The 72,089-nt window shown below is 36.5% G+C and overlaps 1 protein-coding gene across 6 annotated transcripts; it reads left to right on the forward strand.

Moving 5' to 3' along the window:
• Positions 1–12,276: 12,276 nt before the first annotated feature.
• Positions 12,277–36,693, forward strand: LOC119804794 (putative P2Y purinoceptor 10). 6 transcript variants are annotated; one of them, XM_038316472.1, is made up of 4 exons: positions 12,287–12,305; positions 30,507–30,543; positions 31,319–31,393; positions 34,050–36,693. In XM_038316472.1, exon 4 carries the CDS (start codon positions 34,247–34,249, stop codon positions 35,303–35,305), a length of 1,059 nt encoding a protein of 352 aa, XP_038172400.1. In that variant the 5' UTR covers positions 12,287–12,305; positions 30,507–30,543; positions 31,319–31,393; positions 34,050–34,246; the 3' UTR covers positions 35,306–36,693. The 6 variants fall into 6 exon arrangements, with proteins under 6 accessions (XP_038172403.1, XP_038172400.1, XP_038172398.1 ...); XM_038316470.1 differs by lacking the exon at positions 12,287–12,305 and adding an exon at positions 12,350–12,477 and having other exon boundaries at positions 30,507–30,615; XM_038316471.1 differs by lacking the exon at positions 12,287–12,305 and adding an exon at positions 12,350–12,477.
• The last annotated feature ends 35,396 nt before the right edge of the window (positions 36,694–72,089 follow it).

Below are 72,089 nucleotides of genomic sequence, written 5' to 3' on the forward strand. Positions count from 1 at the left end.
CATTTGCCTGCAATATTTTTTTTTACTTCTGTATAGTACTCCATTGTGTACCACATTTTTCTTTATGCATTCTTCAGTTGAGGGGCATCTAGGTTGTTTCCAAGTTCAGTCTATGACAAATAATGTTGCTATGAACATAGTTGAGCACATATCCTTGTGATATGATTGAGCTGTCTTTTCGGTATATAACCAACAGCGGTATTGCTGGGTTTTGAGGTAGATTGTTTCCTAATTTTCTGAGAATTTGCCATACTGATTTCCAAAGTGGCTGTACAAGTTTGCACTCCCACTAGCAATGGAGATGCATTCTCCTTATCCCACCTCCTCTTTAGCATAAGTTGTCATAAGTGGTTTTTTTATTTTAATCATTCTGACAGGTGTAAGATAGAATCTCAGAGTTGCTCTGATTTGCATTTCTCTGAAGGCTATGGATGTTGAACATTTCCTTAAGTATGTTTTAGCCCTTTGAGATTCGTCTGTTGAGAGTTCTCTGTTTAGGTTTATACTCCATTTTTATTGCATTATTTGTTGTTTTGATGTTAAGTTTCTTGAGTTCTTTGTATATTTTGCAGATCAGTCCTCTGTCCAATGCAGGGTTTGTAAAGATCTTTTTCCAATCTGTAGACTACCATCTTGTCTTGTTGGCCATGTCCTTTGCTTTACAGAAGCATCTCAGTTTCAGGAAGCCTTATTAATTATTGCTCTCAGTGTCTGTGTTACTGAGGTTATATTTAGGAAGTGGTCTCCTGTGTCAATGCGTTCAAGTGTACTTCCCGCTTTCTGTTTTATGAGGTTCAGTAATGCTAACTAAACAAGTAAAAGACCTGTATGACAAGAACTTTAAAACTTTAAAGAAAGAAATTGAAGAAGACACCAGAAAATGAAAAGATCTTTCATGCTCTTGGGTAGGTAGAATTGACATAATAAAAATGACAATCTTATCAAAAGTCATCTACAGATTCAATGCAATGCCCATTAAAATTCCAGCAAAATTCCTCACAGACCTCAAAAGAACAATGTTCAATGTAATATTAAAAAACAAAAACCCAGAATAGCCAAAATAATCCTGTACAACAAAAGAACTTCTGGAGGCATCACAATTCCAGACTTCAAACTCTACTATAAAGCTACAGTACTGAAAACAACCTGGTATTGGCATAAAAACAGATAAGAGGACCAATGGAATCGAATCGAAGACTCATTTATCAATCCACACAGCTATGAACACCTAATTTTGACAAAGAAGCTAAAAATATAAAATAGAAAAAGAAAGCATATTCAACAAATGGTATTGACATAACTGGATATCAACATGTAGAAGAATGCAAAAAGATTTGTTTCTATCACCATGCACAAAATTCAAGTCCAATTGGATCAAAGACCTCAACATAAAGCCAACCACACTGATCCTCAAAGAAGAGAAAGTGGGAAGTATGCTTGAATGCATTGGCACAGGAGACCACTTCCTAAATATAACCTTAGTAGCACAAACACTGAGATCAACAATTAATAAATAGGATCTCCTGAAACTGAGAAGCTTCTGTAAAGCAAAGAAAGTGGTCAACAAGACAAAGCAACAGCCTACAGAATGGAAAAAGATCTTCATCAACCCCACAAAGGACTTATCTCCAAAATATACAAAGAACTCAAGAAACTGGTCATTGAAAGAACAAATAATGCAATAAAAATTAAGGTACAGAGCTAAAGAGAGAACTCACAACAGACTAATCTCAAAGGTCTGAAAGATACTTAAGGAAATGCTCAACATCCTTAGCTATCAGAACAACTCTGAAATTCCAGTTTATACCTGCCAGAATGGCTAAGATAAAAAGCACTGATGACAGCTAATTCTGGAGAGGATGTGGGGAAAAGCAAACACTCCCTTATTGCCGGTGGGAAGTCAGTATGGCGATTTCTCAGAAAACTAGAAGTCAATCTACCTCAAGATCCATAAATACTGCTGTTGGGTGTATACCCAAAGGATGTTCAATCATACCAAAAGGATAGGTGCTCAACCATGTTCACAGCAGAATTATTTGTCATAGACAAAACCTGGAAACAACATAAATGCCCCTTGACAGAAGAATAGATAAAGATGTGCTACATTTACACAATGGAATACTACACAGCAGAGAAAAAAATAATGAAATTTTGAAATTTGCAGTCAAATGAACAAATCTAGAAAACATCATATTGAGGTAACCCAGATCCAAAAAGACAAATATAATATGTACTTACTCAAGTGGCTTTTGGACATAAAGGAATAAAAAGCCAGCCTACAATTCACAATCCCAGAGAACCTAGACAACAAAGAAGACCCTAAGATACTCATACATGAATCTAATCTACATGGAAAGTAGAAAAAAACAAGACCTCCTGAGTAAATTAGGAGTGTGGGGATCATTGGAAAGGGTAGAAGGGAATGGGGGAGAAAGGAAAGGGAACAGAAAAAAACAACTAAAAACATTAATAAATACAAATAATAGTATTTATAAAATTATATTTTAAATTAAAATATTTTGACATTTTCATACATGAATATTGTACTTAAATTGTTGGTTTGTCTCTTCCTTCTCCAACTTCTCCCATACCATAACTACTCCCTCTTAATTTCAAGACCCCTTCATATACAAATGTGTGTGTGTCCTTGTGTGTGTGCTTGTGTGTGTGCTTGTGTGTGCTTTTGTGTGTGTGTGTGTGTACAAATTAAGCCCATTTAACAAGTTTTGTGTATGCCTTCAGGTCTGACCCATGTGAGACTAGATAACTAAACAATGTCTCATTCCTGAAGAAGACTGATTTTTCCCTCTTTCAGCAGTCATTGATTGTTTATAGCTCCTTATGCAGTGACGGGACCTGAACTAAAATTCATATATTTATTGGGACTTTGTGTTTCTTCAAAAATTGCAACTTTAGCCTCTCAATTTACCAGCTGCTTAAAAGTCTCTAACACATCATAGGTGTTCTACAAGTGTGCAATTAGTTAGCATATTACTTAAATTAGTAGAAACAAATTCCTTTTAGTCAATTTTCCAAGAAACAAAGGCAACACAATTTGCAGCTATTCATTTTAATATGAATATTAAATAAATCATTCTAAAATAAATTTATAAAGTCCTAAATTAATTGTTTCATAAACATATATGAGAAGCACATTATGAAAATCCCATGTAGATCATACTATAGTTTTTAAAATAAAATTAAAATTGTATAAATATAAAAGCTTGTCCCTGGGCTACTTATTGTGTCAGTTTGAAAAACAGCTACAAGTGTCATGAAACACATCCATCATAATGTGTAAGGAGTATTCAGACAAGACAACTGAATCCCACAATTCAGTTTTAGAGAAATGCTTGACAGGAATTGAAGGAGATTAACTTGTTTCATTAGCCCGACTTAAAAAAATTAGGAAATCTAGGCCATTGTTTTTAGTCTACTACTTTTATGAGTGCAATATAATGTCATGGATTTTGGACTTCTTTGTATTAATGATGCCAAGGAGGAATCAACGTTGTTTAAAGAATAACTAAAAGCTTCTTTGGTTGCTTACAAACTACTTTTCAATCAGAAAAATCTGTGAACATAAGGGTAGAGCAGGCTTGTTTAAAGAGGTACAATGATATAATTCCTATCAATCAGAAGAAAAGTGACAGGATCTCTTAACTAGCTAAGTACTCTCTATTAAGACAGACTCACTGACTCTTGTCTTTGTCTCCCTGGAACTGAGGTGACAAATGTATGCTATCATGCCATTGTTTTTTTTTTGGGGGGGGGAGGGTTGTTTGTTTGTTTGTGTTTTGGCTTTTCGAGACAGGGTTTCTCTGTAGCTTTGGAGCCTATCCTGGAACTAGCCCTTGTAGACCAGACTGGCCTCGAACTCACAGAGATTCACCTGCCTCTACCTCCCGAGTGCTGGGATTAAAGGTGTGCACCACCACCGCCTGGTTTACCATGCCAGTGTTTTATCTGAGTTCTGAGGCCTCAACTCAGGTCCTCACGTATGTAAGGCAAGTAAGTACTTTACAGATTGAGTTCTCTTCCTAGCCCCCAGTGCATTATCTCAGGCAAAGTAGCTTTAGTCTATTGAATAAATCATCTTTGAAATTGGTTTTGTTCTTTGTCTAATCTAAGATTCAGTGAACTTTCTTACTGATGGTGTTTATTTAAAAAAACAACAATGTATTAAAAACATTTTTGAGACTAGAGACTATGGTTTTTGTCATCATTGTACCACTAAACAGAGTATGTATAAGTACTTGATTAATAAATACTTGTTGAATAGATTAGTGGTGTCTTATTGCTTTTTATAATACACACATACTTTATTTCAATTTTAAGATTGTTCTATTTAATTTCTGTGGAAAGTACCATTGACATTTTGATGGGTACTGTATGGAATGTGTCAATTACCTTCAGTAATACAGTCATTTTCACAATGTTAATTTTATTCCATGAACACAGATGGTTTTTCTATCTTCCAGTGTCTTCTTTAATGTCTTTCTTCAAATTCTAAGTCATATTATCGAGCTATACCAATAAAAACAGCATGACACTGGCATAAAATCTGACACTGACTAATGAAATAAGATGTATGTACAATCCTCCATTCTTGCAGTCCCCTTATTTTAGACAAAGAGGCCAACAATACACACTGGAGAAAAGATAGCATCTTCAACATATGGTACTAGTCAAACTGGGTATTTGCATGTAGATGAATAAAATTCAACCTTCATCTCTCACCCTCCTTAAAACTCAACTCTAAATGAATCAATGATCTCAATATAAGATCTGATACATTGAATTTGATAGAGAAGAAAGTAGAGAACAGTCAAATTCATTAGCACAGAAAGTATTTTCTCTTCTGTTTTTGTTTTGAGTATGCACAGCTATTTATTGAGTAGAAAAGATCTGTTCAGTAAGATTTGAAGGGAGTCAGTACAGGTTTCACAAGGACAGGTACTGAACATAGCGCAGATCAGCTCTTCACTACTGTGATCATAGAACTAGCAGATGAGTGAAAACACAAAGTGTTGGTACTGGAGCCAAACTATCCCATCCAAGTGAACCTGAACCACTGGATTCATAGGATTGCCCTGTGGAGTTCTATTGCTATAAGCAACTTTGTAGCACTTCATTGCTCATGTTGTTTGGTAATCACATCCTGTTTAATGCCTTGATAATTTTGTGAGGTTACAAAAAGTTAAAGATACCGGAGTTGAACTCTTACAACAATTTGTACATGCCCTGTTGTTGCAGATAACATTTATACTGTCACACATATGAACAATATCAGCAAAATGTGTATGAAGAAAAGTATTTTTTTCCTTGCATTCTCTTTCTATTCTGTTAACTCCCTGCATGAATCTGAATTTCCAAGACTGTTTTCTTTAATTAACTAGCCAGGGTACTAGAAACCTTGGTTTACCTAGAATGATCACAGTCACAAAATCTGCAGTCAAGGAGCAGGTGATACAGATATTTTTCTTTTCAGAGTTCAGATTCAGACTTCAAACTGTTCCCTGTGCAGGATGACTTGGATTCAAACTCCTTATAATGGAGCTAGCAGCACTGCACTGCTCTTTGGGGCGTTTGTTGCTTGGCCAAATGAAGAAACAGAAGGCTGATTGCACAACAAGGCAATGTGCCAATCTGTGGGTTCTGCATGCTGAAGATTGTGGGCCCCCTGACTTTTCAAACTCCACCGACAGTGCCTGATCTATGTGCGTGAGCCCAAATGGAGCTCCCCTATTATCCCTGATTTCCAGGACAACCAGCATTACATTCTCATGGGAGCTACAACATAGACTGGGTAAGACACTGAGTTCTTAGTCTGGAATGGAGGGGCAAGGTGATGGGGCAGTGTCCAGGAGAAATGGAACTGTGAGCTCACAGTGCCAGCAGGAGGCCTTCAGGAGGAGATAGGAAAAACTGAAACAAGATAGGGAGGAGTAAGTTCTCTTCTGTTCTCACAGGAAACATGGGTGTGAAGCAGCTTGAGTCCGGACTTTGTCTCTTCCTGATGCTGAGACTTGTAATAATGGTAGCCTCATTCCTAGTCCTGCTAAATTTAGCGTCTGAAAACCGGTATTTAAGGAATAGGACCAACCTCGAATGTAATGCTGCAATGCGGGTAGTTAAAAGATTAGGAAAGTAAGTTCTTAACAGGACCATGATATCACAGTTAAAGCTTAATAATGAAAGTCATAAGCTTAATAATTAAAAAAACAGTGCCTCGGGAAACTAAAAACTTTCCGTACAGCAAAAGACATCATCATTTAAGTGAAGAGGCAACTTACAGATTGAGGAAAAGTATTTATCAGCTATACATTTGACAAAAGTTTAGTTATTAGAATATACAAAGAACTCAAAAACCTAAACACAAAAAAGGTTCTAATGAGGTAATCCAGACCCCAAAAGACAAATACTACATTTTTTCTTCTTGTTTGTGGAAGTTAGCTGTGAATCTTCAGATATGTCTGTTTAATTTGGAATACTTCCAGAGGTTAAAAAATTACTAAATGATAATAATGTAGCATAAAAATGAAGAGAATTCTCAAAAAGATGAAACACATATCACTAAGACACATTTCAAAAAATGTTCAACATCTTTCACCATAAGTGAAATGCAAATTGAAACTACTTTTTGATTTCATCTTAACCCATAAATAGTGGCTAAGATTTAAACAAAAAAAAGATGACAAATACTGGCATGGGTGTGGTTAAAGAGGAACACTTATTTCCTACTTGTGGGAGTAAAAACTGTTGCAGCCACTACGAAAATCAGTGTGGAGGTTCCTCAAAATGCTAAAAATAGATCTGCTACCCAATTTAGCTAAAAATAGATCTGCTACCCCATCTAGCTATACCACTTTTGTACATACACCCAAAGGATTCTTTATACTCTACTGTAGAGATGCTTGTGAATAGAAGATCATTGCTATTCTATTCATGATCGCTAGTAGATGAAAGCAGCCTAGCTGTCTCTCAGCTGATGTATGAATAATAAAAATATGGTACCCAATGGAATACTACTCAGTTGTTAAGAAAAATAAAATCATCGAATTCTCAGGTAACTGGATGAAACAGGAGACAATTATTTTGAGTGCGGTAATCCAGACCGTAAAAGAAAATGTAAAATTTTTCCTTTGTGAAAATTAGCTTTAAGTCTCCAGATATGTGTGATTAATTTGGAATCTGCTTATATATCAAAAATTACTCAAGAGCCATAGGAGAACTTTTCAAGAATGGAGAGATAGAATTCAGTGACTTAAAGGTTTAAGGGGACTAATGGAACAGGAAAATAGAAGCAATTAAATATGTGTTGAGGATGGGAGAGCAGGATAGAGGAAGGAATACTGGGAAGAATAATGCTTATTCTTCGTGAAAGAGTCACGAAGAAGCTTACTACTGTAGAATCTTCCTAAATTATATAATACATTCATATAAATGCAGTTATCCTATAATAGGGCAACAATGTCCCAACTAGACCCTACAATCTAAAATATGAAAAGTTCAGTGTCAGTAATGAGGAACCCCCCCTTTGGAGTACTGGCCACTGACGTCTTATAGAATCACAAACACTACAGACTACTGCCAATGCTGTTGGTTACCCTATAGACCTTGATGGTAAGGTTCTATTGATCAAGATACCACATACTTGAATAATAAAATATGGATAAACAGATCTGGTACTGACCTGGATACTGGAAAACATTTGTAGTGTTGGTAGGTGCTATGTAGGCTGCCAAAGGACAAATGTAATCATTAACCTACCTAACTGTGAACTTGGAACGCTATAATGATAGGCCTGACAAGACATGCCCACTGGTGCAATAGTGCTATGAATATCCTGGGAGTATCCAAACACTTTCTGATTGTATAGAAGATCTACTCTACAATATAAAGCCAATGTCTAGTAAGTATATTGTAGCCAGAAAACTGTGACTAGACAGATTACAGACCCCAGGAGAAAACGTCTACAACTATTCTTCTAAATAAATTCTTAATGACTTATTGGTATATCTTTCAACCTTCACCAGAGAAGCTTCTCTTTGCAGGAGTTGGAAGTAAACACAGAGACCCACAAATGATCAAGGTGAATAGAATTAGAGACTATAGATGCTCAGTCTTAAATGGAACATCTGTATCACACCCTTTCCTCCAAAGGCTCAGGGCTCATTGTGGAAGAGGGAGCAAGAAGACTGCAATACCCAGAGATGATAGAGAATTACAAAGAAATAGTATTTTGTGTATAATCAGGGCAGTTACACATACGAACATAAGCTGTGACACTACACACAAGACTTATGGAAATTCAAGCCATATAAAACCACAGTACAGAGAAAGAGAGGGATATTGGGCATAGACTCTCTTCCCTAGCTGAGGAGCTATTAGTAATTGATAGCTACCAGGAAAGGGTGGGGCAGTTTCCTTCAAGAGAGTATCTCCTAGCTAGGTATGCTGATGAACACCTTTAATCTTAGCACTTGAGAGGAAAATTCAGACAGATCTCTGTGAATTCAAGGCCAGGTGGTCTACATAGTGAGTTCCCAGTCACATATTGTGATCCAGTCTCCAAAATAAGTGTGTCTCTTGGTAGATGGACTATGCTCCAATAGAAGGCCATACATCTAAGGATATTATGAATAGCACAAATTGGACTTTGTGGATTTTTTTAAAAGAAGAGTAAAGAAAGTTACATAGATAGGGAAGAATAATCAATCTGGAGTTGAGGGAGGGTAAATATAATCAAAACATTGAATTTTGCAAAGAACTAATAACTAATAATTTTTCATTGTAGATGTTTGGTATTTTCACACTTAAACATACTCTGACTTGTTTTATTTATTTTAAGATACTATTAATGGAATTATTTTCCAATTTCCTCCTTGGAAATATATATATATATATGTGTGTGTGTGTGTGTGTGTGTATACATATAGAGATATATAGATATTTATGCAGGTAGAACAAAGACTGGAAGGAAAGAGGGTGGTAAAGATATAGTTAAAGTACATAATATACTTATGTGAAAATACATTTATGAAATCTATCAGTATGTTGAATTATATATTCCAATAAAATTTATATTAACTGCTCATCAGTTTAAAGAACATTTAGTTTGCTTTAATTTGCTATCTGGCTACAGGATTTTCAATCCCCCAAATGAGGGTGTCCATTTTTCCTGCATAAAGTGATTCTATTTAGCTCAAAGAAAATTTAAAACATGAAATTTATAGGTAAATTAATGAAACAAGGAACAAATATACTGAGTGAGGTAACCATATTCAAAAGACAACATATCGTCTCTCCTATTTATGGACCCTAGTTCCAACATTTTAGGTGTGAATGTATTACCTTGAGTAACCCTAGGAACCAAGAATGTAAAAAAGGATCATGATGGAGTGGGGGGAGGATCCCTAGAAAAGATGATAGTAGGTGTTATAAAGGATAACATCAAAATGGAAAACCATTAACTGAGAAAAGTTGCTAGATAATACAGTGGGAGAGGGCAGAAGAAGGGATAAATAATACTAAGTAAGGGTGTTTGAAAAAACCATAGGTAAGCATTTTTTGTTTACTTAAAATTCCTACAACACATACACTGTTTAAATGAAGTTACAACACTTGGGGTGATAATGTTCACTCCAAGAAACAGCCATAAATGACCTAATAGAAACCACAGTGCCAGGCATTGGAAACCTCCCAGATTGTTCGGAGGTCCAATGAAATCCAAGAGACAACCACAAAGAACACAAGCCATTACCATTGACTGCTCTTAGTTGTCTCCTAGAACTTGAAGGTAAGACCATGCTGATGAAGATACCATAAACTTTGGATACCTAAATTGAAAGTTTTTGAGTTTGAACTAACTGACTTGGGAACCTCCTCTCCAATTACTGTTTCTCATATCGCACAGTATCCAAAGGTGCTATGTACACTGCCTGTGGAGAAAAGCAATCAATAGTTCCACTGAGCTCTTAAAGTCTATGGACCACAACAATGACCACATAGTTCCTGAGTATTTGCAATTGGTTTGTGAATGGGACATGAAAGAAATTGGAATTTTTGGTTAGTAAAACCATTGACTGTTATAGATAGCGTTTAATGGACCACTCTGTTGGAGTTTGGAAGAAAAACATGCTAAGAAATGCATACGTGTAGGCCTAGATCCAAGGTTTTGAGGGGGAACAAGAACCCATCAAAAACTGGGCTTAGTGTCACTGGATTGTTGTTTTTGTCAGGAATCTGGACACATTCTGCCCATCTCCTGAGGTCCCGAGTACATTTGAATTAGATAGTAGTCTAATTTGCTTAGGGTGGTGAAAAGGTATAGAGCAGACACACATCCATTGCTCTCTGTTCCTGATTATAGATATAAAAATAAAGTTACTTCTAAATTATGCTCCTTTGATTTCTTTACCATGAGGCATTGGACATTGTAAGCAGGGGAAAAAAAACACAAAACCTTTCACCCTTAAGTTGCTTTGGTTGGGGGCATTTTATTGCAGCAATAAGAAAGAATCCAGGACATCTAGGCAATAATCCTGGTTTTGTTAGCATTACTTTTCTGGGTAATTTCTTCTTTTTCTTTTCTTTTCTTTCTTTTTTTTTTTTTGAGGCCACACGCCTCATAGAAATATCATTCTCAATTGTTTTTCTCTGCTATAATATAAGAAGATAGAAAACTACTATATGTAAAAAATGAAAAGGTCTAGAATAAAAGAAGTTTTCAGAAAGCTCCATAAGCATCTTACATACTGAAAATAAAAAAATAGTAAAATTAAAATCACAGGGGATGAACTTTCAGTTTCAAAGCTTTGCCTTTGCTTTACTTAATGTTTTTAGATGAAAGTTTGTACAAGACTACTAGTTAGGCCGGGCGGTGGTGGCGCACGCCTTTAATCCCAGCACTCGGGAGGCAGAGGCAGGCGGATCTCTGAGTTCGATGCCAGCCTGGTCTACAAGAGCTAGCTCCAGGACAGGCTCTAGAAACTACAGGGAAACCCTGTCTCGAAAAAACCAAAAAAAAAAAAAAAAAAAAAAAAAGACTACTAGTTAACCCTTCCAGTGGGGCCTAGAAATCCTGGAAGCTTGTATTTGAGATCCTTATAACTCCATTCTGAGATATTGTGTTGCTTTTTAGGCATTTCAGTCTTTCTCCAGCCATGCTTAAAGCTACCCTAACAATGTCTTTATGATATGATTTTAAGAACTTAATATGTTAAAGATAGTATTGTTAAAGATAAGTATATGAAGATGCAATTATTAATCTAAAGGAAGACCACAAATCACACATTTTTTTTTATCTGAACACAGCCTTTTTGATGATCTCAAATTATTCCATATAGGTGACCCAATAAAACTTTCAAAAAAGTTCTTACTATTACCATTCTTTAATTTCTAAAACAGAGCATACGACAAAACATAGCTACAATCTAATTTGGAACTATTGAGCTCATATAGCCAGCCTGAAAGTCATATGTGACTCAGACATATGCATGCATACACACAGAAAAAGGAGAAAAAAAAGGAAGGAGAAAGATGATGATAGAATAAGATGGGCGTGTGCAAAGCAGGAAGCTCAGTGCATTCTTGACACATTCTCTGTCAAAGTACCATAGCAAAGGCACATGACCTTCTATGTCTTTAGATGGAAACATTAGCCATTATAGTCATGGGATGTAATGATATCAGGAAGCATAGTATCTTCTATAGTTTTAGCAGACTGTGGAGTAGCTAGCTACCTAGTAGCCTTCCGAGTATTGGAAATGGATTTCCCTAAGAAGTAGATGCCAGAAGATTGCTGCAGAAAGAAACTATGGTAAGGAATAAAATATAATGTTAAGAGAATGGGGGGATCAATATATAAGTTGATACTGCTTTCTGTAAAAAGGTGATTAGGATTTTAGTTACATAGCCATTGATTTTTTTCAATGGTAAAATAAAATTCTAATAGTTAAGTTGGATTTTTGCACAGCACACACTTTAAATGTTCAGAATAGACTGAGAAAACTATGGTAATACGTGGCAAAGGAAAGTCAGATACTCTGTTCCTGATTGAAGAAGTGTACAAATCATGGAAACTCTGAATTTATCAAAGCCAAAATTTGAATTTACTTTGCCCACAATATTCTCTGAGGCGAATGCTTTCCCAAACAACTGAGTGATGCTGACGAACAGTCCTACCTCCTATTAGAGGTAAACGATTTTGTTTTTTTTCCTGTTTTGCTGAATACACTACGTTACTTCCTCTTCTAGCTGTACAAGCCTGCAGTTCACTACAGGATATCTGGGTAGAAAGGGTAAGGTTCTTGGCTTTCTCTTCATACATTCAAAAATAGAACTAAAAAGCCTCTGTGAATTGAAAACGACAGTGTGAATTTCTGCTGCTTCCATTGAGAACTTTATTCTGAGTCTGCTAATATCTTACCTTTGGGGGGATATATTGTTATGAAGAATGGAGACTTCAGTGAGGTAATATCTATTTATAAGTTTAAGTGGTTAAAATGTTCGCTGAAACTGCTGCATGCTTTCTGAGAGGAAATGTGGCTGTCTGGATAGAAAGCTCCTTTCTCTACAATTTAACATGCCACTGACAAAAACCAGGGGTCCAGACTTGTGTTAAACATTGCTCCTAACAATTCTATGTTAAAATTGAGATTGTGGTTCATTAAATGCATTTTTGTTAGTGTGAGCCAAGGGGAGAAAATAAACTTACAATTTTAAACTCATGGTTTGTGTCAACCAAATTAAAGCAGCATTCAAATAGTAAATGCATTTAAGTGCCTTAATCTTTTCATAAGATGAGACTTGTCATGTTTTCTCAGATTGGGACATTTTCCATGCATGCATTTTCCGGTGGGATGTGATGGCTTCAAATAGCACAAAAGGATTTTCATCAAGCCCTAGAAGCTAGCACAGCTGTCGAATCTCAATGGGGCTGATTCTCAGCTTACGATGAACATTTCTTTGGATGTATTTTTAATTTGAGAACATGGGAAGCATTTTCAGAAGACGTTCCAAGAATTTTGCTGTCTTTTTTAGAAAGAATTCCTTCTGAGACTTTTTAAAAATATGTTCTTTTTAAAGTCTGCTAATTTCACACGTGAAATTTGATTTTTTGCTATGTAAAATTATCCACAATATATAAAATTACATATGACTCTAGATGAGACTATAAGCTGCAGTAAAATATAAGTGAAGCCTGTTTATTAGGATGATATAAATGAAACTTATTTACACCAACACCTTCCTTCTCCTGAGGTAAGGAAATCAGTATATTTTGTACATTTTTAATTTCCCCAGAATGAAATGTTGAAAACAGTAAATTATCCCTTTTTAAAAAATCACTAAATGAAGGTTTTTTTTTTTCTTGGTAAAAATTTAAGATAAATTCTTTATTGTATTTCTAATTTTTTTCCAGTAACAAAATGAAACTAACAGCTGTGGACTGCATGAGCATGACTCACAGGATAGCTCTATGTGTATATTATGGTTGCCAAGTGGCACCATACTGTCTGCTATTGAGAGAGCTCTGCCTAATCTTTCTAACCACAAGTATGGGTGGGGCTTTTTTCCTATAGCAAAGTTGTTCCAAAGTGACTGATACTCAGGCCAGTATATGAAATTCAGGCAGGCCAAGCAGCTGCAGTGCTCTTGGAACCTCTAGAAGGGCTGAAATTAGCAGTACTCCCTGGACAGACCCTCCTTAGAAACAGTTTTGGTGGGATTATGACAAAAGATGTTCTCAGTAGTCTTAAGAGCCTCTGGGTGGAGTTTTCCCTACCAGCCAGTTTCCCCTTCCCCCACTCCACCCAGGAAGTTTAATGAGAAGAAAGATTAGTTATTCAACCGGCTTCTGAGACTAGAGGGGGAAGAAGGAAATTATTCTTCCCTGTGTCCCTAGCAGCAGAGTTTAACACAAAATTGGAGCTTAGTAGGGACTAGACGTTTACTGAATTGTAGAACCCTAGGGGAAGGGAGAGGTTTCTGTTGGCTGACTCTGTGCTGACAGCTTACTTTTTGCAGCTGTGAATGTGTGTGTCCTAGAAGGCTGAGAAAGAAATTATTCACTAGAGCATGAGACATTTCCACTTGGTCAAACTTATTGCTCAAGATTGGAAAAATAATACTTGTCTGAAAGTTCTAGTGGTATAAAATTATAATATACCATCAGAGTTAGGCTTACAAATTGGCAGCTGCCTAGGTACATTATTCTGAGGCTGGGAAAGAGAAAAAAAAAAACAACCCTCTTACTGGATATTTCTCTTTGTCGAGCAAGTGTTTTTCTCTGCCTTTAACCAGAAATGACACTATGAATAATCTAATCCAGGGGTTATTTATGGTCTCTCAAAGTTCTCCTTTCTTGAAACGCCAGTGATTGAAATAATGGTGAAAGGTTAAGCTTGTGAAAAATTAGCTAATGAGTTTATAGGCTGAATTTTTCAGTCAGTTGGTAGATTTTCACAAACCAGGAAGATCAACACTTCGAAACATACCAAGTAGTCATAAAAGAGGTAAGGGAGACAAAAGGGGAGAGATTACAGCATAGTATAAAGAGAAGGTTTCTGATTTATACATCCTGCCTACTCATTAACCAAGAGTGTAGTTAAAATACATATGCACTATACGTGCGTAGATAACTTCGGAATGTAGCCATGAAAGTGAAGAGACAATCCTCGAGTCAAATTTTGGGATTTTTTGGGTTTGGAAATTTTAATTTTGCATCTTCAACTTTATTACAGATATTTACTTTGATAATTTCCTTTTCTTTTCAATAATTTTTCCTTATAAAACTTTTTAATCAGCATATAGTAATATTTATGAGCTACAGTATAATCTTTCAATCACAGACAGTTTTCTCTTGTAAAATGTTAAAGATGTGTTCTTCTAGAAAGTTTGTCATATAAATTTGTTGTTTAATTATGATTGTCACATAGCAAATTCATTATTATGTCATTCCTTCTTATTTAACTTTATACCTGAGTTTTGCATTTCAAGACAGGATTTCTCTGTCTAGTTTTTCTTGTCCTGGAACTTGCTCTGTAGACCAGGCTGGCTTTGAACTCTGAGATCTGTCTGCCTCTAGATCCTGAGTACTGGGTTTAAAAGTGTGCATAATCATGCCTAGGTATCTTGGTATACTTTAATTACCATTTTTCCTTTTTCTATCCTACCTCTAATCTCTGACAGACATATTTATATTTTCTTTTTCTATGAAATCTATTCTTAAATTTCATGTTTAAGTGAGATTATATAGCATTTTCTTAACCTAGTGTACTTCTCTTATCATATTGTCTTTCAGTTATACCCATTTTGTTGCATGTAATATACTTTTCAATGTTATATAGTATTTCCTTGTGTATATATGCCGCATTTTATTCATTCATCTATTTATGACCTGCCTGCTTTCATATCTTGACTGTTTGTGAATAATCATATATTAGCATAAAAGTGTTGATATCTTTTTGCATCATACTTTTCTCAGTCATTTAGATATGTACCCAAGATTGAAGTCACTTCTACTTTGAGCTTTTTGAGGAAACTGAATTCTGTTTTCAAAAGTGACTTACTGATTTACATTCCAGCAATGTGCACATATTCCTTTTCTGTGTGCTGACTTTGCACTGAGGGATGCTAAGGCATGGGTTGGGCTTGACTTAACCTAAGATGTCCAGAAGTTCTCACTGGCTCTGATGGAAGACTCATCTCAATGGCTGTCAGATTACCAGTGATTTTCCTGAGATGCATCTGAAGTTTTTGCAATTGAGCTTTTCCTGCTACAGTAATATTTACAACAAACAAAAACAAATCAGAAAGACATTTCTTAATTTTGTATCACACTCATTGAAATCAACAGCATGGGTGGAGATGCAATGATTTCCTACAAATACATTAAAAAGGAAATGTCTGAGATAAACCCTCTTTTATCAGTTTCCAGCCAGTTGAGCCTTAAAGCATTTCAGTAAGAAATTTAAAAACAACGTTTTTATTAGTAAATATATTATTGTTTTAAGAGAAACTTAAAAAATAGTACAGATTCCTTGTGTACACTTTATCAAACTTCCCCAGTGATAAGATCTTAAGGAACTATAGTACATTATCAAAAGCAGGAAGTTAAAAGTGATATAATACAATGAACTAGACTGCAAAACTTATTTATATTTCAGTTTTGGCAAGTATTCATGTGTGTGTATTTTATCACATACATACATTTGTTCAAACAATATCACAATCAATTTGGAAATCCTCCATCATCACGTAAGTTCTCTTGTGCTATACCATTAAATCAGAACCCGCCCTAGTCTATAGCACTTTGATAACTTTTCATATGCTTTCCCCATCTATGCTTTGTTTTGAGTTCACCATATAAATAGAATGAAATAATATATAGTCTTTATATATGGACCATTTTCACTTATCTAGTTTCTCTGGCACATATATTTTATTTCCTGTATTAATACTTGGTTCAGTTTTTATTGGAAAACATGGTACCAGCATGGGGATATAATAAGTCTTGTTTATCTAATTACCTATTAATTCACTAAAGTATTTGAGTTGTTTCCATTCTTTTTTTAGGGGGAGAATATTACAGCTAAATGGCAGTGACTATTTATTTACAAGTTTCTTATGGATATGGTTTTATTTTTCTTTGGCCTCCTTAGAAGTGAAATTTCTAGGCTTTATAATATGTGTATTGTTAGTTTGGCTAAAATCTGTTAAACATCTTTACAAGGAAGTTGCACTTTTTTCCTAAGAAAATTAATGTATGAGAGATACACTTGGTCTGATTCTGTTAGCATTTGCTGTTACAAATTTTTTGTTTTATACATACTATTAATTATAATATTCTAATTCATTATAGTTTAAGTTGTATTTCTCTAATAGTAGCAATCTGTCTGTCTGTCTGTCTGTCCCTCATGTGTGTAACTATATCTGTGTTTCACAGCTCCATTTTGGAAAAATTCCTGTTCATTTTCTTTCATCGTTTCCTAGTTCCATTGTTTTCTTCTTGTTTGTTTTAAGATATTTCTTTAATATGTACAATAAATACAAATCACTTAGATTTGAAGCTTTGAAGCATCTTCTTTAAACTTGTGCCATTACATCTTCTTAACCTACTCTTTAATAGAACGAAGTTTTCAAATTTCATGAAATCAAATTTAGTCATTTCATTTGTTTCTCCCTATATCATCATTTTGTGTCATATCTCTGAGCAATTTATCAACATATTTTGAAGTACACTCCCTGTACTTTATACCATTATATTTAGAAGTTGAAGTATGGAGCATTTTGTGTTTATTTTAACATAGTTTTTAACAATAGAATAAGTACCTTTATTATTCTACAGATATGTTGTTAAAATATCATTGATTGAAAGGCTATATTTTATTCATTAAATTTTTCTTTTCTGTAAAAAATAGGGAATTGTGAATATTTATGTTGGCCTAGTCTTTTCATTTTAGTTTACTTAATCCATTTTTTAAAGTCTTCCAACTATACCATGCTGTTTTGATTCCAGTGGAAATCACAACTGGTTATAGTGAAGCAAGCTTGTAATCATAGCTGTTTGGCAGGTTGAGGCAAAAGGCTATGAGTTCAAGGTTTGCCTGGATTATAGAGCAAGTTCAAAGCCAGCCTGATTTACTTAGTGAAAATCTTTCTCAAATTTTAAATGAAAAGGAAGCCACAAAGTCATATACAGTGACTGTTCTCACTTTTGCCTTTCATAATTATCCAGTTGTTTTAGTTTCTTTGATTTATGATGCAACTTTTCAAATAAGGAACTCCATATCCTACAAAATATCTTCTGGCATTTGGGAATAGTGTTAAACTATATACCAGTCTGGGGAAGAGTTGTAGCTTGATTCTCTGTTCTGAAAAAACACTAATCAAAACCACTTGGGAAGAAAAGTGTTAATTTTGTCTTAGAATTCTCAGGTCAAACTTCTGAACTGAAGGAAGTTAGGAGAGAGACTCGGGTCAAAAATCTGGAGTTGGAAATTTGAGCAGAGGCCATGGAGGAACGCTGCTTACTGCCTTCTACTCATTGCTTGCTCAGTTTGCTTTGCTAAATAACCCAGGACCACCTGCACAAGGGTGACACCACCTAAAGTGGCTGGGCTTTCTCTCATCAATCATTAATCAAGAAAATGCCTCACAGACTTGCCTACATGCCAACCTAATGAAAATGCTGTCTCAGTTGAGGTTCCCTCTTCCTGGATGAGTGTAATTTGTGTCAGGTTGACAAAATCTAAAAAGAACACATCTAAATGTTTAAATATAATTTTTAATGTTTTTGAGAATTTCATACATGAGTACACAATGTTTGCATCAGCCTCCTCTCCCTTCCCCATCTCCAAATTCACCACTCTAAAATCTCAGAACGAAACCTCTTCTATAATTGTTATTCTTATATGTAATATGTATATTTTATACTATATATGGTACATACATGTATAACATATATAGATATAAATATATATATATTGTATTGTTTGTAAATACAAGTGTTTAGGGATGGCCACTTGAGACTGGATAACCTATAGTCTTTATAATCTCCCAGTCAATAACACATTACATTTTTAATATAAGCCTGGAATCCTTATCAACATTTTGTGACTCTCAATATATAGTTTCTGTATATGTTTCGTTAGATTTATACAGAACTAGGAATACATTTTTCAGCTGTTATAAATTATTATGTCTATGAGATTTTTTGTGGATTCACTCATTTTTATACATTATGATCATTGTTATAAAATAGATAACATGTCTTTTTGGCCTTTCAATTTGCCCTTTATTTCTTCTTTTCTTTGTCTTATTATGGTGGCTAGAACTTCCAGTAGCATTTTGAATGATAACACTATTTGTTATTGATTTTGTTGAGATAGTTTCTGAATATTTCTAGTTTTTGAGAGGTTTTACCTTTTCTTCATTAGTTTGTATGTTCCTGTGATTTTCCTTGCTCAACATATTAATAATATTGATTGCAATGTTTTGTATTAAAAATCAAGCCATCAAGGTTAGCATAGGGAGGGAGGGGAGGTATGGGTGGAGGGGAGGGGAGGGAAGGGGGAGGAGGAGGGGAGGGAGGGGGGAGGAGGAGGGAAGGAGATGGAAATTTTTAAATATAAAAAAAATAAACCATGAAAAAAAAAAGATAAGATAAAAAAAAAATCAAGCCAGTCTTTTGCTCATAGAGTATGTTTTATCTGATCCTTTTGAATAGTTTTTTTTAAGACGGCACTTTGTTTTTTCCCCATCCTGACATCATATTTTATTCATCCAGTTTTATTGATGGGTTTGTCATTTATTCATGTTTTTACTCCTATGAGTGATCTTGATATTAACGTTTTTGTATGAATTTTTGTCATTACTGATGTTTTAATTTCTCTCAGTTTTAATGCATAAAGACAGAATGCTTGGGTCATATGGTAATTTTATATGTAAATGCTTGAGGCACTTTCAATCTGTTTTACAAAGCCACACTATATTCATGATCTACCCAGAAACACATGAAGACTCTAACTGCTATTTAAGTCCTCTAATATGTCATCTCTGATTTTTAATTTTAATCATTCTGATGGGTATGAATTGTTAGTCCAAGACTTTGACTTTCATTTCTTAATCAAGAAGGACAGGTTTCATGGACTAACATAGCCATTTTACAATTATATTTACATTATCTAGTGTACTCTAGCCAGATATTTGTTCCTCAAACCTCCTCAGCACAGTATACTTTCTTCATCACTTAACATCCGTCTAAACTTTCATCAGCTGTGGCACATGAACTGGTATATTATCATGCATTCTTGGACTTTAACTTTTGAGCCAAAAGGATAGTCAAGGTCACTTCTAAATGTTCTTCCCACTGAGAGGATTAGGTTTGTTATAGTCTTCCAGGAGGTCTGAGGAAGGTGCTATAATGTTGCCTTTGTCCACCTTTCTTTGTGTTTCCATATCACACAGAACCATTTGCAAATATACCAGAATTTATTTATTTGGTCAACAGGCTCTCCCAATGCATAATAGTCATGGCTGTGGCCTTTGATTTACAAATTTATGGCTTCAAATGTCCAGGATACCTAGTTTAAGATGACCAGCAAAACTGGAGTGTTGAGTGTCTACAAAGGCCTATGCATAACTCAAAAGTATATCTCAAATAGCAGCATTTACCTGAAGATATTGTCAGTTTCTCCCCCAAAATTATAATTTGCACTGTGATTTGCCTGTAAGGGCCTCAAAAAACCTCCTTATATATAATATTGTCACCTGTCAATACCAAAAATATTTCTGCTGCAGAGGCTGTAACATGAATGTCAATAGAAAATTAGTAGTTTGTGGATCATTTAATACATTTATTTTCTTAGTTTGTTTGAGGTTCTATAAAACAAAAAACACTATAAGCTGAACAGCTTGTAGTTATAAACTAAGAAGCAAAATATCAAGGTACTTTGGCATATACTGTTCACTGCCTTTTATTCTAGCACATACTTGGTAGATTCTTCATACATCTTTACTTGGGGGAGGGAGAAAGGCAAGTCTCTGAGAACCAGTTTACAAAGTCACTAGTTCCATTTATAAAGATTTCTCTTAACTACTTCCCCCCACCAAATCCCTCATCATATTGGTGAGTAGGTTCTAACATTTAGATGTTAGGGGATGAACAACATTTTAAAAATAGCAAAGGCAGAGTAGTTCACCCAGATGTGTATATACTGCCTTTTAAAGAGGATCCTATCTACCATCTTCATAGGGTTATTTCAGCCTATTCTGTACGAACTGGCAGGAATTTCACAGATCTAGAAGATTTGTGATTTATACATCGTGTCTTACTTGTTGACACCTACTGAGTCTGTAATGGTGTTCTTCGTTTAGAAGCAGGAGGGCTTATGGCAGTGAGTCTTCAAGAGAACCAGAGGCAACTATCATAAAGGATGCTGTTACAAATTACTAGACAAAGGGAGAGTAAAATCTCTAGGCAGAGTTCGGAGGCCTGTTTTGACTAGAGAGAAGACAGAGCAATTGAAATGTTTAGTATTGCCAGATTCACTTGGATTTGTCAATATGTTTCCATTCCATTTTTATTATCTATGTGTTTCTAGTCAATGCTCCTCTTTAAGAAAAGTATTTATGCAACTGGAAACTTAATGTGTGTTATAATTCAGTCAGTTAAAAGATAACACTTGTTTTCGTTGAACTAAATTGAGCCTATGACTATAGATAAGTGTTTTTTAAATAGAAAATAAAAATGCTTGTAGGTTATCAACATGAAGCTTGAGATTTAAATTTGAAATATTGGGCTGGGCATTTTCTTTTGTCACTTCCTCTTGCATATTGAGGAGTAAGAAGTAAATCTCCCTCTATTCTACAATTTTACATATTTGAACATTTTAATTCTAAAATAATAAAATAGATGGCATTCTTCAACGTTATCTTCTTTTAGATTGGTTAGAAAATTTCAATAGCAATATTTTGAGTACCTCTGTTGCCAAATCATGTCTTCAGCTATCGTGGCCTCTTCACCATACCCAATAGTCATTGATGCATTTAGTTCTAAACAGATTAGTGTACATCAACTTCATAAAAGTCCAGGATAATTTCCAAAATTCATCCTTAAGATGGTACTTTTTAAAAAGTACTCACATGACTCATATTAGAATCAGTCAACATCCAATTTGTGGAACAGAATTAGTAGTGGGTATAAATTAAGAGATAGATTTCAAGGAATTGCTTATACAGTCATAGGTGCTGACTAGGCAAGGCAGAAATTCTTAAATCAGATTGTTCTCTCAGAAGAAGAAGGATGAAATGCATAGGTTCAAGCTGCTATCTGCAGGTTTCTTTGTGGAAGTCTCTATTCCTACAGTTTCCAACTAGTCGAGTTGTGTCTACTCAGATTATCTAAATGTTTACCCTTAGAGCCAAGTGAGTATGAAATTTAGTCAGATCATGGAAATGTCTTCAAATATTAAAGCCCCATGACATGCCTGATATCTAGAATCACTCTTGTGTACTGAGATTTTAGGATAAAAACCAGAGCTCTGGCAGCCCCAACAAGCTTGCTTGATTGGTTACACAGTTTGATTAAAAAGATAAGTGATGGCAAAAAGTGAAAAAGAGAAGTTATTATCCGACATGGACACGGTCTGAAGAGGAATAAGTAAAAGGCCAAGGATTCCAAGTCCAGGTTTGCAGAACTGTTGTGAGCTTTAGGTTTAAACAGAACAATAATCAGGGGCATGAAGTATGATTACGCAGCCCTTATAGATATAAAGCCAATGACCTAGTCCCTTGCCGTCATCTAATGCAAAGCAGAAAGACAGATATAAATTATGGCACAGGTTTCAGGTTCATCTTGTTTTTAGTAACCCACGAGTACAAGCGAAGAGTCAGTGATTGTTTTTAGCATAAGCATTTTCCAAGTAGTTTTTATGCACACAGTTTTGTCTAAGATAGGGCTCCATCCTTGTAAGGAGCAAAGATGGGGAGAAATCATGAGGACAAGAAGAGGGTATTGGTGTTAATGGCCCCCATGAAGGTAGGGCCACTGCCCACTCCCCTTTTGCCTACTTCCTCCAAACAATACCATCTACTCACCACCTAGTGGTGGAAGCAATAAATACATGAAAAATGTTCAAGTTTTTTTTTAGCCAGCAAAGAAACATAAATCAAAACTACATTGCCATTCTGTTTTTAAAACCCTTATAATAACTACCAGCATTAAAAATACTGTTATTATGAATATATACTGTTATTATGGTTTGAAGGAGAATTTTGCCCCTGTAGTCTCAGATATTTGGAGACTTGGTCACCAGTTGGTGACACTATTTGTAGAAGTTATAGAAATCTTTAGGATGTATAACCTTGCTGGAGGAAATATGTCATTGAAGATGAGATTTGATGCTTATAGCCTTATTGCACTTCCTGTGAACTCTCTGGTTCAGAGTTCATTTTGGAGGTTTAAGATTCAATCTTTCAGCTTCCTGCTCCAACTGCCTACTACCATGCTTCCCCTTGCTATCCTTATTCTCACTCTAGAACTGTAAGCTAAAGCAATTTTTTTTTCTTCCATGAGTTGTTCTTGATCATGGCACTTTATCTCAGAAACAGGAAAGTAACAAATACAGCATGAGACAAAGGAACACTTATGTACTGGTGATTACAATGTCAATTAGTAAATTAGTCTAGCTGTTATGAAAATCAGTATGAAGGGTCTTCAAAAACCTAAACATGAAACTTCTATGTGCTCTTGAAATACCACTTAGGTATGTTGTAGTAGAAGGCTGCTTGTTTGTTCCAGGCTGCTCAGCCCTGAAATAATCACACAGAAACTATATTATTTGCAATGCTATTTGGTCAGTAGCTTAATCATATTTCTGGATATTTTTTTTATTATATTGAGCTATACATTTTTATCTGCTACCTTCCCTTCCTCTCCCCTCCCATTCAACTCTCTTCCATGGTCCCCATGCTCCCAGTTTACTCAGGAGATATTGTCTTTTTTCTACTTCCCATGTAAATTCCCATGTATGTCTCTCTTAGGGTCCTCAATGTTGTCTAGGTTCTCTGGGATTGTGAGTTGTAGGTTGATTTTCTTTATATTTAAAATCCACTCATGAGTGAGTACATATGATAATTGTCTTTCTGAGTCTGTGTTACCTCACTCAATATTATTATTTGCAGGCAAAAGGATAGAGTTGGCTAACTCTTATATCGTAAACTAACCCATCTCTATTAATCTGTATATTGCCACATGGCTGTGGCTTACTGGGTAAAGTTCTACTCCTTGCATCTATCTTTGGCAGGGCTGATAACTTTGCCTTCTTTCTCCCAGCATTCAGGTTAGTTTTCCCCACCTACCTCTGTTCTGTCCTGCTATAGGCCCAAAACAGTTTCTTAATTAATCATAGTATAAAGAGGGGAATCCCACATCAGTATGTTTCCAAGGAATTTAAAGATACCAAAATATCCATATTTATTTAGTCACTATTCACAGTAAGCTATATATGGAATCAGCAAGGTGTCCATCAACAGATGAATAAGAAAACAAAGTGTGATATGTATATATAATAGGGATATTTGTCATTCATGAAGAAGAAAATGATTTCTTTTGAAGGAAAATGAAAAAAGGAGGATATTCTTTTAGACAAAATAAGCCAGGCTAAGAAACATGACTATTACATTTCTTCTGATGAATAAAACATTTAGCATTATATATATCTGAAGGAAAAAAGCAGACTATTTGGGGGTTGTGCTGACCAGTGGTAAAGAGGAAAGAGGAGAGAAGGAAGAAAGAATGGGGATAATAAGCAGATAATAAGAGATAATTGCAGCTTCTTATTTTATAGTACTATGTACCATTGAAACGATATAGGATCATCTTAAAAGCTTCTATAGTAAGAGTGTGTGTGTTTGTGTGTGTGAGAGAGAGAAAAAGAGAGAGAGAGAGAGAGAGAGAGAGAGAGAGAGAGAGAGAGAGAGAGAGAGAAAGAGAGAGAGAGAGATTTAATAACTAGGACCATTGCTATAGGAGCACATTCTGCTCCTTCAACCAATAGCCTTTAAGATACCAGCCCACTTGGGTGTGGTCTCATATACTGTAAAAGCAGCTGTAAATGTGCAGCCACTCTCTCTTGCTTCTGCCTCCAAGTTCCAGCTGCTAGACTCTGTTCTTGTTCACATAGAGGACTGTTATCCAGGAAAGTGATCTGTAAGTTTTCCGCTTAAATAAATAACCCTTTTATTATTCATAATTTTGAACTGGTGTGGGATTATTTTGTAAATTCCATTCATCATCTTGCACCCAAACAGGAACTTGAACCTTGGATCCTATTCCCAAATATTGTTTGTTTACATTTAAAGAAGGATAAGATATAGAGATGAATAATTTGCATTGGTATGGATCTTGGTTTATTGATACAAATTTAAGGTCAATATTGTTATACACATATGTATTTCTGATCTTGATTGAGGTATTGTGTTTTTGTAGCTCATTTAAAAATGTAGTATATAATTAAGAAATATAAGTTAATAAGTACTCATCTATAATAGTCAAGGTTGTAGTCATATTAGTTATGTTTTCTAGATGTATAGAGATATATTTCAGTTTGGTAGGTATTCTTCAAATCTTTCAGAGACCTTCAGAATATGGCATTTAAATGTTTTAAAATTTTAGGTCTTTTCATGACAATAAGATACTTCTGCTCCTGGCAGCACCAATTACTTCAAGATGGACATCAAAGAGGCGCCTAATGGAGTTTGTTAGCCATTTGGGCAAGAAACTGCTATTTCCTAGACTGCTTAACTGGACATACAGAACCTGCAAAAAAATGACTTCTGAACTTGCCTAAAGGTGAGACAATCCTTCAGGGTTCCTGCTTCATGAAAGAGTCTTGAGACAGTATACAGAAGAATGTGGCTAGCAAACTGCCAATATGGACAGAACTGTCATTGAAATTTCCTGCTTCATGGAAAAATCTGTTGAATATTATTGACCTATAGGCTGAAGATGGATGCCCCAATGGTACAAAAGAACTCTGGGTGACTGTCCAGGTAGTGAAATGTCTCTGTCAATTCTAGAGTTTTGGAAGTTGCTTATAATGTACTTACTGTTTCCTTAGGTAATATTATATCCATCTGGAGCCTTTGATGAAGTTGAAATATTTATAGTTATAGATTTCCTTGGTTATGATAAAAGATAAAATAGATATAAATATTGTAACTGTAATTCTTGTTTCATACTTGTTTTGTTATATGTGATTTTACTATGTTGAAGTTAAAGCTTTTCTTTATATTTAAACAGAAAATGGGGGTGTTATGTGGGAGTCCCATCTGTGTGCTGTGGTTATCATTAATGAATAATGAAATTGCCTTGGCATGTTAATAGGGCAGAACTTAGGTAGGCGAAAAGGACTGTACTGAATGCTGGGAGAAAGAAGAGTGGAATCAGGGGATGCCATGGAGCCGCTGCCAAAGTCAGACATGCCAAAACTTTGCCGGGAAGCCAAGGCCACTTGACGATACACAGATTACTAGAAATGGGTTAAATTAATATGTAAGAGTTAGCCAATAAGAAGCTAGAACTAATGGGCCAAGCAGTGATTTATTTAAATAATACAGTTTCTGTGTGATTATTTCGAGTGTATGCTAGCTGTTGCTGGGAATAACAAGCGACCTCATCCAACAGATCATAGCTTCACTGAGTTGATATATGAAAAGATCAAGACAATCATGGTTATCAAGTTCATGTTTTTCTGTCCAGCCATCCAGTTGCTCCAAGACTGCTGACATTACTATTCCTTCCTCCTAACATTTTGTTGGCACTCTTCTAGAATATCTCTTGACCACATACTTAAAAGCTATTCTTCTAAACTTTAAAATATATTCTATTAATCCATATGCATATCTTTATACTCCATATCTTCATACTTCATACTTTGTTTTGATTGTTGTCATTTTAAAATTAGTTTTGAAATATGGAAGTATGTATTTTTTAGTTTTTCCCTCTTGTCAGGCAAAACCTTTTTGCAATTTTGTATTTTTTAAATAATCTTGCCAATATCTGTAATTAATGCTGCTATGATTTTGATAGGTATTACAATTAATTTATACATCAATTTGGCTCCATTGTTGTTTAAACAATGATAAATCTTCAGTGTTATTTCTTCTAAAAAGCTTTAAGAGTCATGTAGAAGCCATTGGAGCTTACACTTTTCATTGTGATATGGTTGTTGAATGTTAATTTTGTTTACTTTCTTCCTAAGTCCATTCATTTCTTAAAATGTAATAATAAATATATATTTTGATTGGCTTGTCTAAATATATAAACCATATACACTTTGGCATACTGTTGTAAATATTGTTTTATTATATACCTTAATTCTATTCTGTCAGTAATAATGTATTCTCTTTCAACTTGTTATTATTGTGTTTTTTTCATATATTTTTTTCCTGGACAAGTTAAAGGCTTGCAAGTTTTGTTTATGTCTTCAAAGGATCAATTTTGGTTCTGTTGCCTTTTTCTATTATTTTTAATAATTTTTGTTTTTTCAAGCTTTATTTTATTCATTTTATGTTGCTAGATTTTGTTTAAGTGATTTTTTTTTCATTGATGCTTCCATAATGTAGAAGGTTAGGTCAGGGATTTCAAAATACTATCAGTTTTAATATATCCTTTATAAAACTTTCTATATAAGGGCAAATTAAAACATTTTTGTATTTTTCTTATGATATTTTGATGCATCTGTTACTATAGAATTTGTAAATTTGTTTCTATTTGTTAAATTCCAAAATTTCCTTTTACTAATTCATCTCTCCTCTTACTATTTTTTTCTAGCCTGTCCTTGAATTATTGAGCTCAAGAAACCATTTTGTCTTAGTTTACCCATCAATTAAGGCATATGCCACACCCACCAAGTTAGTGGATTTGTTTCAACATTTTGTCCTGAGATTGTATCAACATACTGAAGATACTTTTTAGTTATTCTTTGTAGGTAACATAGAGTTGAATATGGTTATTTATCTTATTCCATTTTAGCAATGGATGACTATCCACCTATATGTCTGATTTGCCTATATTTAATTTAAAATAAGGTTAGGTGTTAAGAGGCTTTTTGAATATTCATTTTCTCAATGTTTTATGATGTGAAATTTTAATTTAATATCCATTTTCTTTTCACTTGTGTTAATAAGCATTTCCTTATGAACATTTAAATTCATTTATTTTTTTCTTTTTGCTTTCACCTTTGAGTGGTTTGCTTAGTTGTTTACACTTGGATTGCAAGTGATGTTTTACCTTGAATAACTCTACTGCAGATCAATGTCAGCTTATTTTCTAAGAGTTTCATTGGAAGTAAAGAGACTAGTTAGAAGTTAAGTGAGAGATGCAGATTATGGCCACCTATATATTTTAAAGTCAAGAAAAACAGAAATATTGTAATTTGGTGGGTATGTATGAGGCAAGTTGGTAAACATGTTCAAGATATCATGTGTTGTGTCAATTGAGTATATGTCAGAATGATAATATAACATGTAAATGCACACTTTTAAGGGACTAGGAGCTATGTTTCAAAAATAGTAAGATAATATGCTTGGTATGCAGGTGAGAACTCAAAATCAATTACCCAAACAATATAAAATTACGTACCTGCTTCCAGTGATCAAATATTGAGTTGTCATGAGAATGAAAGGGTATCATGTGCATAAGGTACATTAGAAATTCTTAGTAAATTTGTTGTGGAATATGGTATCCATGAAGTTGTAAATTGGCAGATACATCAAAAATCCAAAGAAAATTGAGGTCAACAAGGGCTTAAGAAGTCAGAAGTAGTTTCCTGAGCTACAAGAAACTTAAGCTAGGCTTTGAAATGTATTTATGTTTTGTCTTCTTTCACGACTCAAAAGAATTTCACAAAGTAAATGAGAATAAAAGCATCATGCATCGTGACATTACTATATACCAGATGCAAACATTGTGAAAATTAGCTTCCTTCTTTGAACATATAAACAATGGTGCACATTGTATAATTTACAAGACTGTAGATAAGATAAATCAAGAAAAACAACTTATAAGCACAGATACTTGCTTTCAAACTCAGGTCTGTCTGAAAATAGTCTGCAGTTGTACTATTATAGTATATTGACCGTCAGGAAGAAAAATAAACAAAACCAGAAAACTGAATTTAAGTTACACTGGCACTAGATAAAAAAGAATTTGAAATGGGTGGTTTGGGGACAAAATTTATGAGTTTTTCCTAATTCTGGGGGAGGGGATGGTGGTAAAATCAGAAATAGATTTTACTGTTAAAACAAAAATCAGCCACAAATGAGCAAAGTGTTTTTACCAGTTACATTCTGAAGCCAAAGAAAGTCTTTTTAAGATCACTGTATCCTTTGACTTTTATTGAACCTCCTGTTTTGAAGTTCCTGACACTGGAGGAGAACTAGGAAGTTTAAGACAACGTAATTTGTTTTCCTATAATGCATGTTTTGTCTTAGTGCGGTAAGAATTTTGGGAAACATTGTTTATACAAGTGCTTAAGCCACAGCATGGTGGTGACTCTGAACATTAAAAATAACTTTTGTATGGAACTGATTGTACAAGACATTTTAGAAATAAGTTCATTAAGCTTTTCTCAAAGATGCATCAGGTAATAAATAACAAATTCAGATAACTGACATTGTTTTCCAATTATGGAAGATTTGTTTTTTAAACAGAGAGCTGGACTGTGTTTTTAAAAACCAGAAACATGATGCAGTATTTTGGTCTCGATTTTTTTCAGATTTTCTTTTATCATTTTATGTGTATGAGTATTTTGCCTGAATATATGTCTGTGCACCACATGTGTGCCTGGTGCCAGAGGATACAGTGAGCCCTCCATATGTGTGCTGGAAATGGAACTAAGGTCCTATGAACAACAAGTGCTCTTAAGCATTGAGAAAAATCTCCCTTAGATGTTATTAGTATTTTTTCCAGAGTGTTGAGAAGAGAAAGATAATTGAATATAGATAAACATGCCAGATTATACTACAAATTGTTGGAAATTAGACCATGAACTTGTCAAAACAATTCCTTATATCCAATGTGGAAAAGAAAAAATGGTGAGTTAAAGGATTCTCAATATTTGTGAGGAAAAAGTACTTTTTTCTCAGATAAAACAACTCCTGCTTGTATTAGAAGTGTGTGTGGGCAGTGATTTCAAACAGTGATCACGTGGAATAATTATTAGAAGTGTTTATTATTGGTCCCCATTCGAGATCTATTGAATGAAAAATTCTGGGTAGGACTTCACTCTAGATCATTCTGAAGCATGTTTAACTTTAGAATCATGTGCTACGGTATTTGGATTTGTGGTTATAAACCTATTAAAAGTGGAACTTTCAAGATTCTTTTCCATTGTGATGTTAAGATAACTGTTGTAGTTGTGTAACTACAGCCGATCCTTTAGCTGGGTGCTAAGAAATGAGTTACCATCCATTCTGGAGATCTGCCATGGACTATCACAAAATAACAAATGATACTTGCTAAGAAACGAGTTAACCATCCATTCTGGAGATCTGCCATGGACTATCACAAAATAACAAACGATACTTAGAATACTGGAGAACTACCAGCAAGAAAATTTAAATGTTCTGTTGAAAATCATAGCTATATGGGGTGAAGGATATATTATTCAGCTTGATTTACTATCTGACAATGTATACAGCTATGTTCAACTTATGTTTGCAAAATTTGTCACGTTATTCGATTGAGTCATCGTTAGCTACATTTTCCACCAGATAGACAGGATTTCATTTATTTGGAACACTAACATATTTGACACTGTGATGTTACAGAATTGAACATGAACTTTGGAATTTCATATGGGAAGCCTTCTTGGATAATTTAAATTTCCTACTTAATTCCTAGCAATTCAACTTAAAATTTAAGAAACAAGTTGTTTGACTATATAAAGATGACTGTGTAATAATGTTTACTATAACTTGTAATTTTTTTTCAGAAAAGATCTCACATGGCCCAGGCTGACCTTGTCATAGGTATGTAAAGGATGGTGAACTTTAACTCCTGATTCTCCTGCCTGAACCTCTCAACTTTGGGACTGTAAACAGGTATCACCATTCTGGACTTTCCCATTGTTTCTAATAGTAAGAAAAATGGTTATCGACTACAATGTCCATTAATTAAATAAATTATACTAGATAATTTTAATTAAAATGCAAATATCCATTAAAATTATCATTTGGATGTTATTGACATGGATTTTTATCCTAACTGTGGTTAAGTGATTAAAACTATGTTTATAGATATATATGTGTATGCAAGTCAAATTTAATTAAAACGGCTACCTATGAATCCATTATAAGTCAGTATACATAGAAAAATTGCCTGCAAAGTTTATGAATGAAAATGTTATGTCTGGAAACTTTTGTTTATATAAATGTCTCTGTATATGTATAAAACCAGACTGTATCGAGACTCTAAGACTGAGCATTTGATATTAATAAAATTTGTTTTGTCTTTGCTTATCTCTGTTTTTTAATGGAACTCATTTCCTTATGTGTAGAAATAATGAAAGATTAACAACAACATAATTAAACATTTTTAAGTAGGCTTCTTACACAATCTTATCCTTCAGAGACTAGAGTTATTCCTTTAAAGATAGTATATTTGCTCTGGAAAATTTGGAAGGAAGCAATACCTCTTTTTATAACAGTTAACTGTCAAGGTTAGTGATCTAAAATCTGGCATTGATTCATTTCTGAACATTTGTGTTATTGTGTAATTACAAAAATGTGCTTTCCATCTTCTAAGTTCCTGGAAAAGTCGCTATTATTCTGTGGTGAGAGGCCAGAGACCCCAGTTCAGCCATTACCACTAACTTTCTGTGTGAGTATGTAACATTTAGGTTTCTCTTTCTAGAATTGTTTTCCTCTTCTGAAAAGTAACCGATTCTTATCTAGATGACCCCTAATAGCTCTATAATTTAGGAATCTATAATACATGTAGAAGCCAAGCAAACTTTAGAAAATGATTATGAAATGTGGAAGCTGATAACAATAGTAAACTAAGCATTCTAAAATACTGTTGAAAGGATTCTGTTTTTGAAGTTCACAGGATGTCAATTGAGCGCCTTTAATTTTTCTATTAATGAAGTTTTAAATTCCTTTCATGTGTTAACGTATTTGAACATTGGTGTACTTCTGACACCTGGTGGTCAAGTCAAACATCACAGCTAAATCTTAATCCCCAGACACTCCTTCACTCCCACTCATTCACCTCCTCTCACAGAGACTTTCTGTCTCTCAGATTCATTTGTCCTTCAATAAATCATTCACCCAACAAACAGTCAGCAGACCTTTCCACTGGTCAAAACCATTTACTAGACTTTTATTTGAAAGGAAAATATGCAACAAGAGGATGAGTATTAGGCGTGTAGGAGATTTCTATTTCCCGCAGGAAAACCACCTGGAAAAAAAGTGACCTCAACATGCCAAAAATATTATATGATGTTCACTAAAGAGAATTATCAGAATTATGGATACTGGGAAGCCAGAAAAAATTACTTTTGTGATTTGTGGAAGTGAGCCTTGCCTTTTAGAAGTCTCAGGTTGTTCATCTGACAAATCAGTCATTGTATCTTATTGTTTCAAAACACTGGTGTCAGAGATTGATAGAGTATACACAGAGTATTTATTATAGAGACCGTACAAAATAGGCATTTAGTAATTATTATTCATTTTTATAATTAAACCAATGATTATCAGTATTAAGTGTCTGATTGTATTTGAACACTCCACCTGGTTTGCATTTGCAAGTATTTTAAAAATTTAGCTTGAATATAAAAAACACAATATCAATTATTTCAGTTAGTGCAAGAAAATCATAAAAAGGTGATAGTGTTTCTCCACTTACACTTTACTGGGCCAATTGCCTGATTCAACAGCATAGTTAACTCAAAAAACATCAGAGTAGCTGTTTGCCTGAATGACTTAGTTGTTTGACTGCACTGAACTTTCAGCTAAGTAAATACAGTTTCTCCAAGAGTTACATGTACTCACTGCAGAGACATCACGTAGGTTCTGAAACAGTATGGGCTTTGTCTGAATTGATTACATCTTTACAGCTTTTGATTGACTGTGGCTAGGTTTGTACCCATGGTTCTAGGACCCCATATTACTTTGCAGACGAATTAAAGAGGCATTGCAGCATATGCATTTTACTTTTCCACTTGAATACTTGTTGCCATTAATGTTGTCTCATGTTTCCTTTAACTTTATAAATGTGTAGCAAACTAACTGCCTTTTCAAGTACTAAAAAGTACAACGAAGCAATAAAATGTTGTTTATTCTTTTGTGTTTGAAATCAGATATATAAAACATATTTCCTAAAAATCTTCAAATGATTATTAGTTAAATGTTCATTCTAAGAGTGAAATAAGTTGTACCATGGTGGCTTTTGGCAAAAAGCAGTAAAGTTATAACATAAAACAAAACCAAGAACAAGGACAATGTCATATTAGGAAATGAATGTTTAACCTGGATAAGGAAGATTTTAGGGAAGGCATGATTGTTATTTTCAGAGATTTGAAGAGCATTTTTTGTCTAGCAAGGAGTAGACTCTTTTGTCTTTGACAGGAATAGCTAAGCTGAAACAACATGAAAACAGATTTGAAGTCACTAAATCAATGAAAGACATTTTCAAAATTTATGACCCCTGGGAATACAATTTACATGAATAATTTTCACTGGATTTCAGAGCTAAAGAGAAACAGCCCCCTTTTTACTTAATTTCTGACAGGATACCCTCTACGGCTTCATGCATTCTGGAAGTTGATTGAAATACTAAAAGGATAGTTTCAATATATATGAGTGTCTGAAGCTGCCGTGGTATTGTTAATGAACACAGAACTGTTGTGGCAGGTGCTTATAAAAGGTGTTAACAAAATGTTAGTAAAACAAACTTTGCTTTCAGTCAAATTTTGAAGAAGGGAGCCCTGTTTTTCTTGAGACCTTATCCTTCCTAAAGCCTGGTGCCCTGCCAGCCCCTGCTTAGACCCCTAATGCATGTGCCCTTAAGATTTCATAGCTCACCTTAGCAACCATATAATGATTTATAAGGTAGCTACTGAAAATGGATTAAAATTTCATTATCCTGGGGTTGATGACAATAACTTTGCTAAATCTCAAACTTTTTGGACAGAAACAGGTATACAAATGAAACATGGAACTTCACAAAGGTGATGGGATATTTGTCTGGGGGCTGATGGGTCATGAGATCTTGGCTGTTGGTTACCTGTGAAATTTTGATGATTCTCTGTCAGAGTAAAAACTTGATTAAAGTTACTGTCAAAATAACTATCTTTAACATTTTTGAAAATAACTCCCTAGCTACAATTTATCTCTTGGTAAATTGCTCCACTATTTTAATTTGACATAGATGAGAGCTTTCAAATTTATGAAAGATGACATTTTGCCACCTCTGGTAGGAATACAACTAATATGCTGACCTGCCTCTGACCCTATCTTTATTCTATTTTCCACAGAAACCACCACGCAAAGGCTTTTCCTAAGGAAGGAACATAATTGCACAAGTTGGAAAGTAAACACACAAACAGAATGACAGTTAAGTGCACTGATCTGCAAATGCCGTTTCAGTACACCCTCTTGGCAACCACCTATATCTTTGGACAGGAGCCATAACTCTATAGGTCAACTTGATGAACATACTGAGATATTCAAAATGGGCAGCAATAGTACCAGCACTGCTGAGAGTAATTGCAATGTCACGTATCTGACATTTCAGTACTCTCTGTATGCAACCACCTATATCTTCATATTCATCCCTGGTCTCCTGGCTAACAGTGCAGCCCTGTGGGTTCTGTGCCGCTTCATCAGCAAGAAGAATAAGGCCATAATTTTCATGATCAACCTTTCCGTGGCAGATCTCGCTCACGTCCTGTCCTTACCTCTCCGGATTTACTATTATATCAACCGTAACTGGCCATTCCAGAGGGCTCTTTGCCTGCTCTGCTTCTATCTGAAATATCTCAACATGTATGCCAGCATTTTTTTCTTGACATGCATCAGCCTTCAGAGATGCCTCTTTCTCCTCAAGCCATTTAGAGCCAGAAACTGGAAGCGTAGGTACGACGTAGCCATCAGTGTTGCCATCTGGGTCGTCGTGGGGACTGCCTGTTTGCCACTCCCCATCCTGAGAAGTGCGGGTCTAGCCAACAACAGCGAATCCTGCTTTGCTGATTTAGGGCTTCATGACATTAGTATGGCTTCCTCCATCGGCATGGTAACAGCTGCTGAACTTGGAGGGTTTGTATTGCCTGTTGTAATTATTACATATTGCACATGGAAAACAAGAAAATCTCTACAGGAATTCCATGATCCACCCCAGAATATTAAAGAGAGGAAAAAGGCTTTGAGGATGGTCCTAATGTGTGCGGTGGTATTCATAGTGTGCTTCACGCCTTACCATCTCAACTTCCCGTTTTTTATGATGGTGAAGCAACACGTCTTCTCCAACTGTTCTTTTATTAAAAGCACTCTGTGTTTCCACATCATTTCCCTGTGTCTTGCAAATCTGAATTGTTGTCTTGATCCAATTGTGTATTATTTTATGACTTCTGAATTTCGTGATCAATTTTCAGAGCATGGTAGTTTGTTCATCCAGTCATGTGTGAGATGTAAGGACAGTACTTTGGAAATTCATCAGAGGAAAGAGAATCTTCAGACCATCTCTCTTGAATGTTTGGATGTTCCAACACAATGTGATGAAATGATTATCTAAAATAACCTTTCTACTCTGTCAGGTTAGTCATGCCATTTTAAAGTGATACTGAGTGTTGGGAAGAAACATTTACTTCAGTCAAATAATCTGTCTACAGGAGTTCTCTATGCTAATATAATCCGTGGCCCTTCTGAGAAAAAGCTCTCTTCACACAACTTGATAGTCAACAGAGTCTCATACCTATTCTTCGGTAATGGCACCAATCTTCTCATCTTCACCTGAGAAAAAATATATTAAAAAGTAGTGGGCATGTACAAGTTATCTAAACATTAAGAAGTCTACATCAGAATATGACCCTAACTTCATTTAGAAAACATACACTACTTGTGCCAATTGGATGGCTTTTTATATTAATATGAATTATGGAAATTAACAACATTATAACTTAAAATGTCTAAGATTTTTCCTCACCTTAAAAAATTATTTCAGATGAGCCTCTCAAAATTACCATGGAAACCACAATGCAAACACCTTAAATAGAATTATGCTCTGCATATTTAAAAAACTGGAGATTAAAAACTCAAAAAAAACTTTTTTGCCTAAAAGTCTGTGGGTTTGTGATGTCTTGCATAGTTTTTGTTTACGGGCACTAATTGTGACATATTCTCATTTATTTGTTTATTAAAATCAGTTGTGTTATTCTCTAGTTAAATTGATTGTTTCACAGGTAACTTCAGACACAACTTCATTTGATACATTTAAATCAACAGATTAAAGAAGAATCATACAATACATGCAGTTTCATTCTGCTAAAGCTAAGTTGAGCCTAAGTTTTTATAAGCAAAATACTCCAATGAGCTGAATTGAATCCTATCATTAATGCAGAACAAGTATTGCCATTTAATAAATCTCTGTTGTTGCATCATTACTAATATAAATCTTTCCCACTGGAAATATTGAAGCCAACCATTTTCAAATATTGGGTATCATTAAAGTGAAATTTTATAAAGCAATGGTTAGTCTCAGAAAATTGCTATTTTTGTCTTGTCTCTATGTTTTGAATAGCCTTTAACTTTTTATTATATTTTTTGGGTTAGCATATAAGGGAGTGGATTTAATGTAATATTTTCATATGTATACATCATCGTACTTTCTTATTTACTCCCCAAGCCTTCTCTTGATTGCCCTCTAATTCTTATTGGTGCCCTTTCTTTCTCCTGCGTTCTCCTTTCTGCATTCTTGATACAAATGTTCTGTTACCTCTTGTATTTGATTACTCCCTTATTGTATGTTGCATGCATTGCTTTACATCTCTCATTTCCCTCTCTACATTCATGTTTCATATACATATTATACATGTATATACATTCATATAGTGTGATCAAAATTTTGTTATTTGTCCCCTTATTTCTTTATAGTTTAATAAAATTTCATTGTTTATAATAATACATTTCATTGGTCCATTCATTTATTGATGGATATCAAAGATATAGACAGGATCTTTATCTTTGCTATTGTGAATAGTTCAGCAATAAATGTGCATGTGAAAATATCTTTCTAATATGATTTCTCACAACCCAGAAATACAATAGATCATTGGATCTTGTTTTTAAATTGAATAAGCTAATCTCTTCTTATTGGTGTGTTAAAGCCATTTATATTTAATCTTGTTATTAACAGAGGTCTCCTAATTCATTTAATTCAATTGGATGTGGTTTTTTTTGTTTTTTGTTTATTTATTTATTTTAATTTATTTATTAAAAATTTCCGCCTCCTCTCCTCCTCCCATTTCCCTCCCACTTTTTCCTCTCCCCTTCCCCTCCCTCTCCAGTCCTAAGAGAAGTCAGGGTGCCCTGCCCTGTGGGAAGTTCAAGGCCCTCCCCCCTCCATCCAGGTCTAGGAAGGTGAGCATCCAAACAGACAAGGCTCCCACAAAGCCAGTACATGCAGTAGAATCAAAACCCGGTGTCATTATCATTGGCTTCTCAGTCTGCCCTCATTGTCAGCCACATTCAGAGAATCCAGTTTGATCACATGCTCGTACAGTCCCAGTTCAGCTGGCCTTGGTGAGCTCCCATTAGTCAGTCCCACCATTTCCATGGGTGAATGCACCCCTCGCAGTCCTGATTTCCTTGCTTATGTTCTCCCTCCTTCTGTTCTTCATCTGGGCCTTGGGAGCTCAGTCCAGTGCTCCAATGTGGGTCTCTGTCTTTATATCCATCCATCGCCAGATGAAGGTTCTATGGTGATATGCAAGATATTTATCAGTGTGGCTATGGGAGAAGGCCAGTTCAGGCACCCTTTCTTCTTCTGCCCAAGGAACAAGCTGGGGACATCTCCTCGGACACCTGGGAACCCCTCTAGAGTCAAGTCTCTTGGCAACCCTAAAATGGCTCCCGTAACTAAGATATATACTTCCCTGCTCCCATATCCACCCCTCCTCCATCCCAACCCTCCCATTCCCCAAAGCTCTCCCCAATCCTCCTCTTCTCCCTTCTCTCTCCCTATATCCCCTTCCACCCAACCTACCCCCACCCCCGTGCTCCCAACTTTTGCCCAGCTATCTTGTCTACTTCCAATATCTAGGAGGATAAATTATATGTTTTTCTTTGGGTTCCCCTTCTTATTTAGCTTCTCTAGGATCACGAATTACAGGCTCAATGTCCTTTGTTTATGGCTAGAATCCACTTATGAGTGAGTACATACCATATTCCTCTTTTTGGGTCTTGGTGATCTCACTCAGTAAAGTGTTTTCTATTTCCATCCATTTGCATGCAAAATTCAAGATATCATTGTTTTTACCGCTGAGTAGAACTCTAATGTGTATATGTGCCACACCTTCTTTATATATTCTTCTATTGAGGAGCACCTAGGTTGTTTCCAGGTTCTGGCTATTACAAATAGTGCTGCTATGAACATAGTTGAACAAATGCTTTTGTAGTATGATTGGGCATCTCTTGGGTATATTCCCAAGAGTGGAATTTTTGCATGTGCTTTGGGTTGCTTGAATTTTATTATTGGTTCTTTTGTTTTCTCTAAAAGAATTAGAGGTTTTCTGTTTTAGCCATGATAGTTCCTTTCCTCTCTCTCTCTCTCTCTCTCTCTCTCTCTCTCTCTCTCTCTCTCTCTCTCTCTCTCTCCCTCTCTCTCTCCTTGTGTCTCTCTCCCTCTCTCCCTCTCTCCCTCTCTCCCTCCCTCCCTCTCTCTCTCTCTCTCTCTCTCTCTCTCTCTCTCTCTCTCTCTGTATGTTATGCATGTCTCTGAGTGTGTGCACAGTGTTTACAAATAGAATTCAGAGTTTTGGCTTTGTATGTCTTTCTTGATTTCTTTCAATCTTACTTTTAGAGACAGAATATCTAGTACTGCTCCTGAGTTAACCACTTGGTTATACTGGTACCCAATGAGAAGAATTTGCCTGTCTCTGCCTCATCAGCATTGGAGTTACAGATGCTTGCTGTTGTGCCTGGCATTTACGTTGGTACTGGGGATCAAAATTTGGAGACTCATGCTTGTGCAACTTGGCACATAATGAATCTCCCCATCTCCGTCAACCTGTGGTATTATTTTAAGCATTTTCTGCAGTGCTTGTTTGGTGGCTGGAAACTGATAGTTTGGCTGGATATAGAAATCTTTGTTGGCACTCATTTACTTTGGGGTCATAAATATATCATTCTGTGGTTTCATGTCTTTAAGACTGCTGGTGAAGGATCTGATATTATTCAGACATGCTTACGTTTTGGGTGGGTTGTGTTTTCCCTTTTCAGCCTTCAGCATTATATTTTTACCATTTGCTTATAATATCCTTTGGTGCTGTTCTTCTCTGGTGATGTTTCTTTAGGGTTCTAATGGCCTCTTGTGTTTGGATGTCTATACAGATTTGATAAATTTTCTGCTGCAATTTTGTTGACTAGAATCTTGTGACTTTTGATTTTACTGCAGCTTTATCTATCCCATGAGTTTTTGTGTTTGATATCTTGATAGTAATCCAGTGTCTTGGAATGGTGTGGTCGTGCTCATTTATTTTTTCTGTTACTAGTATTTTAATGTAATCCCTTGACCTTGATCTCTATCTGATGGTCTATCATTTGTTTGTTTATTTATTTGTTTGTTTGTGGTACTTTCTATTGCATTTTTAGAGTTATTGAAATCTTTATTTCTAACAGTCTTATTTGTTTTCAAATTCTGAATTTTCCTGATGAACTTCTTTTTCCTGCTTATGTCTTCTCCATTCTGTCTTTGAGTTTCATACATGTTGTTGACTTTCCTCTGTATGTTACTAGCTTTCTTGTCTAGGTCTTGGTTTAGTTTCCATGCCTCACTCATATACTTGTTTATAATCTCTTTCAGGTTGTTGCTAATTTTTGCTAATAACTTTTTGACATCTAATTTCATATTTTACCCATGTCAGTATTTTTTATTTTGTTATTGAGGAGCTATGATCAATTGGAGAAGTCATGTTGTATTATTTTTTGCTTGCTTCTGTGTTGCAGTTTGCATATACTTTGATTTTAATTTCTTTGTTGTTTTATTTGGAAATATTCTTAGTAGCCTGATCTTGAAGTCTGCAGTAGTACTCAACAAGGATTAAACCAACTGCTATAGCAGCACCAAGTCTAACTTTACCAGGTGTAGAAATGTAGGCTCAAAATTAATTTAGACACACTAATATATCACAAATTACCACAAGGCAGTAAATATAAAAAATAATATAGAGTATGCTTTGAAATTAAAATGTACTTAGTGTAATTGTGGAAGCAGTCAGTGCATGAGATGAAAGAAGGAGGGCGGGAGACAGAAGAAATGTCAAAAGAAGCATTATTTAATAATTGAAAGCAAAGAAAAAGCACCAAAGAGGATTATGATGAAGATGAAGAGAAAGGGGCCATAGGATTAGGGAAAATAGGCAAAGATAATAAGTAAAAATGAAAAAGACATTACAATAATGAGAAAACACATAATCAAGATTAGATAATGTTTTGCTATCCTTCACAGGTCAATCTTGAAGAAGGTTCCAGTCCATCATATTATGAAGAAGTATTTTCTTAGCCTTTGCAGGCAAGAAAATTTTGTTTGAATTTCTTTAGTAATTTCTATGGGGGAAGAAAATAATTATATTTTCTATGGGGGAAGAAAATAAGATGAATTCTATATTTTTCTAAATTATTCCAGGGATCTATATTTTAGAGCTATATTCTGTAGAAATGCTAGTGTGGCTTTTTAAATACCTAAAACTTTTCTTCTTTTTTTATTTAAAAATATTTTTAATTTTACATACTATTCCCAGTTCCTCCTCCTTCCCCTTCTTCCACCATGCCACCTCCCCCCTGCATCCCCCATCCAACCTCCATCCACTACTCAGGTGAGGTAAGGCCTCCTGGGAATCAACAGAATCTGGTATACCAAGTTGAGTCTGGACCAAGCCCCTCCCCCCTGTATCAAGACTGAGAAAGGTATCCCTCCGCAGGAAATGGGCTTCAAAGAGCCTGCTCATGCATCCAGGATAATTCATGGTCCCACCGCCAGGCCCCCACAACAGATGAATCCACATATCTGTTCTAAGCCCAAATTCAGAGGGCTTAGTTCAGTTCAGTCCTATGCAGGATCCTCAGCTGTCAGTCCAGAGTCCCTGAGCTTTCACTAACTCATGTCAATTGTCTCTGTGGTTTTCCCAGTCATGATCTTCATCCCTATTGCTCATATGATCCTTTCTCCCTCTCTTCAATTAATCCCTAGGATCTCAAAGCAGTGCTTGGTTGTGGATCACTGCATCTGCTTCAATCAGTAACTAGATGAAATATCTATGATGACAATTTGGGTCATCACTAATCTGATTATAGGGAAAGAACAGTTCAGGCACCTTCTCCACTATTACTAGGAGACTTAGCTGGGGTCATCCTTGTAATTTTTTAGGGGGGGGGATTTTCCTAGCACCTGGTTTCTCCCTGACCCCACAATGGCTCCCTTCATTAAGATATCTCTTTCATTGCTCTCCCTCTCTGTCTCTCCCCCAACTCAGCCATATCAAGCCCTCATGTTCCCTTACCCTATCCCCTCTCTTCTATTACCCTCCCTAGTTGACCCAGGAGATTTTAACTATTTCCCTTTCCTGGGGCCCTCCATGTGTGTCTTTCTTAGGGTGCTCCTTTTATTCTAGCTTCTCTGGAGTTGTAGATTATAGCCTGCTTACATTTGTTTTGCATCTAAAATACACTCAGGAGTGAATACATACTGGGTTTGTTTTTCTTGGTCTGGGTTACCTCACTCAGGATAATTTTTTTTTCTAGTTTCATCCATTTGCCTGCAATTTTCAAGATGCCATTGGTTTTATCCTGCCGAGTAGTACTCCATTGTGTAAGCGAATGACATTTTCTTTTTTAATGGCTTTTTTATGGTTTATTCTTTTATATTTAAAAATTTCCATCTCCTCGTCTCCTCCTCCCCCTTCCCTCCCTCCCCTCCACCCATACCCCCCTCCCTCCCTCTCCAGGCCAAGGAGCCATCAGGGTTCCCTAATCTATGTTAAGACCAAGGTCCTCCCAACTCCCTTCAGGTCCAGGAAGGTGATCGACCAAGCTGAGAAGGCTCCCACAGAGCCCGTCCATGCAGAAGAATCAAAGCCCAGCGCCACTGTCCTTGGCTTCTCAGTCAGCCCCCACCATCGGCCACATTCAGAGAGTCCGGTTTGGTCGCATGTTCCATCAGTCCCATTCCAACTGGAGTTGGTGATCTCCCGTTAGTTCTGTCCCACCGTGTCCATGGGTGAACGCACCCCTCACAGTCCTGACCTTCTTTCTCATGTTCTCCCTCCTTCTGCTCCTCATCAGGACCTTGGGCGCTCAGTCCAGTGCTCTAATGTGGGGCTTAGTCATTTTCTTCATCTATCGCCAGGTGGAGGTTCTATGGTGATATGCAAGAAATTCATCAGTATGGCTATAGGAACTGGCCTTTTCAGGCTCCCTCTACTCAGCTGCCCAAGGAACTAGCTGGGGGCATCTCCCTGGAAACCCGGGAACCCCTCTAGAGTCAAGTCTCTTGACAACCCTCAGATGGCTCCCTTAATTAAGATATATGCTTCCCTGCTCCCATAACCACCTTTCCTGTATCCCAAGCATCCCATTCCTCCGAGCTCCCCTCCATTCTCCCCTTCACACTTTTCTCTCCCCATCTTCCCTTGGCCCCGTCTTGCCCCACCCTCAAGTTCCCAATTTTTGCCCTGCGATCGTGTCTACTTCCAATATCCAGGAGGATTACTATATGTTTTTCTTTGGGTTCACCTTCTTATTATCTTCTCAGGGATCCTGAATTATAGGCTCGATGTCCTTTACTTATGGCTAGAAACCGATTATGAGTGAGTACATCCCATGTTCACCTTTTTGGGTCTGGGTTACCTCACTCAGAATAGTGTTTTCTATTTCCATCCATTTGCATGCAAAATTCAAGATTATTGAGCTCTACATTTTTCTCTGTTTCCCTCCCCGCCCTGCCTCTCCCCTCATCTTCAACCCTCCCCCAAGGTCCCCATGCTCCCAATTTACTCAGGAGATCTTGCCTTTTTCTACTTCCCATGTAGATTAGATCTATATAAGTCTCTCTTAGTGTCCTTATTGTTGTCTAAGTTCTCTGGAATTGTGATTTGTAGACTGGTTTTCTTTGCTTTAAGTTTAAAAACCACTTATGAGTGAGTACATGTGATAATTGTCTTTCTGTGTCTGGGTTACCTCACTCAAAATGATGTTTTCTAGATCCAACCATTTTCTTTCAAAATTCAAGATGTTATTTTTTTCTGCTGTGTAGTACTCCATTGTGTAAATGTACCACATTTTCCTTATCCATTCTTCGGTTGAGAGGCATTTAGGTTCTTTTCAGATTTTGGCTATGACAAACAATGCTGCTATGAATACAGTTGAGCACATGTCCTTGTGGTACGATTGAGCATCCTTTGGATATATACCCAAAAGTGGTATTACTGGGTCTTGAGGAAGGTTGTTTCCTATTTTTTTTTTTGAGAAATCACCACACTGACATCTAAAGGGACTGTACCAGCTTGCATTCCTACCAGCAATGCATAAGTGTTCCCTTTACCCCACAACTTCTCCAATATAAGGTGTCATCAGTGTTTTTGATCTTGGCCACTCTTACACGTGTAAGATGGAATCTCAGAGTTGTTTTGATTTGTATTTCTCTGATGACTAAGGATGTTGAACATTTCCTTAAATGTCTACAGAATGGGAAAAGATCTTCACTAACCCCACATCAGACAGAGGTCTGATCTCCAAAATATATAAAGAACTCAAGAAATTGGCCATCCAAAGAACAAATAATCCAATAAAAAATGAAATGAAGTACAGATCTAAACAGAGAACTCTCAACAGAGGTATCTAGAATGGCTGAAAGGCACAACATTTTCTTTATCCAGTTTTTGGTTGAGAAGCATCTAGGTTGTTTCCAGGTTTTCACTATTACAAGTAGTGCTGCTATAATTACAGTTGAGCAAATGTCTTTGTGGTATGATTGTGCATCTTTTAGGTATATGTCCAGAAGTGTAAATACCTGAACATTTAAAGCCTCATATTAAGTGAAAACAGCACACACATGCAGATATGTTCTTACCACTTATCCAATCTATACTAATCAATGTAGTATGTGTAGTAAGAAAGAAGCGCTGACACAGATTGAGATTAATTTTATGTCCTTGGGTTTTAGTTTTGTCATCTCTATGAAAGTAGGCTGTATTAGATGAACTCAATATGCAACATATTTTTTAAAAGCACATTTTATGCATTAAACACTTTACAAGCATTTGTTGCTACTACCATTATTTTATTACTTATGTGTAGTGATGAGGCCAGCAGGCCTGCTTTTTGTCCCGCACGGCTCCCACATAGCTAGCTTAGCCCCGGAAATAACAACACACAAACTGTATTCATTTAAACACTGCCTGGTCCATTAGTTTCAGCCTCTTATTAGCTAATTCTCACATTTTGCTTAACCCATTTCTAATAATCTGTGTAGCACCACAAGGTGGTGACTTACCGGGAAAGATTCAGCATGTCTGACCTGGTGGCTGGCTTCATGGCGACTGTCTCAGAGAGGAGAGGCATGGAGATTGCCTGAAGCATCGGCCTTACTCCCAGCATCCTGTTCTGTCTACTCTATCAACCTAAGGGCTGGCCTATTAAATGAGTCAAGGCAGTTTCTTTATTAACCAATGAAATCAACTCAAACAGAAGACTCTCCCACATCACTTATGGACTGCTAACAATGGAGCTAGTAACATGATCTGGCTGGGAAAAACAGTTACTATCAAGCCTAATAACCTAAGTTCCATTCCTTTGACTCACATGGTAGAAAGAAAGACTTGACTCATTGCTCTAGCCTCAATATACATGCTATTGCAAGGGTGCACTCCCACTCCCCTCCACACATACATGAAATGAAATGTATTCAAAAAATTCTTTAAAAGGGTAGGATTTTAAGAGCCAGAGAGGTCAAGGACACCATGAGAACACTGCCCACAGAATCAAATAACTAAGCAGTGTCCACAGGTGCTCACAAAGACTGAAGCAGAAATCACAGGGCCTGCTAGGTCCTCTTCATATCCATTATAGTTGTGTAGCTTGATGTTCTTGTGGAACTACTAACAGTGGAAGAGGAGGCTGTCTCTGACTTATTTCTCTGCTTTTGGGACCTTTTTTTCTCCTACTGAGTTGCCTTGTCCAGCCTTGATATGACAGTATATGCCAAGTCATATTACATCTTGTTGTGCTGTGTTTGACTGATATCCTTGGTATCTTTGGGAGTCCTGTTCTTTTTTGAAGATAAACAAAAGATGGGTGGATCTGGGGGAGAGAAGTGGTGGGGGGCACTGGGAGGAGTGGAAGGAGAGGAAACTGTGCTTGGGATATTATGTATTAGATAAGAATCAAGAAATCTGTTTTCAGGAACACTCAAGGTCATTATTATTATAAACATCAGCTACTGTACTGTGATTCATTGCTTCTCTCATGTCTATTGAACCTCTTTGTTTCTGAAAAATGTACTTATGAAATTCAGTTCTTTATTTTTATTATATTTATAGTGCTTTTATCTCTAACTTTTCAAAAGATAATCTCTCAAAATTTTCTCCTGCTAATAAGCCTAATTTTATCCCTGGCTTAGAAAACACAGCAATAAATGTATCTTGAGCAATTTTTTAAAAAGAAGAAAAATATTGTTTATTTTTACTTTATTTGGTTACTTTGTCTGCTAAAATGGGAAAATCTCCTATGGAACAAAGTAGATGTGTTTCAATTTATGGACTTTATGCTGTCTATTTTTGCAATTCAAGATTATTGTGTTTCCTTCCCAGCTCTATCAACTGTATTTAGATAGGTAAAGTTGCCAGACATATGAGGTCTGAATACTTAAGGCATGATTAGTTGTTTTTGACACCTAGAATGTCTTTGAATATAACTGTCGCTATATATGTCTATAATTGACTTTCCAAAGTCATTACTTGCTTCATCAAGAGCTAGTTTATTTAGAACTACTTCATTTCTCTTAGTGAGGTTGTTTTCTCTGTGCCATAATGTTCTTAAGAAAACATCAGTCACCATGGGCACTACTGCCTTCCTCTTTAGAAACACATTGTAGAAATTCCCCTATGTATTTCAGGTTTTATTTCAGAGACATTAATCCAGTTTTGGAAACTTGCCTATTACTAGCATGAATAATGAACATTATTCACCAAATTTGGAGAAGTGCACACGTGCACACATACACACACGCACACAGTGGGGGGGAGAAGCAGAGACAGAGAGAAAAAAATAAAACTAACTTTTGAACATTTTTGAAGTAATAAGAACTCTCCAGAAATCTACTATCACTCTGAGATTAGAGGAAGGGTTATGCACAGATACGTTGATCCAGTACCTAGGTATTGGTATCCAGTATTCTAGGGCCTTACAACTAATAAATTCTGTCTTTTAATTTCTTGTTCCAAAATACAGGTGAGAGATAATTTTTTTATGTTGATTGGAACTATGATGTAGCTAATTGATAGTAGTTAGAACTGGACACAAGCACCATTTCTGCCCCCTCTTAACTGTATAATCTAGAGCAAGATGTTTTTATCCCCTTGAAGTCTTTTTCTCTGTTGTGATGTGATGATAACATTTGAACTTTGAACTTCATGAAACTCCAGTAAGAAATATAGATAAGATTTTTGTATTATAATGTCCTTATAAAACATAAGTACACAGGGAAGGCATTGTATTAACAAATTCAAAAGCTCAATTAGTTGTCTCAGCAGAGAGTAATGATTGTCTGAGTTGTATCTCTGGAACCTACACCACAGTGGAAGGATGGTGTAGGAAGTCTGTCTGTATGTGTTGCTTTTATTGGTTAGTGAATAAAGCTGTTTTGGTCAGTGGCTTAGCAGAGTAGAGTAAGGCAGGAATTCCAAGCAGAGATAGAGGAAAAAGAAGATGGAGTCAGGAAGATAATAGTACTTGAGTAGGCAGGAAGTGCAATCAAGCAGCTTCCAAAATGTGCAATATATGGCAGAGGCAACTGGCTACCTGAACATTCACCCAAAGTCTCATTTGCAAAGTTGAAGCAACAACATTGGCTAAGGACCAGAGTAACTGACAGACCATTTTCAGAGGCAGGAAAATTTTCAGAACTGTCTTACCCTGTCTTGGGAAGGTTTGGCAATCTTTTTCTTTGTGTCCTGTTTATCCAGTTCAGACATGACATACTTTTCAGTAGTTGAGGCACAGGCAGTTCCTTGCCCTCTGGGAAGTCCTTCTGTATATGTGTTGCTTTTATTGGTTAACAAAGAAGCTGGTTTTGGCCTATGACTTAACAAAATATAGCCAGGCTATATGTATAGCCATATATATATATATATATATATATATATATATATATATGAGTGTGTGTGTGTGTGTGTGGAGAGAGAGAGAGAGAGAGAGAGAGAGAGAGAGAGAGAGAGAGAGAGAGAGAGAGAGAGAGAGTAGGCAGAGTCAGTGAGCCACCATGGAGCCACCAGTGGGGAAAGACTGGAACCTTGCGGGTAGGCAACAAGCCTCATGGTAAAGTATAAAATAATAGAAATGGGTTAACCAAAGATATAAGAGTTAGACAGAAATGTGCTTAAGCTATTGGCCAAACAATATTCAGATTAATACAGATTTCTGTGTGATTATTTCGGGAGTCTGGGTGGCCAAGAAACTCACAAGCAGCCTCCCACAACAGAAGGAGATAACCAATTTGTGAAAGTTGTTCCACATTCATGTAGCTGTGGTGCTTTCTCATGCATGCACACACACAGATACACACACACACACACATACACAATAAATCCTTAAAAAGGAGTATAGTCAATGGAAGGAAATTGAATACTCTCCAAATCCAACCATCTTTCCCAATACTCTCTCCAGCCCTTCCCCACCTATTTCCAGAGAAATTAACCCTCTGTCAGATATGGGGTTGGTGAATATCTCTTCCCATTTATTAATGTTTTTATTTTTGTGATTGGTGTTCAGGAAGTTGTCTTCTGTGCCAATGCATTCAAGGCTATTCTCCAGTTTCTCTTCTGTGGTGACCACTGTATATGGATTTGTGTTGAAGTCCTTGACACACTTGGATTTTTTTGTGTGCATAGTGATAGATATAGATCTATTTGAATTCTTGTATATGACAACTTCCAATTATGCCAGCACATGTGTTGAAGATGCTTTCCTTTTTTCTATTACATATTTCTGGTTTCTTTATCAAAAATCAGGTTTGTGGATTTATGTCTTTGATTCTATTCCATTGATACATGTGTCTGCTTTTATGCTAATACCAAGCTCCTTTTCATTACTATAGCTCTATAGTAATGTTTGAAGTCAGGAAAGGTGATACCTCCAGAAATTCCTCTATTGTACGGGATTGTTTTAGCTATCCTGGGTTTTTCTTTTTCCATATGAAGTTGAGTATTGTTCCTTCAAGTTCTGTGAAGAATTGTGTTGGAATTTTGAAGGGGATTTTGTTGAATTAGGGGATTAATTCGGTGAGATGGCCATTTTTACTATGCTAATCCTACTGATCCATCAACATGGGAGGTCTTTCCATCTTCTAATATCTTCACCAATTTCTTCCTTTATAGGCTTGAAGCTATTGTCATATATAGGTCTTTCACTTGCTTTGTTACAGTTACCAAAGACATTTAATATTATTTTTGAAAATTGCAAAGGATGTTGTTTCCCTGATTTCATTCTTGGGACATTTGTGTTTTGTATATATGAGGGCTAATAATTTTTTGGTTAATTTTGTATCTAGGCATTTCACTGAAGGTGTTTCTCAGCTGTAGGAGTTCCCTGATAGAATTTTTAGGTCATTTATGTATACTATCATATCATCTGCAAATACTATTATTTTAACTTCTTCCTTTCATTTGCACCCCCTTGATTTTCTTCAGTTGTCTCACTGCTCTAGTTAGAACTTCGAGTGCTATATTGAATATATATGGAGAAAGTGGACAGCCTTGTCTTGGTCCCAATTTTAGTGGAATGGCTTTGAGTTTCTCCCTGTCTAATTTGACCTTGGGTATAGGCTTGCCATAAATTGCCTTTATTATGTTAGATATGTTCCTTGTATCCCTGATCTTTTCAAGACCTTTATCATGAAGGGGTATTGGATTTTGTCAAAGGCTTTTTCAGCATCTAATAAGATGTTCATGTGGGTTTTTTTTCATTCAGATTGTTTATATGGTATATTGCAATGACAGAAATTAAAATGTTGAACCATCCCTGCATCTCTGGGATGAACTCTACTTGATCATTGTAGATGATATTTTGATGTTCTCTCAGATTTTGTTTGCAAGTATTTTATTGAATATTTTTGCATCAATATTTGTGAGCATAATTGATCTGTAATTCTCTTTTTGTTGAATATTTGTTTGGTTTGAGTATCACAATGTCTGTGGCCTCATAAAATTAATTGGGTAATGTTCCTTCTGCTTCTATTTTGTGGAACAACTTAAAAGTATTGGTATTAACTCTTCTCTGAAAATCTGGTTGAGTTCTGCATGACAACATCTTGTTCTGGCCTTTGGGGGTCGGAAGATTTTTCATGACTGCTTCTATTTCCTTAAGGGTTATAGGCCTATTTAAATTGTTTATCTGATCTTGATTTAATTTTAGTATGTGGCACATATCAAGAGAAGTGTCCATCTCTTTTAGATTTTCCAATTTTTTTTTAGAAAATAAGATTTTGTAGTATGATATAATAATTCTTTGGATTTCCTTGGTTCTGTAGTTATGTCCCACTTTTGTTTATGATTTTGTTAATGTGAATATTCTTTCTTTTACTTTTGGTTAGTTTGGGTAAGAGTTTATCGATCTAGTTGATTTTCTCAAAGAACCAACTCTTTGTATCATTGATCCTTTGTTTCTATTCTACTGATTTCGGCTTGCAATTTGATTATTTTCTGACATCTATTCCTCTTGGGTGTTTGTTTCTTTTTGTTCTGGAGTTTTTATGTGTGCTGTTATGTTGCTAGTATGACATCTAGGCAATTTCTTTATGAAGATACTTTTAGTGCTATTCACTTTCTCTTAGCCCTACTTTCACTGAGTCCCATAAGTTTGGGTATGTTGTGCACTAATTTTTATTGAATTCTAGGAAGTTTTTAATTTCACTTCTGCCTTGACCCAGTAGTCATTCAGTAGACAATTGTTCATTTTTCCATTAGTTTGTAGGCTTTATGTTGTTGTAGAAATTCAGCTTTAATCCTTGATGGCTGATAGGGTGCAGGGAGTTACTTCAGTTTTCTTGTATCTGCTGAGTCTTGCTTTGTGACCGAGTATGTGGTAAGTTTTGAAAAAATATTTTGTGAGATTTTGAGAAGGTACTGTCTTTTGTGTTTGGGTGAAATATACTGCAGATATCTGTGATATTAATTTATTCGTTTTATAAAATCTGTTAGCTCCATTATTTCTCTTTTTAGTTTTTGTCTGTCCATTGGTAAGAGTGGGCTATTGAAGACTCCCACTATTAACATTTAAGGTTTGATGTTTGAGTTAAGCTTTAATAATGTTTCTTTTACAAATGTGACTGTTCTTGCAGTTGGGGCATAGATTTTAAGAATGTAGAGGTCTTCTTGGTGTATTTTTCATTTTGGTGAAGTGTCCCTTCCCATCTCTTTTGATTAATTTTGGTTGAAAGTCTATTTTGTTAAATATTAGAATAGCTATACCAGCTTGGGTCTTAGATCCATTTGCTTGGAAACCTTTTTCCAACCTTTTATTCTGAAATAATGTATGTCTTTGATGTTGAACTGTGTTTCTTGTATGCCACAGAAGGATGGATTCTTGTTTTGCATCCATTCTGTTAGCCTATAACTTTCTTTTGGAGAATTAAGTCTATTAATATTGAGAGATATTAATAACCAATGATTGTTAATTCCTGTTATTTTGTTCTTGGTAGTAGTAGTAGTAGTACATGTGTGTATGTGTTTGTGTGTGCGTGTGTTTTCCTTCTTTTTGTTTTGTTGGTATGAGATTATTCATTTTCTGTGTTTTCATGGGTGTAGTTAGCCTCCTTGGGTTGGGGTTTTCCCTCTATTACCTTCTGCAATGATGGATTTGTGGGTAGATGTGATTTATATTTGACTTCGTCATGGAATATTTAGTTTTCTCCATCTATGGTGACTGAAAATTTTTATGGGTTGGCATCCATGATCTCTAAGAGTCTGCAAGACATTTGCCCAGGCCCTTCTGGCTTTCACAGTCTCCATTGAGAAGTCAGGTATAATTTTAATAAGTCTGCCTTTATAGGTTACTAGGCTTTTTCTCCTTGCAGCTTTTAATATTCTTTCTTTCTTCTGTATGCTTAGTGTTTTGATCATTTTGTGGCAAGGGAACTTCCTTTTCTGCTCCAATCTATTGGTGTTCTGTAAGACTGTTGTACTTTTATCGGCATTTCCTTAACATTAATGTCTTAGTCAGGGTTTTTATTGCTGTGAAGATAAGCCATCATCACAAGAACTCTTATAGAGGAGAAACATTTCACTGGGGTGGCTTACATTTTCAGAAGTTTAGTCCATTACCATCCTGGTGTCACATGGTGGCATGAAGGCAGACATGGTTGTGGAAAAGGAGCTGAGAGTCCTACATCTTGACACACAGGCAACAGAAAATGATCTGAGATACTGGGAGTGGCTTGAGCATATATGAGACCTTAAGGCTGTCCTCTGCAGTGACACACTTTCTCATTCAAGGCCATACCTACTCCAAGGATATCAGACCTCCTAAAAGTACCAATCCCAATAAGCCTATAGGGGCAATTACACTAAAACTACCATAGTAAGGAAAATTTTATTCTATGATTTTGTTAAAAATATTTTCTAGAAATTTTGATAAAGATAATGAAGTTTAGCTCCCTACAGTTGATGACTTCTGTTAGCTTTTTAGTTATTTTTTTTCTTTTGAGCTTGCAACAGGGAGTTTGGCCATGAAATTGTGCTTCTTATTTCCTCCTCCTCCTTCTCGTCCTCCTTCTCCACCACCTCCTCCTCCTCCTCCTTTTCTTTTTCTTCCTCTTCCTCCTATTCTTTTCATCTTCTGCTCCCACTTCTTCTTCCTCTTCTTCTCCTTCTTTTTTTTGAGGGAGGGAGTGGAAAGTCACAAGAGTAGGGGTTAGACCTGGGAGTACTGGGAAGTGAGTGTGATGGGTTTCATGGTGTAAAATTCTCAAATAACCAACAAAAGTGTTACAATAAGGAACATTTTTTTTCTGGGCCTGGGATTCTTCTCCTTCTTGTATTCCTATTATGTCTGTTTGTACTTTTCATAGTGTCACAGATTTCTTGGGTGTTTTGTGTCAGGAACTTTTGAGATTTAACATTTTCTTTTATCAATGTATAAATTTCTTCTATAGTATCTTCTATGTCTGAAATTCTCTCTTCCATCTCTTCTATTCTGTTGGTAATTCTTGCATCTAAAGATTTTCCAATTCGAGGATTCCCTCGGCTTGTGTTTTCTTTATTGCTTTTCTTTCCATTTTTCAGGTCTAGAGCAGTTTTATTCTTTTATTCTTTTCCTTCAGCTTTTTTTCTCCTTGGCTTTCTTTAAAGGATTTATTCATTTCCTTCAATTGTTTGTGTTTTCCTGGATTTCTTTATTTCCTCCTCATGGAACTCTACCATCTTTATAAAGTTGGTTTTAAGGTCATTTTCTTGTGTTTCAGCTACACTGGGATATTCAGGGCTTCCTAGAGTAGGACAGCTGTCTCTAGGGGACATATTGTTGATTTTGTTTTTATACTGGCCTCTATGCATCTGGGTTTGAGACAATTATAGGTTTAGGTGCTGATTTTAGAGTTTGTCTTTAATGGATACATGTTTTTTCCTTTGGTTTCTGTTTCTTTTCTGGTCTTCTGGCCTGAGTGGCCTATGGTTCTCATGACCAGAGAGTCCTCTGCTCCAGTAGGGTGTCTCATCTGGGGTTTTGGCAGCCTGTTTGACCTCCTTCTAGGTGCTAGCTTTGACTCTGGGGTTCTGGAGTTCTGGAAACTAGTGTGGCCTCTGGTAGATCAGGGGCCTTCTGGCAAAGTTGTGGGCCAGGATATGGTGATAATGGTGAGGAAGCTGTAGAAGAAAGCTGGTTGGGCTCTAAGGGGTGTTGGCAGTCTTTGCTCTAGGCTCTTACTTGGTATTCTGGGTACATGTGCTACCTCTCATATAACAGTAGTCCACTACAAGCATAGAGGGACATATGTGGGTGACAAGGGGAACAAGGCTGTCGGGCAAAGCTGCATGGGCTCTAAGGAAGTGTTAACAGTCTGAAGGTGGGGTCCTACCTAGGGGTTTTGTGTACCTGTGTGGCTTCTGGAAGAGCAGGGGGACTTCTGCATCTATGGACTTTCAAAAACATAAAAAAATTACAATAAGATAAAGCAAAGATCTCCAAGAGAAGGCATAAAAAGCAGAGACCCCGTCATTCACAAACTCAGGAGTTTAATTAAAAAAATACTAAACTGAACACTATAATATATACATAGAGGATCTGGTGCAGATAAGTGTAGGTCTGTGATTAAAGCTTCAAGCAAAAATACTAACTGACAATTTGTATACCCTTTTTTTGAGAAATATCTGTTTAATTCATTGACCAATATATTGAACAACAGTTTGGATTTTCTTGATGTTAAATTTTTTGAGTTACTCATATATTTCAGACGTGGCAGATTGATTGAGAATGGTCACCATAACACTCCTCCACTGCTGGTAGGAGTGCAAACTTGTACAGCCACTTTGGAAATCAGTATGATGACTTTTCAGAAAATTAGAAATCAATCTATCTCAAGCTCCAGCAATACTACTCTTAGACATATACCCAAAGGATGCTCAATCATAACACAAGGACATTTCCTCAACAATATTCATAGAAGCATTATTTATAATAACCAGAACCTGGAAACAATCTAGATGCCTCTCAACTGAAGAATGGATAAAGAAAATGTGGTACATTTATACAATGGAGTGTTAGTTAGCTGTGAAAAACAATGGCATCATGAAATATGCAGGTAAATGAATAAAACTAGAAAAAAAATTCTGAGTGAGGTAACCCAGACTCAGAAAAACAAACATAGTATATCCTCACTCATAAGTGGATATTAGATGTAAAACAAAGGATAACTAGACTACAATCTACAGATCCAGAGAATCTAAGTAACAACGAACACCCTAAGAGCAACACATGGATTACCCTGGGAAAAGGAATTAGATGAGATCTCCTGGGTAAACTGTAGGGGGAGTCATAAAGTGTAAGGGATAGGAGAAGAGAACATGAGGGAATGGGATGGTCAGGAGGAAGTGATGGAGAGACAGAGTAATGAAAGAAGGATCTTGATAGAGAGAGTTACTATGGGGTTAGAGAGAAACTTGGTGCTAGGAAAATTCCCGAGAGTCCACAAGGATGACCCCAGTTAAGACTCCTAGCAATAGTGGAGAGGATACTCAAACTGTCATTCCCGTGTAATCAGATTGGTGAATACCCCAAATATCATCATAGAGCCTTTTTCCAGTAACTGATGGAATCAGATGCAGAGATCCACAACCAAGCACCAGGCTGGGCTCCAGGAATCCAATAAAAGAGAGGGAGGAGGTAATATATGAGCAAAGGAGGTCAAGCTCACGATGGATAAATCTATAGAGACAGCTGAACCTAGCTCCTGGAAACTCATGAGCTCCAGACAGAATGCTGTGGAACCTCCATGGGACTGAAGTAGGCCCTCCATATATAGGAGACAATGGTGAAGTTTGGACTATCAGAGAGGCCCCTGATGTAATGCTCAGCCTTAATGCAGGGGAAGACTTGGTACTGCTCCAATTTAATGTGCCAGATTTTGTTGAATCATCGTGATAGCCCTTACCCACTGAAAGAAGTGGATGGAGGGTGAGCTGGTGGGAGGCAAGGTAGAGGAAAGAGAGCTGGGGGAACTGTAGTTAAAATGTAAAATGAAATAAAAAATAAATTATTAAAAGAATGGTTCCTATAAGCTCATATATTTGAATATTTGGTTTCCAACTCTTTAGGAATGATTAGGAGGTGGGGCCTTGTTGGAGGAGGTGTGTCACTTTGGCTTTGAGCTTTCAAAAGTCCACACCAAGTCCAAGCCTCCCTCCCCCCTCTCTCTCTGCCTTTATTTTGGCAATAATATGCAAGTCCTCAGCTAACTCTCCAGCTCCAAGCCTACCTTACTGCCACAATGCTTCCCACCATGATGATCATGGACTTACCCACTAAAATTGTAAGCAAGCTCCCACTAAATGCTTTCTTTTTGAAAGTTGTCTTGAACATGGTCTCTTTTCACTATGATAAAACAATAACTAAGACAAATGCCATCTCAGAAGTATAGCTTATCATATCCCATATTTTTAAAGTTACAGTAAACATAAAAGCCAATTTTAAGTTAAAAAATTAAAAGATGGAAAAAAGTGTTCACTCTCTTAACCATAGGATATAAAAATTAAAAGTACTTTGAGATTTCATCTTACCCCAGTGTGTTAACTTGGCTAAGATCAAGAGAACCGATGACAGTAAATGTTGGGGAGGATGTGGGAGATGGGAAACCCTCATGCACTGTTGGTGGTAGTGCACACTTATGCAACTACTGTGAAAATCAATGTGGTGATTCCTCAGAACCCCATAATATTCATACCACTATTGTACTAGTGGGCATATCTTGTCACACAGGTCATCACTGTAGGTCACAGGATTCACAGGTGGCTAAGAGTGTTGATTATATTGTCCCCAGCAATCTATATAAGCAGCATATAGCAATATGATAGCCAGCCAGCAGGGAAAAATCTTCCTGGTTAGTATGAGCTTGAACTGTTTATTCCCACATGTGTATTACTTTTATTTTTATTATCAAACATTTAGATTACCTAGAAACAGGGATAGTTATCTCTAATTTTATAACATAGCTTAGCAGAACATTTTTCTTTTCTTTTCTTTTTCTGAGCTCTACATTTTTCTCTGCTCCCCTTCCTGCCTCTCCCTGCCCTTTCAACCCTCTCCCAAGGTCCCCATGCTCCCAATTTACTCAGGAGATCTTGTCTTTTTCAACTTTTATATCACATAACATTCTGTTGATTTGCTAATTGATAGATTTCATATGACCTTAATTTTTTTTACATACTTGATTTATAATTATTCATCTCTTAATAATTTAATAATTTAAATGAGAATATAATCTATATATGAAAATAGAGTGATAACCAACATTCATATGCCAACATTTTAAAAGAGAGGGTGACAAATACACCCTTTGAGAGGTTCAATGTGTCACAATTCCTCTCTGGGCCTTACTTTTTTCTTTTTACAATTTTTGGTTTTTTTATTTTATTTTTTGAGATTATATCATTTTCTCTTCCTTTTCCTCTTCCAAAACTCTCCCACATATTCTTAATCTTTTTATTAGATGTTTTACATACATATTTATGCATATGTACATGCATATTCACAAATATATAAGTACAACCTACACCATCTGCATTAGGTTATCTGTGTGTAGGCTTTTAGGGCTGACTTTTTGGTATAGTATTATGCATTTTTTCTCCTTACTCCTCTCCCTCCCACCACTTTCTTTCTAATGGCCTCTTTTTCTGTGTGTGTATTGTTATACACACAGAAAGACATATACAAATAAATATATAAACAAAACTTGCTGAGTTCATTTGTATTCCATATATATATATATATATATATATATATATATATATATATATATATATATATATGGTTGACCACTGTTATTGGATATACAATTAGGTGGCTCAACCATGGGAAGGACTATTCTGCTTTTCTTAGCAACCATTAATTGCTTCTAGCTTTATATCTAAAGGTGGGGTCCCAAAGAATTTTTCCCATGGATGTGTAATACATACTTTTTGCTTCTTTATTCCAACATTTCAATTAGCAATGATTTCTTAGATTTATATTGTTTTCTTAAAAACTCATTAATGCAGGAGCATTTCACGTGGGCAAATCATGGCATAATAATTAGTATCATAAGATGCAGATCTCAAAGTTTTCATTAGATTAAAATGGTGACTCAAACTTTACTCTGTCAAAGAAACCATTTTCACATTTTCTGTGTCACATTTTATTTGTGTTCTGACTCTTTGGGACAGTTTATTTTTATTCTATTCGCAACAATGCAATTCTGAAGGAGGTTGTGGAGTTTCAAGTCTTGGCAACTGTGGGGTTAACTGTCAACTTAGTCATTAATTATTTGGCTTTTGGTGAGTTATTTGATTTCTCAAAGATTTTATTTCCCAAGTGGTAATTGAAGCTATAATTTCTTACCTTATAGCTCTGGCATGGCAATGGAGAGAAAATTTATATTAAAACTCTTTCCACCACACGTGGTTCTTATTAGATGTGAAGTATATCTTAGTGATGGCAATCTATATCATATGAAGTTGGATTACTGCAGATGATATTTTTTCATTATATCCTCTATATGTTTTTAATATTGAATCTGTTGTATCTGTGAATAAGCTTGTAGTCTGTATGTTTTCAGTCTGAAGGGTTTGGTTAGTGACAAAATGTGAAAATACTTTGCCTCCTTGATATCTCTTCTCCAAATAGCAAAACAATTAAATTTTAAATTTTCTTTTAGATTAATTCATGAACCAATGAGTATTTTGACTGTATATGTACTGATGGCATGCCTAGTGCTCATGGACATCAGAAGAAAGCAGCAGATACTCTGGAACTGGAATAAAGAATGGTTGTGAACCACAATGAAGGTACTGGAAATCAAAGCCCAGTCTTGTGTAGGAACAACAACAAGTCTTGATCTAACAATAGTTACTCTGATGAGAACTCAAATTGTTTCCAATTCTCCAAGACTGACCTCTGGCCTGTGTCGTTCTCCTCAGTATTTCTAAATGTTATGCTAATGGGCATGAAATGGGTAACTAAAATTTGGCTGATAGTTAAGAGAGGAAGCATCGCTGCTATAGAAAAAAAATGAACACTGGCCTGGCTTCTCAAAATCAAGTGCGTGTTTTCCTGCCCATTTGCTAAGACCTGACAGAAAACACTAAGTCTTTCTGGGCCTCAATTTCCTCTTTGCCAAACGAGGTGTTGAAATTTATGGTGACTGGTTTCCTGTTTTATTTCTGTCAGTCAGTTGTTCTGAAATGAATATTGCATTTTCTCAACACACAGCAGGCACAATGATGCAAGTGAGACTTGGGGGAGGGGAGAACAGTTCATAAAGCCCAAAGCCTCTGGGGGTAAAAGAAAGAAAGCTACAAAAGACTAGGTTTTCTGTGTTGATTTCTGAGGTCTTATGTCTGATAACTCCCCAGGCAGGCCCCCTTATCTTTATTGTTTGTGTGGACTAATGTAGACAACAAGGAACAGTACTTTGGCCAGAGAGGGGCAAAGTGGAAACAGATTCAACTCCAATTAAACTTGAAAATAGAAAATGCCCATAAATGCCTGCTTCTTTTATGAGGAGTTTCTATTACAAATCTCTCCAAATCATTAGTGAAAGATGTAGATTGAAAAAATATATACTTTCCAATATCCAGGATAATAACAATATGTTTTTCTTTGGGTTTACCTTCTTATTTAGCTTCTCTAGGATCATGAATTATAGGCTCTATGTCCTTTATTTATGGCTAGAATGTACTTATGAGAGAGTACATACCATATTCCTCTTTTTGGGTCTGGGTTACCTCACTCAGGATGGTGTTTTCTATTTCCATCCATTTTCATGCGAAATTCAAGATGTCATTGTTTTTTACCGCTGAGTAGTACTCTAAAGTGTGCCACACCTTCTTTATCCATTTTTCTATTGAGGAGTACCTCAATACAAATGTTGAACAAATACACTTGTAGTTTGATTGGGCATCTCTTGGGTATATTCCAAAGAGTGGAATTGCTGGGTCCTGTGGTAGGTTGCCTCCCAGTTTCCTAAGAAACCGCCACACTGATTTCCAAAGTGGTTGCACAATAAGGGGAGATGCGGGGAGAGAAGGGAGTAGGAGAGGATGGGGAGAGCTTGAGGGAATGGGATGGTTGGGATGGAGGAGGGGTGGTTGGGAAAGCAGGGAAGTATATATCTTAATTACGGGAGCCATTTTAGGGTTGGCAAGTGTCTGGACTCTGTATGGGTTCCCAAGTGTCCAAGGAGATGTCCCCAGCTTGTTTATTGGGTAGCAGAGGAAAGGGTGCCTGAACTGGCCTTGTCCTATAGCCACACTGATGATTATCTTGCATATTACCATAGAATCTTCATCTGGTGATGGATGGAGATAGAGACAGAGACCCACATTGGAGCACCGGACTGAGCTCCCAAGGTCCTGATGAGGAGCAGAAGGAGGGAGAACATAAGCAAGGAAGTCAGGACTGCGAGGGGTGCGTTCACCCACTGAGACGGTGGGACAGATCTAATGGGAGATCACCAAGATGAGTTGGAATGGGACTGATGGAGCATGTGATCAAACCAGACTCTGAATGTGGCTGATGGTGGAGGCTGACTGAGAAGCCAAGGACAATGGCGCTGGGCTTTGATTCTACTGCATGGACGGGCTCTGTGTGAGCCTTGTCAGTTAGGATACTCACCTTCCTGGACCTGAAGGGAGTTGGGAGGACCTTGGAATTCCCATAGTGTAGGGAACCCTGACTGCTCTTGGCCTGGAGAGGGAGGGAGTGGTGGTATGGGTGGAGGGGAGGAGAGGGAAGTGGAAGGAGGAGGGGAGGAGATGGAAATTTTTAATAAAATAAAATTTAAAAAAGGAAAGAATATATACTTTACAATTTCATTTTTGTTTATTTAAATAATGGCAAGAAAATGTACCAGAGTTAAAATATTCATTTCCACAAAACAAAAATAATTGTTTGTGTTATTATATAATTTTCCAAATGTAGTGAGGGGCTATGGGCTGCTTTCCTGCAGCCCTGCTCCTGATCGCCGGCTAGCTTGTGCCCCCAAATAACGACACACAAATTGTATTCTTTTGAATACTGCCTGGCCCATTATTTCCAGCCTCTTACTCACATCTTGATTAACCCATATCTAATAATCTGTGCAGCACCACAAAGTGGTGCCTTACCAGGTAGATTCTAGCGTACGTCCATCTTGGGCTGGAGCTTCATTGCATCTGGCATCTCTCTCAGGAGAGGCACGGTGGTCTGACTAACTTAGGAGAGGCGTGGCATCTGACTGAGCCATCTACCTCACTTCCTTCTTCCTGTTCTGTCTACTCCACCCACCTAAGGGGCGGTCTATCAAATGGGCCAGGCAGTTTCTTTATTAGCCAATGAAATCAACTCAAACAGAAGACTCTCCCACATCATTTCCCCTTTTTCTGTTTAAACAATAAAAGAAAGGCTTTAACTTTAACATAGTAAAATTACATATAACAAAATAGTTATCAAGTAAGAATTAGTTACAATACTTATATCCATTTTATCTTTTATCATAACAAAGGAAAACTTTAACTATCTATCCATTCTTCAACTCCATCAAAGACTCCAGAAGGATATAATATTACCTAAGTAAATAAGAAGTAAGCAACTTACAAAACTCTAGAAATGACAGAGATATCTCGCTGCCTGGACAGTTACCCAAAGTTCCTCTGTACCGTTGGGGCATCCATCTTCGGCCTTCAGGCCCATAGTTTCCAGCAGACATTTCCATAAAGCAAGAAATTTCAAAGACAGTTCAGTCACTTTCTGCTGTGTCCTGCAGAATGTCTTGCAGACTCTTTCATGAATCAGGAATCCCAAAAGATCATCTCACTTTTAGGCAAGTTCAGCAGTCCTCTCTCTGAGGGTTCTCTATGTCCAGTTTATGCAATAGTCCAGGCAAGAGCAGTTTCTTGCCCAAATGGCTATCAAACTCAATAAGGATCCTCTTCGATGCCCATTATCTTCTTGAAGTAGATTGGTGCTGTCAGGAGCAGACATGTCTCATTGTCATGAACAGTCCTAAGTTATTAAAACATCTAAAATGCGATATTCTGTAGTCTTTGAAAGATATGAAGAATGCCTATGTAACTTAAAATATCTCTATATAGCTAGAAAATCTAACTAACATAACTACAGGTTTTAATATTATTGATAACTATCCATTAACAACCTATATACATTACATTTTTAAATGAACTACACAATCACAATACATTAATCAGTATCAGAAATACACATACATATAACAAAATTTACCTTAAATTTAAATCACTAAAGCAAAATCCATATCAATGCAAATTATTCATCTCCATATCATATCCCCCTTTAAATGTAAAAAAAACATTTATAAACAATATTTGGGAACATGGGCGCAGTTATTTCTCTCCAAACTGCTTCCTGCTGAATGGGGATGCTGTTAATCAGATCTTTCATACTGTAACCTGTGTGCCAGGTTCATCTTAGTCATCGGTTGAGCGAAGTGATTTTTTGAGGGTATTCATAGCAACCTTTCAGGAGGGCGTGGTCTATCATACCATATTGGGAAAGAAGCAATCCATAGGGTCTCATTTTCTGTAAAAACAAAAGAAGAATCTCTTTTCCAAAGTATCATATCCTTAGATCTAAATCCTGAAGTCAAGGTATTTTCAAGGTATATATCTTGGATTAGTTCAGCAGCATTTATAAACAAATATCTTTTAGCAGCTGTTGCTTCTTCCTCAGCATTCAAACAATTCAAAGAGAGCTCAATAGCATATAGTATCAAAATTCTCTGTGTATTTTTCATCTTTATGCAGCTTTACTTAACCTCTATTTTGTTTATTTTTACTTTTACTTTTTTGAGACAGGTTCTCTTTATATCTTTGTCCTGAAATAACTATGTAGACCAGGCTGTCCTTGAACTCACAGAGATCCACTTGCCTCAGCCTGGGATTAAAGGTGTGTGCTACAACACCTTGAACTCACAGAGATCTTTCTGTCTCTGCCTCCCAGGCATTCGGATTAAAGGTGTGTGCTGCCACACCTTGAAGTCACAGAGGTCAATCTACCTCTGCCTCCCAAGTGTTGGGATTAAAGGTGTGTACCACCACAACAAACTACTTCCTTTTCTTTCTTTCTTTCTCTTTTTTTAACTGTAAAAACTTTAACTTTTAGCCTGCATGTATTTTTAACTCACTGTAAACCATTTAGAGGTTTTCTTTGTCTTTGAATCTCTCTTTACTGTATATCTCTCTTTTTCTGACCACACGAGTCTTTAATTTACCCACCAAAATCGGTAGAACTAAAGCCGTAACTTTGGCAGCTGGATCCAGCCCATGCCTTAGCTTTCTAGCCTCATGGTGGAGGTACCCGCAGAAGCCATGTTTATCGCCACAACTCTATGGCATTTCAAGGTCCCTGCCAGCAAGCAAGCTGCAACAGTGTCAAACAACAGTCAGGACCGCCTGCTTGAAAGAGTCAGAGTTTATCCTGGCAGTACAGACCAGATTGCCAGCATTTTAAAACAGCACAACTTTTTTCCTGCTATGGCTGAAAACAAACAAGCATGCAGTCAGCTTTTATCAACGCCATTTAAGTGTTTCGTAGAAGGACCTCTTAAAAGAGCTGCAGGGTTTTGCAGCTAAAGCTGAGTCAGGAAGCCTCTCTTAGATGAGAACGCTTGCTCAGATCCGAGAAATTGCTGCTATCAAGAAAACATGCTTTACTCTATTCTTTCCCAAGCTTTCTCAAACTTTCTGTGGATCCAGTAATCCACGTTGGACGCCATTCTGTAGTGAGGGGCTATGGGCTGCTTTCCTGCAGCCCTGCTCCTGATCGCCGGCTAGCTTGTGCCCCCAAATAACGACACACAAATTGTATTCTTTTAAATACTGCCTGGCCCATTATTTCCAGCCTCTTACTCACATCTTGATTAACCCATATCTAATAATCTGTGTAGCACCACAAAGTGGTGCCTTACCAGGTAGATTCTAGCGTACGTCCATCTTGGGCTGGAGCTTCATTGCATCTGGCATCTCTCTCAGGAGAGGCACGGTGGTCTGACTAACTTAGGAGAGGCGTGGCATCTGACTGAGCCATCTACCTCACTTCCTTCTTCCTGTTCTGTCTACTCCACCCACCTAAGGGGCGGTCTATCAAATGGGCCAGGCAGTTTCTTTATTAGCCAATGAAATCAACTCAAACAGAAGACTCTCCCACATCATCCAAATTTAAAAAAATACAACTTTTAGCCAAGCATGGTGGCACACACCATTATTCTCAGCACTAGTGAGGCTGAGACAAGAGAATCCTAAGTTTAAGACTGGCCTGGGCTGTATAGGGAGGCACTGTCTCAATAAAACAAAGAGGAAAAAATAATTCTTGGTTTACATATGGTCTAAAGGCTGACCACTTTTTATTGGACAATCAAAAGAGGGCTTATTTTGGGGGAGAGGCTAATTATCCTTTACCCAGTATGTTGGTTCCATGCTGTCTTAGTTACTATTATATTGCTATGAAGAGACACCTTAACCAAGGCAGCTTATAAAAGGAAGAATTTAACTGGGGGCTTGCTTATAGCTTCAAAGGCAGAGAGTATGGCGGCAGGAAAACAAGAATGGTGCTAGAGTAGTATCTAAGAACTTTCATTTTAATCCACAGGCAGAGAGGTAGAGAGAGACAGATAGAGAAGCAGGGGGAGAGAGAGGGGACCTGGGATATTGACTTTTGAAACCTTAAAGGCCATTCACAGTGATACATCTCTTCCAAAAAGGTCACAACTACCCCCAATAAAATAACACCTCCTAATCCTTCCTAAACAGTTCCAAGAATTGGGATTAGGAGCAGATGGAGGCCATTCTCATTCAAACCACCACGTTTCACTCCCTCGTCCCCATAGGCTTGTGGCCATATCATAATGTAAATTGCATTGAGAACTTCAAAAATCCCCATAATCTTTCACAGTTTCAACAATGTTTCAAATTTCAAAGTCCAAAGTCTCTTCTAAGATTCAAAGAAATCACTTAATTACAACCCCTGTAAAAAAATAAAAGTAAATTACACAATTCCAATATTGTTGCTTTAACTTGTCACAGTGGCTGTGCCTTAATCTACTGCTATCTCAGCCAGCAATTGCAACTCCACAGTTACCGGCCTGCTTCTCTAGCAGTGACCTGACTCTTCAGGCTTCAGCTTGGTGGGAATCTTGTTCCCGAGGGCACTAGCTCTGTTGCTGCTATTAAGGGTAGTTTTAACTAAATTTCCGTTCTATTTATCAATAAGATTCAAAATTCAAATGATAGGGCAAAACTCTGCTAGCTCAGAGAGGCTGAATCACAAATAGCTACCCTTCCCTTCTTGTTGGCATCTGTTCAACTTCTACTTCGCCAAACCAGAAAAGGCTCCAGCATTCCAAACCCAACCTACTACTTCTCTTGTCTCTCTGTCTCTCCTGGATCCCCTCTGATGCTCTATGATTACTTTCTGTCAATTGGTTCCTAACAGAGCCTCCTAATCCAAGGTTAATTATATTTAATCACTGAAAATGCAAACTCAGGGTACACAGTGTCATTGGATATCCCCAACACAATGTACAATGGCACAGAATATATGTTACTATTCCAAAAAGGAGGGAAAACTAGACTCAGTGTGGAAATATTTGACCAAGCAGTGCAAACTCCAAATTCTGTATCATTATGCCTGTTGCCAAAGGGTTTATCCCATGATTCTTCCCAACTTTTCTCCCTTCTGTTCCACTTAGTCTCTTTGAACCACTATTTTATTCTCAACTTCTATGAGTTCAATATTTTTAGATTCCACATAGAGTTGAAATTCTTGTATTATTTGTTGAGTCTGAGTTATTCAAAAACTTATTAGAGATTCATGATTTGTTATCAGTCCTGGCCTTCAGCTGGATGTTGGAACTAATGAGTCCTGGCCTTCAGCTGTTCTTCCCTGCTAGAACCTTCTAACTGAAGTTATTAGAAGCTGTGCCTAGCTTAGAGGATCAGAGGATGGGATTTTCACCTGTTGGCCATTGACTGCAGTGTATTTAAGCCTACATGGTGCTAAGAAAGAAGGGCTTTGGTATCAGTGATTGAAGGTCTGTGTGTCGGTCTGTCTCTGCGTGTGTATTCTCAACCTACAGCCCCTTGACCGAAGCTTGTGAACTGGGGTCTAGAGCATAGAGTGCAGACTGGGGCCCTGGTGCGGGGCATGCACCAGCCATGCAACTGTCAACCACATTCAGAGGGACTAATTTGGTCCTATTCTTGTTCCTTCCCAGTACGGCTGGTGTTGGTGACCTCCCATTAGTTTCATTCCTGTCATGGTGATAAATTACCCCATCAAAAAGTAATTTGAGGAAGAAAGGGTTTATTTTAGCTCACAATTCTGTTACAGCCCATTGTAGGAGGAGAGTCAAGGTAAGATAGCAAGAACTTAAAACAACTAGCCACTTCATAGCTATACTCAAGAACAGAGAGAAACAAATGGATGCAAGCTTAATAATCTGCTCACTTCTTCTACTCACACACTGTTAAAGATTCAAACCAAGTGAATTGTGACACCCAGAGTAGATTGTGTCATCACATCAAATAATTTAATTATGGCAGTTCCCCACAAACATGCCCATAGGCCGTCCCAATGTAAATAATCCCTCATTGATGTGGGATTCCCCTCTGTATGCTATAGCTTTATTACCATTGGTTAATAAAGAAGCTGCTTTGGGCCTATGCCAGTGCAGAATACGGCAAGGAGGAAAACTCAGAGATGTAGAGACAGAGTAGGCAGAGTCAGAGAGAAGCCATGTAGCTGCTGCAAGAGACAGACACCAACACTGGATGGAAACTTACCAGTAGGCCACAACCACATGGCAATACACAGATGACTAGAAATAGGTTAATTTAAGATATAAGTGCTATTCAATTAGAAGCATGAACTAATAGGCCAAGTAGTGTTGTAATAATACAGTTTCTATGTGATTATTTTGGGACTGGGCGACTGGGAAATGAACAAGAGGCCTCCTGCCTCATTAAGACTCTCTTCCCAGGTGTTTCCAAATTGTGTTACATTGACAATTAATACTATCCAGTATGTTTTTGTTTGTAGTTTCATAGAGGTATTCATCTATCTTCTAGCTTATATTGATATCTCAAAAATCTCTTAATTATCTTACATATTTACATAATTATAATTTTTAATTGAATACAAATTTATTCTTTCTTCTATCTCCTCCTAATTTGTAAGATCCTTTTGTTTCCTTCTTCACTTGTCTCTTATTCACTTCTACATTTCTAGTGTCTCGCACTATGCATAGAACATATGGGAAGCTCAATGACCATTGGATGAATAACTGGATGAATAATTTTCTTCCTTGATATATATTACTTTTGTTTTAAAAAGGTAAAAAAGCAATGTCACAAGTCTGGTGAGGATTTCACTGCTGTGTTATCCTTCATGTGAAAAGGGGCTTTTAATGGACAATCTTCTGCCATCAACAGAAAAATAGTAGGTTGAAATGTTGAATTCTTAATGTCAGTATACTTGGCAAATCAGTTCATTGCAAAATTCTGATTACAGCATTTCTGTTACTTCATGTGATCATTAATTCTATGTGCCATAACAGCTTAACAAGGCCTGAACATATCTATAAGGGTATTTCAAGATATGATTAATACATGGGAAATCTGACAAAGTAAGACAATTTACTCTTTTCAATTTATTTGGTCAACCTCTAGTCAACTGAAGACCTCAACAGAGGAAAGATAGAAGAGGCAGGGTGGTGTGGGAGGTCCTTCTGTCTATGTGATGCTTTTGTTGGTTAATGAATAAAGAAACTTCTTTGGCCTGTTGATAGGGCAGAACTTAGATAGGTGGGGAAAACTATACTGAATGCTGCGAGAAAGAAGGCAGAGAGAGAGACACCATGGAGCCACCAGAGTCAGACACGCTGAAACTTTGCCAGTAAGCCACTGCCACATGGCAATATCCAGATTAATAGAAATAGGTTAAATTAAGATGTGTTAGCCAATAAGAAGCTAGAGCTAATGGGCCAAACAGTGATTTAATTAATACAGTTCCTGGGTGGTTATTGTAGTGAGGAGCTGCGGGCTGTGTTCCTGCCACTCAGCTCCCGGCCGCCTGGCTAGCTTATGCCCCCAAAATAACAACACGCAAACTGTATTCATTTAAACACTCTCTGGCCCATTAGTTTCAGCCTCTTACTCACATATTGACTAACCCATATCTAATAAGGTATGTAACACCACGAGTGGTGTCTTACCGGGAAAGATTCAGCATGTCTGACCTGGTGGCTGGCTCTATCGCATCTGTCTCACTGAGGAGAGGCATGGCATCTGACTGAGCCATCTACCTCACTTCCTTCTTCCTGTTCTGTCTACTCCACCCACCTAAGGGCTGGCCTATTAAATGGGCCAAGGCAGTTTCTTTATTAACGAATGAAATCAACACAAACAGAAGACTCTCCCACATCAGGTTATTTTGGTTCTGGGCAGTTTAGATGAACAAGTGACCCCTCCTCAAACAGCAGGGAATCAGTCCCTTTACCTCCTTCATCTCTGCTTCATCGCAGCTTTCTATTGACATTGAAAATTCAGTCTATCAACTCTATTTCTAGGACTTATTGCTATGGGATAATGCTCTGGTACTCTGTAAAGTTTTGTCACTCATATTTGTTTAATAAAATATTGATTGAACAGTAGCCAGGCAGGAAGTACAGGTGGGGTGACAAGATGAGGAAAATTCTGGAAAGGAAGGCAGAAATGCAGTTACCACCCAGATGCAGAGGAGGCAAGATTAGAAGGCCTTACTCAGAAAAGGTAGCAAGTCACATGGTTAAACATAGATAAGAATTATGGGTTAATTTAATTTGTAAGGGCTAGTTAGTTACAAGCCTGAGCAATAGGCCAAACAGTTTAAAATTAATATAATCCTCTGTGTGTTTATTTGGAACTGAATGGCTGGGGACTGTGTAGGAAAGAAATTTCCATCTACACTTTTGTGTCACTGGCTCTTCTGTGTCTCCAGATTGCAGATGAATCTTCTTAGTCTACATAAAGATATGAGACATTTTTTCATAATGAATTTCTTCTTTTTGTGAACATATTATTACTGATTCTATTGTTAAGCAACTATGGAAAAGCATACATTCTTTGGCCATCTTTCATGCAAAGCACATGAAGCTTTGTTTATGTTTTTCAGATCAGCCCATTTGTTTACTAGTATTGAAAAATTTCATACCTATTTTATTTTAATTGAATTGTGAATTCAGTAATAGCAACAAACACATTTTCAAGTTTTACTTTTTTTAACTTCCCCCACTACAATGTTTGCCATAATATGTTAAGAAAGTAATGGTGTGAACATAGTAAGTGATTAATTGTAAGTCTGCTTTACAATCACTTATGAATGTCATGTAAGCATCCATTTTTCCTTACTTCTGTTAGTCATTGTGTTCTTAACTTTACCTAAAGGCATTTAAAGTCATGTGATGGACATCTACAAGAATTTACTTTGGAGGTCTGTGATAGTTAATCTGGATTGTCAATTTGATTGGATCTGGAGACAAATAAGGCACATAGCTCTAGGGGCTCTATAAAGATGTTTTCTAGAAAGATTAACTAAAGGAAGAAACTACTTTTGGAATAGATAAGACACTCTCATGGCAGTTCACATATAAAGAAGCCTTAGGGGAAATAAGTGCTGTTTTTACACACACACACACCTTTGTTCCTTGCTGGTTAGTTCATTTTATCTACTCTTTTACTGCTGCCATCTTCATGATCATTAGAACACAGTTTCTTCAGCATCATAGTGTACATCAAAGTCTAAGGACTTTCCAGGAATCTTTTGTACATTTACCACCAGTGTGTGACCACTAAGACATCCAGCCTTGTACACTATTGTAGCAATTACTAGGGTCTCAGTCTGCCTATAATGTTGATAGCCACTGTTAGAATGCCTAGCTTACATTTTGTAAACCAACCTAGTAAATCCCTCCCCTTTCTTAGCATATATTCATTATTTATTCTGTTCCTCTAGAGAAAACTGACTAAAAGAGGGTCCTAGTCAATTCATTTGGTTTACAAGTGTCAAGGACAAACTATTTTTCAAACTGATATAAAAATTTTATAATATAGAAGTAATCATGCTAAAATGTACACTTCAGCAGCATTTAGCACTCTTTCACTTATGATGAGTTACAGCCTATTAAACTCATGGCAATGTAAAAATATCATAGGCCAAATATGCATTTAATGTACATTAATTTAATAATTTTGCAGCACAGAGCACTGTAGAGTATAGATTGTTTATTATTGCCATTGTTGCAGGGCTATCATTGAGCTCGCTGTTATTGCTGAACATCACAAGAGGTTATCATACTACATATTGGTAGCCTAAATTCAAAATTTAAGTCATTGTTTTTACTGCATATGTGTTACATTGTGGTAATATAAGAAATAATTTGATACATTACAGAGTAGGTTGTAGCTGAAAACTTTTCTGTGTCTTTTCCGGTACCACTGACCTAGTCTCTCTCCCTCCCGCTGGTCCCTGTAGCTACTTGTAAAATAATGATTATGAGGCTTAATATTAATTATAATTGCTTGGCTAATAGCTCTGGATTCTTACTGGATAACTCTTACATATAAATTAATCCATTTCTAATAATCTGTGTATCACCACCTACCCCATGACTTACCAGTAATGCTCTGGCATTTTACTCCTCTGATGGCTGCTGGTGTCTTCCTGACTCTACCTTCTTTGTCCCTGTATCTCTGTTTGGATTTCCCACCTAGCTATATTCTGTCCTGCCATAGGCCAAAGCAGCTTCTTTATTAACCAATGGTAATAAAACATATTCACATGTTTTTGTATTTCGAATTGGTGCAACCATAAATACCATGTAGTTATAAAATATTTCATCAACTCAAAAGTAAATTCATATTTGTTAAGCTACAGAATTAGCAAATTTGCTTTTATTCTGAGTATCTATTGTATATATTTCACATAAATTATATAATACAATATTTAATTCTTCATGTGTGGCTGTGGTGATTTAGAATAATATTTTTGAAACTGATCTTTGTTGTGCTTGCCATATTTCATGCATTTTATGGTAGATAATATTGAGTATACTACAATTTATTTGTATATTTATAAGTTAGTAGATGTTTGGCTTATTTTTCTCTTTCACTTTTATAAGCATACTGATATAAACATTGATACATAAGTTTTGTTCATTTTCCCTTTGGGAATATAGATATAAAAGTACAATAGCTACATTTCATATCTTCCCAGTTTTTGTATCCTCATTCATTTTTTTTAACCTAAAAAGTCCCATTATTGTTGTCAGTATACTCTTGCCATTACTGGAGCATGTTAGATCTACTAGAGGTCTTACCTTTCAATAAAACTAATTCTCCCTTTCAAGCAACAGCAACAGCAACCTCAGTCATTTACAACTCATCAACGGGTAGCACTGCCTTCCCACCTTCTCCTTCCATGCTAGGATTTTTTTTTTGGTTTGACGTACTGATACTACTATCACACCTGCTATGGTTTCATATATGGAATTGCCTTATTGTGTTCAGAAATATTGTTTACTTGTAATCACTCACTGCTTCTGGGTCTTACAGATTTTCACTCTTCCACAATGATTCCTGAAGCTTGGGAAGAGGAAGTATGATATAAATATACCATTTAGGGCCGAGCACTCTTCAGTCACTTATTTCACTTATTCTCTGTGCATTGACTAGTTGACAGTCTCTGTGTTAGTCTCTGTCTTTATCCATTGCAAAAAACTTCAGTGATAAGTCTTGAATCTATGGCAATAATCTATAAGCATAAAAATTATAAATCACTAGGAATTGTTTTAATACTATATCATTTATCAGAATAATAGTTGTAGGTATTACATAAGCTACATAGTGACAGATTATTGGCCCTGACAACTGTGTCAGATATGTGTTCCATTTTGTGGAGTAGGAACTAAATCCAATCACAAAAACTATTGGGAAATGGACTGATATGGAAACAATCAGCCTGAGGATGGTAAGATCCAAAATGACAAACATAATATTTCCTTTCATTTATGGATGCTAACTTTAAATATTGAGAGATGTGTATTTCATTTGGAATACATACAGAGGTTAGGAAACTTGTAAGGACCCATGAAGAAGGGGAGATTTTAAAGAAGGGAAGATAGAATACAGTAATACAAAGGGGGGAAGGAGAATAATGGAACAGAAAGTGTTGGATGGAGCAAGGTATGGGAAGGCAGAAGAGAAGATGGAATATGATGAAGGATAATTAACACTAACTACCTTCCAAAAATCCATATGAAAAATCACTACTGCAGAAGCTTCTAAAAATATAAACATATCCATATAAATAATACTTAAAATCAGAGTCACACTGTGATTGGGCTGTAATGTCCTTACTAGATATCACAAGGCAACAAATAAAAAGTCCAGTGTCAGGAATGGGACACATCTAATGGAATTGTTGGCCAGTGAATTTCAATAGACACCCCCATTATTATAAGCTGTTGCTAGTGCTCATGATGACCCTGGACAGTAATAGTAAGACTCTATTGTTAAAGATACAGCATACTTCTACTAAAGAACATGGAAAAATCAAACCTAGGAATATCATTGCTATTGAAAAGCTGATATAGTTTTGGGTGGGTCTATGAATGATACCAGACCAAAAAATAAATAAATAACAACTAGTCTTATCCAGATGTGAAACCTGAAAGTAACAATAACAATCTGCCTGGTAAGATACGCCCATCTGTGTAATAGTGGCATCAATGGCAAGGTAATAACTAAATTTCTTCCTTTTAAGATTATTCTACTTACAGATTTTCAAAATTCTATGTAATTTTTAAGATAAGTTTTCCTGTTTTGGAAAAAAAAATGAATAACACTGGGATTTTAATGAAGATTTCAACAAAGCTATGGACTATTCAGTGATTATTTACAACTTTAACAATCTTAAATCTTCCAACCCATGAGCATGGGATGCTTTTTCATTGATTTAGGTCTTCTTTAATTTCTTCCAGAAAACTTTTCTAGTTTTTAAAATTCATTTAGCATTATTATTTTTTTTTTTTTTTGGTTTTTCGAGACAGGGTTTCTCTGTGGCTTTGGAGCCTGTCCTGGAACTAGCTCTTGTAGACCAGGCTGGTCTCGAACTCACAGAGATCCGCCTGCCTCTGCCTCCCGAGTGCTGGGATTAAAGGCGTGCGCCACCATCGCCCCATTTAGCATTATTTTATTTAAAAAAGATACTAAGTTTTTTCCTTCTGAAAATACATTTATTTTTTATTAAAAATTTCTGCCTCCTCCCCGCGTCCCATTTACCTCCCCCTCCCCCCATTC

Source organism: Arvicola amphibius, chromosome X (assembly GCF_903992535.2).
Source record: "Arvicola amphibius chromosome X, mArvAmp1.2, whole genome shotgun sequence".
Lineage (NCBI taxonomy): Eukaryota > Metazoa > Chordata > Mammalia > Rodentia > Cricetidae > Arvicola > Arvicola amphibius.

Bases quoted from the DNA above. Each gene is read 5' to 3' on its own strand.
- LOC119804794 (XM_038316475.1), top strand. From the start codon at position 34,247: ATGGGCAGCAATAGTACCAGCACTGCTGAGAGTAATTGCAATGTCACG.